The 72,089-nt window shown below is 36.8% G+C and overlaps 3 protein-coding genes, 2 long non-coding RNA genes and 1 pseudogene across 13 annotated transcripts; 4 read left to right on the top strand and 2 right to left on the bottom strand.

The window, feature by feature from the left end:
* The first annotated feature begins 4,682 nt into the window (after positions 1-4,682).
* Positions 4,683-9,372, top strand: LOC147511569 (uncharacterized). The gene is made up of 2 exons (XM_086598508.1): positions 4,683-4,907; positions 8,935-9,372. The coding sequence occupies exons 1-2, from the start codon at positions 4,683-4,685 to the stop codon at positions 9,190-9,192; spliced, it is 483 nt and encodes a 160-aa protein (XP_086454634.1). The 3' UTR covers positions 9,193-9,372.
* Positions 9,373-12,325: 2,953 nt separating this feature from the next.
* Positions 12,326-15,747, top strand: LOC147511568 (GDP-L-galactose phosphorylase 2-like; annotated as a pseudogene). The gene is made up of 7 exons (XR_015216048.1): positions 12,326-12,562; positions 13,109-13,227; positions 13,315-13,374; positions 13,517-13,762; positions 14,160-14,343; positions 14,418-14,681; positions 15,742-15,747. The product of XR_015216048.1 is annotated as a GDP-L-galactose phosphorylase 2-like (transcript).
* A 6,520-nt stretch (positions 15,748-22,267) lies between these two features.
* LOC147511567 (uncharacterized) lies at positions 22,268-28,016 on the bottom strand. Of its 6 annotated transcripts, XR_015219439.1 has the most exons (9): positions 27,886-28,009; positions 27,696-27,740; positions 27,400-27,476; positions 27,121-27,157; positions 26,968-26,991; positions 23,960-24,704; positions 23,546-23,620; positions 23,065-23,130; positions 22,535-22,640 (listed from the first exon to the last, which is right to left on the bottom strand). It is a non-coding gene; the product is annotated as an uncharacterized LOC147511567 (long non-coding RNA). The 6 variants fall into 6 exon arrangements; XR_015219435.1 differs by having other exon boundaries at positions 27,121-27,476; positions 27,886-28,016; XR_015219438.1 differs by having other exon boundaries at positions 26,968-27,157; positions 27,886-28,016.
* Positions 28,017-39,219: 11,203 nt separating this feature from the next.
* On the bottom strand, positions 39,220-40,442 carry LOC147511566 (puromycin-sensitive aminopeptidase-like). The gene is made up of 4 exons (XM_086599391.1): positions 40,221-40,442; positions 39,731-39,877; positions 39,534-39,615; positions 39,220-39,435 (listed from the first exon to the last, which is right to left on the bottom strand). The coding sequence occupies exons 1-4, from the start codon at positions 40,233-40,235 to the stop codon at positions 39,359-39,361; spliced, it is 321 nt and encodes a 106-aa protein (XP_086455517.1). The 5' UTR covers positions 40,236-40,442; the 3' UTR covers positions 39,220-39,358.
* Positions 40,443-53,116: 12,674 nt separating this feature from the next.
* On the top strand, positions 53,117-56,150 carry LOC147511565 (uncharacterized). 3 transcript variants are annotated; one of them, XR_015217028.1, is made up of 5 exons: positions 53,117-53,253; positions 53,526-53,682; positions 53,793-55,094; positions 55,197-55,378; positions 55,781-56,150. It is a non-coding gene; the product is annotated as an uncharacterized LOC147511565 (long non-coding RNA). The 3 variants fall into 3 exon arrangements; XR_015217027.1 differs by having other exon boundaries at positions 53,526-53,894; positions 54,022-55,094; XR_015217026.1 differs by having other exon boundaries at positions 53,526-55,094.
* Positions 56,151-57,725: 1,575 nt separating this feature from the next.
* On the top strand, positions 57,726-58,329 carry LOC147511564 (uncharacterized). The gene is made up of 2 exons (XM_086598507.1): positions 57,726-57,855; positions 58,061-58,329. Exons 1-2 carry the CDS (start codon positions 57,726-57,728, stop codon positions 58,327-58,329), a joined length of 399 nt encoding a protein of 132 aa, XP_086454633.1.
* The last annotated feature ends 13,760 nt before the right edge of the window (positions 58,330-72,089 follow it).

Raw genomic sequence — 72,089 nt, 5'->3', positions numbered from 1 at the left:
GCTCGAGGAAGTTGTCCATCCTCCATGAGGAACTGTTAGGGGTTTTGAGAGGGTTGGAGGTGCTGACATAATAGGACTCAAAAAAATAGCTTGAATTACACAATCAGACTAATTGATAGTGGTGCAAATACTGAATATGACGAAGGAGGAGCCGTCTTGGTAATGTGGAAACGTGGTGGCACATATCCGAGAAGTTATGAATGAGTTCAAACAAGTGAAATACAACCATGTCTATAGAGAAGGAAACAAAGTAGAGGACTACTTGTCTAAGATGTGTAATCAGAATGAAAAATAAATAGTGTACTTTAGCCCTCCATTGGATAAAAACTATGTAATATGATTGGAGATGATAGAGTAGGAAAAATGTACTTGCGGATCGGATTAGGTTTTAATTCAATAAAAGGTTAGGGTCTCCTTAACCCCTGGCTTTTTCCAAAAAAAAAAAAAAAAAAAAGAGGTTCTGAAAGAAATATTCAGTATATGGAAGGACAAAACATAAAAATAACTCCTTCCCTGAACATAAAACGACATCTAATAATTCTCTATCTGCATGCTCCTTAATCCTCCTCTCAAACTCATGTATTAAATGTCGATAATACACATTTGTATGTACCAAGGTACATACATACCCATACATATAGGCACGTTAGGTACCCTGCTATTGGGCCTAGCATACACATTCGATAATTATCGTATACTAAGCCCAACTTAAATTGCATGCGCATATTCAGGTTTCCTATTCAAATAGTAATTATTATAGTTCATATGAGATATACTTTATGATGGATAGAGTCTATCATGAAGGATAAACCCAATTGAATTAAAACTACTTTCCAAACATGAAACATCAACCATTCTCCATTGTAAATACTTTGATCCTTTCCGCAACAAGAACTACGCCTTTAGAGACTTGATTTAAGGATACAGTTTTGATAAGTAGTGTGTGATGATTTTTCCTAATCTAGAAACACAAATATTTTGTTGATGATCAAAGAACAATGAGAAATATTAGATCAAGAAGAAGAAGAGATCTAGAAGATGATGAGTTAAACCACATTCTTTAATTGCTGCCTACATATCCTGTGAAGAGGAATCAAACTCAAAGCGTAGTTCAACTATTCTATTTATAAGAATAGATTAGGTTTCCCATAATTACTTGTGAATTAAGTAATTAGTGTTTAACTAGGAAACAATCTCTTATTAAGTCTTATCCAAACTCTTCTAGAAGCTCATATTTCCCAAGTCAATAAGTCTCCTTTATTGACTTGAACAACAAGGAAACATGTTCAGGTTCGGATTAGGAGTTGGAGTTCCAAACTTAGTAATTCCGGATTTAGTGTTCATAGTCAGGAGTTGGTTCTCCGAGCCTACTACTTCAACTAGTTCCGAACCTCCAATTCTCTGAGCCTACTACTCTAATCAGTTTCGAACCTCCAGTTCTCCGATCCTACTACTCCAACCAATTCCGAACCTCTTTTTCTTATTTTACTTTCGAATCTAGGAAGTGAGTTAGTTAGGATTTAGACATAAAGTGTGTTCTAGTACTTCCTACCCACACCAAGATCATATCCGAGCCTTTAGAAGATGTTACCACATGTCACATATCTATTTGTTAAAATATGTACACACAGATGCCCCTCTTTTTTCTTCATGGGTTGTAACTCAAACCCTTGAGGAAAAAGGGTAAAAGTGTAGGTGCACGTCGCCATACGAAGCTACATAAAAAATAGTGTAATGTGCCTCTCTTTTCTTTTTGAAATTTATCGAAAAAAATTCACATTACTGTAGTGTAAGGAATTGTAAATCTAGGCTTGCCATAACCATGCCCCAAACCTTGCATATTAGATCGAACTTTGTATATTAGGAACTTGGTGAAATCCGGACCTTCCATGCCTTGTGATGATCCGGACTTGGACAAGTTATGAATGTGGAGTTCACAATTAGCTAGGAAGTGGAGTTTCGAACTTGGTCAAGTTCTGAACTTGGAGTTCCTGCTGACTAGGTTTCGAATTAATGTGAAATTCCTTACTAATTAGGAAGTGGAGGTCCGAACTTGGACTTTTCATAGAGAAAGTTGAGTTCCTTACTAGCTAGGAAGTCGAGTTCCGAACTTGAACTTGAACTTCCCATAGGGGAAGTCGAGTTCCGAGCTTGGAGTTCCTGACTAGCTAGGAAGTGGAATTCAGAACTTGGACACGTTCCGAACTAGCGAGGAAGTGGAGTTCCAAACTTGGATAAGTTTCGAATGTGGAGTTCCAGATTAGTTAGGAAGTGGAGTTCCGAGCTTGGACAAGTTACAAACTAGCGAGGAAACTTAGACAAGTTTCGAACGTGGAGTTCATGACTAGCTAGGAAGTGGAGTTCCGAAGATCTAGCAACTCTTTTTGTAGTTCCACTTCCATTCCATAGGAAGTGTGTTGATCTGGAAGTTAGCTCAAAGTATGTTTTGGTACTTCTTACCCATACTTACATGTTATCCAATTACTACGAAAGTGTTGTCACGTGTCTACTCCATATTTGCAAAAATAGTTTTGTCACGTGTCTACTTCCTATTTGCATAAATATGTATACACATATGCCCCTATTTTCTCTCCAATGGTCGCACATTCGACCATCGAGGGAAAATGACAAAAATGTTGAATTATATTTTATACAAATTTGTATTGCGAATCTTAGAAAAACAAGGTTTTGTAAGAAAATAGGGTTTGCCCCTTTGTCAATTCCTGTAAATACATTTAGTGTTGTTAAGAAATAAGGCTTTATAGGAACGTAGGGTGTGCCCTTCTATTATTTCCTGTAAAGTCCTTAAATGATCTGGTATCTAATGCATAAACTGGCACTTATAAACTTAAGATATTAGAACTGCTCTTAGGAGGATAAAATCCATGCTAAGATAAACTTTCTCCATCACACGTGGAATAACACATGAGATCTTTCAGTCATCATCCCAAGAAAGCTTTCTAAAGGTTCTGATACAACTTTAGCCAATATATGGGATCTCTCACCCAACATCCAAAAAGTATCCCGATAGAAAATTATAAAATAAGCAATGCTCTAAAAAGAGAAATATAACTTTTATTGAAAATTGATTAGCATAGATTATGGCCCTAGTGTTGTGGAAGCAGATCCAAATCTGTGAAAATTTTGTCTCTAGCTTATAAGCTAAGAGTAGTGTAACATTACTTGGAAACAGTACATGTTAGCATCAGGATGCACCCCTGGAGGATCTTTTATCAACATCTTGTTCCTGGTTAACTTCAAAGATGTCCTCATAAGGATAAGTTAAAATGGTAAAGTCCCTATCCAGTGGAGTTTACCACTTCTGAACGTGTCACCAGTTTTCTGTCTCTTGGACTTATCTTTATAGGAATTCTTGTTGAATGACTTTTGCTCCGACTGTGATCCCTCAGACTTCCTATCATTATAATGATTAGTAGAGCTTTACCGGTAGGAGCGGAGGTGACACTAGTTATCATTCTTTTGTGAGAAGATTCCCTATCCAATTGGTCCTCTACCAGTTCCGTATATTTCTCGATCATAGCCTGCAACTCTGTCATGTTTGTAGGCTTCTTTTTCTTCAAGGACGTGTATAGACCAGATCGAAGTGGGATCTAATCCCTTTCTAATTGAACCTTGTTGAATCTTTTGGTGAAATCCCTAATATGCTCGTCCTTCCGGATTTTCAAACTGAATTTCATAATGAAATTAATGGATAGCTCCTTAAACTCGTGAATGTTGCCCCTGGGCAACTTCGTGTACCAGATGAGTGCCAAGTTTGGAAAAGTTGAAGCAAAATACCGACACAAATAATATTCCTTAGAAAGACCCACCATTGCTTGACGATAACCGAGCACATGAGAGATCGAATCCCCCATGATTATAACACTAGGTGAAAACATGATTTTTTTGACTCCTGGTCCTGATAGGAATTGACTGGTACTAATAGTCAACAATATATTTGACGGGCTTTTTATTAAATTGATGGTCCATAACCGTCAAACAAAAATTGATGGTTCACGCCAGAAAAAAAAATTCCCGAAATCCCGGTCGGCGAATACCTTCCCCAAAAATTTTCGCACTTTTCCAATTTTATTTCTCTCTTCGGTTTCTATTTGTTAAAACTCAAAACCAAAAACTCTCCTTCGATACCTCACAAGTCGCAGCTACTTCTTCGACTCTATTTGCAAGCCGCGCTTTTTCCAATTTTATTTCTCTCTTTCGGTTTCGTTTGTTAAAACTCAAAACCAAAACTCTCCTTCGATACCTCACAAGCCGCAGCTACTTCACGACTCTATTTGTAAGCCGCGGCTGGTAATTTCATTACCTTGTTCATCTCTACAAGCAACTTCAAACAACTTCCGCCAAAGGTAACAAATTCAGCAAGCTTCAATTTCGCCGGTTTGTTTCTTTTATTTAGAAAAGATGTTACTTTTTTTTAATTAGTATATTGGGATGATGCATCTTTCTCATGAAGTCGGTTTTCAAGTTTGTGTTCTACTCTTTGAAAGTCATAATCTAGTATATAATGATCCTGTGGCAAAGGTATATATATTTAGATAATGGTCATGTTAGAGCAGGCATCTATCTAGTATACTCTAAAACTTTTCAGTTGATGTATGTGTTAAAATGTCGTCCTTTGTTGAATGTAATCATTTTGTCTTATGGTTAGGTCATTGGTCGTGATGGCAAGGGTCGTTCGAGGACTAGGAACTGGTGTTACAAAATCTGTTGTACATGCCTCTGCTCCTTACATCAAAATTGTTGAAGAAGAAAAGAGAAAACATGAAATTACAGATGAAAATGTCAAACTAGTGATGCGTCGCCTTGATGAAGAGACGAGGGCACGTAAAATTCTTGAGGAAAAGTTAGAGGGTTATGCACCAGAGTTCGAAAATACTTCTCCACAGGTAATGAAAGATGACTTAGTGCAACATTTCTTTATACATGTAGTAATATATATCTTGCTATATAGCCTACACGATTTTAGTATAGAGTAGTTCTTGTTGAATTAGTTATACTCAGTCATGTTTTGACATCCTTCAAGTTCCTTTAACTTGTTCAGTCTATTATATCTGCTCCAAATTTAGTTAGTACTAGTTGTTTTGTGTGGAGGTATTAGTCACACCATCATTAGTGATATGGCTGTGATCCGATTATTTGGAATAAACTTATCAATGGCCTATCTTGAATCCAAATTTATCAATGTTTATCTCTGGTCTGCAACTAGGCATTTTCCCAAGCCTGACATCCATCCTCCATTCTTCTGCGACCCATTTATCATGTAAGGTATTGAGTGCAGTACCTTGGGAACTGTAGGCACATACAGTGAACACACATACATTTTGAATGTCCATCTTTGAAACTTATAATATATCGTGAAAGTTTGGGGATTTGCTCAGTCTTCGAAATTTTGTTCGCAAAGGAAGTCCATTTGGCTTGAAAAGCCAAAGTGACCTGTCTGTAAATGCATTATTGTTTAGTTAAGAAAAAGTGTATGCTCCTGCCACCTCAAATGTAGAAGGTGTGAAAACCTAGAAAGCTGCATTGCCCCGTCAAAGGGAACATTTTGTGGGCCAAAATGGAATGTAGTACGTCAGACGTTACATCCATGCATAGGTGTCAATGTCCCGAGTGAATTGAAATGCGTATTATTTCCATTATCCATAGACGAAGACATACATAGACCAGGAGCTGCAGCTTCAATCCCTGATTCCACTTGTATAGAGACGGTAGAACCCAAAGCATCCTTCCTGTCTTTGTAGTCCACAAACTGATCTGAATCGTCCACATTCGAAGGCGCTGCTTCTTGTTTGATTTCTTTCTTCTGAGTGTCATGGATATCCCCGAGCCATTGAGGTTTTCTGCAGTGTAAGCAGGACCTTTGCGTTCAGTTGAATCAGTAACATTGTTTTCAACTTCAGCAACTGTAACAGCTTGGGTGGTACCCTCATGAGTACCTTCTTGACGGGTGGAGTCATCTGTGAGCTTTCCTGAACCAGATTTTTGTTTCGTTCTCTTGGAAAGAGTTTAGTGATGCCAGAAGTGGCTACCTCAACTTCATTTAACACAGATGTTTTATGTTCAAGTATCTTTTTTAGCAGCTTCCCCTGTTGGGTCTGCAATCTTTAGCAAGTAAAGAATCCTGTCCAACTCAGACTGGAGAGAGGACATGTCCTGCTAAAGTTGCATTGTTGAATCAAGTACTGAAAAAATAACAAAACAACACAGAAAAGCATTAGCATGTCGAAGAACAGGCAGATGAAGTAGTACTAGAGGTGCTACTCGACTGCCTGGAGGTGCTTTTGAGAGAATCTAGCGGAGACTTTTGGAGGGAAGGGTCTGTGCTTAATGGCTGGCTCTCCTCAGTACCAAATGCTGAAGGTGGATAGTCTTTGCGAGCAAGGTCTGAGGTAGTCAGTGGCCTTATCTTTCCTTCCAAGAGTCATCGTCTTTTGCCATAACATCCCAAAATAAGGAAATGTCGTCGGTGGGCCAAAACTTAGAAGTGTTGCACCCCCCTGAAATGGGCGTTACGCTTCAATAGAATGAATTCGGTAAGGGTAGAATACGCCCCATGGTCGATCGAAGGTCCTGCGCCACTTGAACTCAAATCTTACCCATTCAGCTAGCTCATAACAAAATGTTAGACCAAGTAAGGCTGACAGTTACGAATTGGTTGAGGAAAAGGAAACCCCCCAGCAGCTTTGCCCAGCATCTTCTGCCGATTGTCAGCCTGTTCAGCTGACCTCAGAGGATTCCAGTCACCCGGCACAGCATGTTTATTCTCGGCGGCGATTACATTATGTTTCCCAGACTAAGACTACTCCAGAAGATCAGCAGTCTAGCCTCAGTAGATTCGTCTACATTCGAAGGCGCTGCTTCTTGTTTGATTTCTTTCTTCTGAGTGTCATGGATATCCCGATACTGTTAGTTATTGTTCTTTCTCCTTATTATTGTTTTTCTTGTTTGCTTCTTAGTACTTTTGTTGAGAACAAGAGATTTATTGAGGCGTTATCGATTTTACTGAAATGAAAGAAGTTCAGTGTCCCATTTTTACTGAAAAGAAGTTCTTAGGAAGTGCAGGATTAGATGCTTGGACTGTGTCCTCTGCCATGCTATCCTCCATATTCATCTGATTAGTACTTTGAAGGTTTGAACCAAACGGGACAGCTGGGTTTGGGGTACCAAACACTGGCTGAGACGGAAGAGACGCAGACGAAGTAGTACTGCCAGCTTGGGAGAATGAAAACACTGGCACTGATGAACCCTTAGATGACAGACCTGCTCTGTGTGTCCAGCAGCTTCTACTTCAGCACTGCCTTTATCTTCCTTGAGTACCTGTGGTGTCGCCACTTGAGTTTGCTCCCTGGTTAGTCAGGTTCGAAACCTTATTGAGTTCTTGCGTTACTCCTGGAAGGTTCACCTCATTCCCGATAGTTATCGGAATCATTCCCTTGGCGGCAGCAGCGCAACCTTGCTTGACCGCTATAACTTCCTTGACTTTTGATGAACCTGATGCTTTCTTCTCACCCGATGAACCTGATGTTGCTAGTTTCAGGTTCTGCTCGTCCCCGAAATAAAATTAAAAGGGAACATATGCTAGACAACAGTTAGGCACGCTAAGATTTATGAGCAGAGTGTTGGAAAACCAAGAAAGGTATATCGTATGTTTGGAGTAGCTATGACGCTGATCTTAAAATGGATCAGAAGTAGGTATATCATATGTTTGGAGCAGCTATGACGCTGATCTTAAAATGGATTAGCAGTACCCTAGGATTAGGAAGGATAGGAGTTGCTCAGATAAGTTATAAATTAAGTGTAGCAAATTGAGATCATCTGCCAATAGAAAAAAAACAGATAGAGATGCCCATACTTACAAATATATTATGATGTTTTTACTTCGTTTGGTGGAATGTTAACTTCGGTGTCTTTTACAGATCATTGACATTCGTCAGCATTGTCTTTACAAAGCATTAAGATCAGGACACACAAGTGTATCCTTTCTGACAAGTAAAGGTTGATATATTTATAGAGAGTGTAACCCTCAGTCTGACCTACTCTATTAAACCCATTACTTCTACTAAACAGATTAAATCGAAATCCCTCCCTTTAATAAGAACACTATGCGATTTGAAGTTAAATTCTTTTACAACAAGAGTCCCTAGATTAATATTTATGTTTATCTGAATTCACATAGATTAATAAGGTTCACTGTTTATTTCTTGGTAAATTGATAGATCATAATGTCAGCCCATATCAAGCATTGAGATTGTCTGCAACAGTGTAGGGATAGGTAGTTTCTGAGGCAATGCCTTTGTTGAGTTGGACAAATAGAAATGCATCATCCATTTCACCGCCTTCACACCTTGGTCCACGCCTTTAGTGTTGCAATCCACCAATTCTTGTTTGGATAAGGAGATCAACTTCCCTGTTTTTAGCTGAGTAGCGCCTTCCATAGGTGCCACTGCTGAGAATGCCCAGCAGGATCCTGAAATTTCACAAGTTAGTAATGTATAGTGTACTTAATTTTTCCTGAGCAAGGAGCAACTAGAACATGTTTACTAGAAAAACTTGGGTTTATCAGTAGGATAAAAGTCAGAGAACTAAAGACATGTATGGTTAGCAGTATAGAGGATAAAGCTAGCTAGTTATGTTTTCTACATTATGAAAGTTAGTCAAGATCTCCAAGTAAATAAGATTACCACATTGGCCTTGATCCTTGACAGGGGTTACTACGCCTTTCTTCCTCCAGTCCATGCTTAAGGGAACTGATTCTAAGCATCCGTTCGGTAGAGAGAGAATGGATGTTGCTCTAGCCAACTGAGCTAATAGGCCAATTTAAATTGAGTATTTAAATTTAAATATTGTTGTGCTTTCATTGAGAGTTGAACTTGTATATTTGTATTCATTTTTACCTGTGATGTTGTACTGTAGGTAAGAAGACAATCACGTGTTCTTGATGAAGTGTCACATGTTCCACCATCCACACGATGCCTTTTAAAGAACTTCAGGAAAAGAACCGTTGCACTTGGAAGCGTGTCTAATGGCGTACCATCTGCCGACTCGTATAACATAACAATTGATGATATCTTTGATTACACAACTGAGTTATATGTTGGTGAAGGAACATTTGGCGACATTTCAATTGGAGATACAATCACATGGCCCATGCCTTTTGTGGAGCCAATTTGATGTGAGTTGGTGAACTTTTTTGTATGCATTTTAGTAGTTTCGTCTTTTTTGTGCAACCTAGTTGGCTTTGCATACACATGAAGATGTATGGGGCATATGGAGTATACTAAAACTCATGTAATGTATTTTGCTACAATATTTTGGTGTTTTGATGAAAGAATCTATTGTATTTTGGTAGAATGTTGATTTGAGTTGGATAGTTTAATTTTTGTAGGAAAAATTGGATATGAAATTTAGATTATAAGAATTTCTTTTTAAAAACATTAATGCTAAAAAAAACGACGGATATAGACCGTCAAGAAAATTTATGTATACAGAAAATTGACGAGCAAACCGCCAATAATTTTCAAATTTGCATCCCAAATTCTATTAAAATCAGAAAAATTTGACTAGTGAAATAGCAAACTTTGACGGTTATAAACCGTCAACAATTCTATTTATTATTGACGTTGACCACCCGACAAATAAATTTAAAATTATTGACGGTAACTAACCGTCAAGAAAAAAAACGACTACGGATTTTTTGACGGGCCTTGAGACAGGCGATGTCAGTCAAAAACAGTGTTTTTTGACAGGGTTTACCTGTCAAAAAAGTCTTATTTTCACCTAGTGTAAAGCACCAAAGTTCTCTAAATTTAATGGCATATATTTGCTCATAACATGTCGTGAAAAAGGAGTTCCAATGTCTCCCTCGATTGATGACTGAATGACTAACTCATCCATCTTGGTTGGTTTCGAACCTTGCAGTTCCTCTAGTATTTGCGCCTTGAGTTGCGTAAAAGTAATCGGTTCATGAGTTGGAGTTCTCTCGAAGTTGTACCTTAGACCTAGACTCTCGTACTTCTCATCTCGATGATAACGTGGTTATGGTTCCCAAGATCGAGTAAAGGAGTTTTCAAAACTGGATCGGGGAACTGAGAGATGCCGAGGCAATGAAGGTTCCCTTGGAACTGAAAGTCTTCTTCGTACCGGGGGTGATCTTCAAAGTTGTTGATTTTGGGAAAACACATTCAGACGTCCATCCCCAATACCTCAAGAACTTGAATACCGAGAGAAGTGATAAACAATAATTTCGGGTTTTAATTCTTTTAAGTCTGAACTCCATAGTCCGAAGTCTGCAGTCTAAAGTCCAAAGTCCAAAGTCCATAAACGTCCGTTTAGTCAAGTTACCTTACTCACGTGGGTTTGTAGGATAGATCGAGTAAGGGATCGTCCATACCTTAGGGCTCGGCAAGGTTTACAATTGGATTTACAACTTTAGTTCAAAACTTTGATTTCGGATTTTGATTTTTAGGTTATCGCCCACCACCAGAAAACCTAATTCGTGATTTCACTACTGAGAAATCTCGAGGTAATTTAAATAATAACTTCATCTCTTTCTTCTTCTTCTTCTTCTTGTTCAATTGTTGCTAAATGATTCTTCTATTCTAGCTCAACAGGTTTTATTTCCCCAAATTTGTTTTTTCAATTTTTGTACGGAATGTTAGGGTTTCTTTTTTTTGTTACTCATTAGTTTATTGATATTTTCAGGGTAGGATTTGTTTGATTCAAGAGGAGATTTCGAATATTGGATCTCAAGTTGAAGCTCTTAAGGTGAGCTGTTTTTATTTGTTATTAATTTGTGACAGGATATAAGGATATATCTGATACTAATACCATAATGGAAGAAGAAAAAAAGTCTGATGTGGGAACAGACTTGCAAATGCAATTAATATACCGTTGTAAGAAGTGCCTGAGAATCGTTGCATCTCAAGAGAATGTGGTTGACCACAAGCGGGGAGAGGGGAGAGATGTTTTTAAATGGAAGAAGAGAAGTGATTCGTGGGACACGGAGAAGGAACCACCGAAAGTGCTCCTCTATATTTGTTGAGCCCATGAAGTGGATGCAAGCAAGTGTTATATTTTAACCAACCTATTTATATTTTTATACTTGTTAACTTAATTTGTAAATTGTTAACCTTTGTTGTTCTCAGGCCGCAGTGGAAGAAGGTACAGTGGAAGAGAAGTTTCAGTGCTTAGGTTGCAAGGCAAGGCTAGGTTCCTTTAACTGGGCAGGTATGCAATGCAGTTGTGGTTCATGGGTGAATCCAGCTTTTCAGCTACATAAGAACTGAATAGACGAATGTCATATGTGAGTAGTGCTATTCGTATTGCTTGATAGCTGGACAAGAAGAGACCAAATTGGGAAGCATCAACAACTAATCATGGAGTCTTAGGTATTCGTAGCATATAATTTAGTTTGTCTTTAGGTATGCATATCATATAATTTAGTTTGTCTTTTAGCAACTTGTATGCGTATCCATTTCTTTTTCTTCTTTTTAAATGTTACATTTTCATCTTTTCCCATCACATTTGTTGCTCCTTTTTTGCTTCGTTTTTCAAGGTTAGGCTCATGATATTTCCAACTTTCGGGGACTTTCCGCACTATGATGGTAAGTAAGCCTCTAATATACCTAGTATATGTAGATTTCATTCTATCCTTGGTGTTTCTCTCACATGTGACTTTTTCTAGGGCGAAGTAAGTGATGGATGCCGGCAATCTAAAAGACGCCATTCCAACAAGTACTTAGTCTAGACCCAATCGCGGTTACCGTTTCAATAAAAAGCCACTGATTTTTGTGCGTAACTTAATCATGGTCAATCTTACTATTATATAAGTTCAAAAACTGCCATTTGTGTGTACTGTTTTAAATGTTAGAATTTACAACTCATTTTACTTATCAAGTATTATCATACCATTCCTTTTGCTCATATGACAAATATAATCCATGTTTCACGTAGAGTTGTGTGTCTTTTCTCAACCTTGCGGCCTATGAACCCTTTGTCTTCACTTGATTTAAGTGTACTCCTTTGCATTGTATGCCTAAATATCTTGTTTTCAATGGACCACATACCTGTTTGGAATTTCGCAGGTTGTTGGAGAGGTTGAGGAAATATGGAATTTCGGGAATCTTGTCGTATGGGCTTCTTAATACTGTATTATCTTGCAACGTTTTTCTTTGTTTGGTAAGTTTGTTATAAAATACCTTCGTTTGGACCAATTCGTTAGTATAGAAAAAAAATCTGTTTTAAGTACCTTTTGTTTTTTCAACTAAAACCACCAACAGTACTGCCACCCCAAAAGAGTTACACGGTAAGAATATTTACCGTAGAGGAAAGGAGCTAGTATCTCGCCTCTAAGTTTAGACGTTTAGTCTAAAACCAACTCTGGTAGAGACTAGACACAGGTCTGTGTTGAATCTTTTCCCTCATTGTAAGAGACTAAGGACAAAAAGTTGATTAATTCACCACTGTAATTACCAGAAAGATTCAGAGGAAGCTCCTATTACCGACTGTGGACGTAATTGTTTCCGCAATTGTTGTGTTCAAGGTATTATTCTTAAATTTGCCATATTTCATGTTTAGGTACTAGTCAATTATTGATTGTGGCATGATATATGTTTGTTTGTTTCGACACTTTAGAATATCTACTTATAGCATCTTTGATGTTTAGGTATTAGTCGATTCACTGATTTTGGCATAATTAGTCTTTTATGATGATTGGGTATTAGTCAATTTGCTATAGTTGACATCCTTGAGAATCCTTTCATGTTTTCGTAATAGTGACTTTTAACATTTATCACGTAAACTTATTATTAGCATGTGTGATAGTTGGGTGTTAGTCAACTTGCTCTATTTGACATGCCTTACGAATCTTTCGTGTTTTAGTAGTCGTGAATTTACTATATTCGGTAAACCTTAGCTTATTTGATCTTTGGGTATTTGTCACTTACCTGTTATATACGTGAGTTTGGCGCGATAGATACGTAATTCTAGTATCTTTGATGTGTAAGTGTTGTTGTTTTGCTCTACTTTAGCTTTCTTGATTTTTGGAATTTGGGTATTTCTCATTTTGATATATGTTTCTCTTGAATAGGGGCAAAACTCCCTTTGTATACATTTAAGAGGATGAAGAACAGAATGAACGAAAAGGAATCTGTTGGCGAGATGAAAGAGTCTCCAGTTGCCTTTCTGGATTCACTTCTTCTCGGAGAGGTAAAGGGGCTTGATAAAATTTGCACTATTAATATTCAAGATAAACTTTTAACTATAATCCAGCTAACATGTAGTACTTGATTGCAGTGGGAAGATCGTGTGCAGAGAAGGCTCTTCCGCTACGATGTCACTGCTTGTGAGACTAAGGTTTGATCAGATTCCTTCCCGTTTTTGTTTTTGTCGTAGATCCTTCATGGGCATTTTTTGTCGGGATGAGAAATGACCTCGGGTGTCGAGATAAAAATGTGGGCCATGCCATTGTTCTAAAACTGCTTTGCATTAAATGCAGGTGATTTCCGGGAATATGGTTTCATTGCTTGGGTTGAACAAAGGTCACCACTTTAAGAAGAGGCCTCTACCGAAGTTTCGGGTTGATAAGGTCCTCCAACCATTTGACGAGAACAAGTTCAATTTTACCAAGGTTGGTCAAGAGGAGGTGCTCTTCCAGTTTGAAGAGAGTGACACTGATGAAACTAAGTTCTTCCCAAGTGCTCCAATTGATACTGAAGATTCCCCAAATGTTGTTTCTATTAATGTAAGCTTCCTTACAGTAAATAAGTGAAGTTTACTTTATATTTAACGTTAATAAGTTAAACGGTTACTCGCTCATGCAAGGTATGGGTGGAGTTCTTAAATAAGAACTCAATAAAAAATGACAGAAATAAAAGTAAAAATAAACCCAAGTTGTAGAAGCAGGTAGCTAGAAATTTTGCTTTTTGAAGAACTACAAACTACGGTAAGGAGCAACCTCTTCTCTGAGGTTCTTGAAATGTTATATATAAAAGCCTGCAATGCATCTTTTCGTTTCTGATGAACTCTTTGGATATGTATATTACATTTTGGTAATGTCTTGTGATTATCTTGGAGGATTCTTATTAAGCTTTATGTGAGATTGCGTCAAGTGTTTGATCATGTTTTACTTAATTTCTTAGGTGAGTCCCATTGAATATGGACATGTACTTCTGATCCCTAAAATTCTCGAGCGCTTTCCTCAAAGGATTGACTGTCAGAGCTTCTTACTTGCTCTGAACATGGCTGCAGAAGCAGGAAACCCATACTTCTAATTGGGTTACAACAGCCTTGGGCGATTTGCAACAATCAATCACCTCCATTTCCGTGTTTGTATTTCTTGCTCCGGTCAATTTGTAAAAAAAAATTGTAATCAGTTTGTAGTGGGAAGACTAACCTAGTCAATGACAACAAAGCTTATTACTTGTCGGTTCCCTTCCCTATTGAGAAGGCTCCTACCAAAAAATAACCATAAATGGTGGCGGGTGAAAATTTCTGAACTCGCTAAATTATCCTCGGCCGAGGTCTTGTCTTTGAGAGCGGGAATTCTATTGAAGATTTATCTATTGTCAGATCGGATTCGGCCCATTTGCCTTCAAGAAAACAACATTTTTTACAATGTGCTCATTGCTGATTCTGGAAAAAGGATCTTCCTATTGCCCCAGGTAATGATTTTTCTATTGTTTGATCACTGAAAACCTAGTATCTTATTATAGGATATAGGCCTATGTTTGGCTCAGTTTCATTCATGCTTTTGGTAGATGGCGTATGGTTCCCTTGTTTTATATTTTGGATACCTGATTTGATTTCCAATTCTTGCTTTTGATAGTGCTTGGCATATTGCCACATGTAATAGATACCTAAACCATTACCCCTTCCTTTAGGTTTCTTATCACATTGTAAATTGTGCTGCTTGCAAATACAGCGTGCATTTCACCCTTTCTAGCTCTGGTCGCCTGATTAGATGATTCTAAAGTGCAATCACTTTTGGCCACACCAGGATCAAGTTTTGACACTGTAAGCTTGGGTTTGTAGTCCGAAATTCTATAGTAAAGTAGAATTCGCAGTCCAAACTCCCACTGTAACGTAGAGTTAGCACTTAACAGTTTTTCCTACTATAAAATCAATCTTCACAGCGACTTTTTACTTTGTATGAAAGCATGTAAAATGACCCAAAACCTCTTTAATGTTGGTAAAGAGGCCAACGACGTGGTAATGCCTGTTTTCAAGTTACACGAGACGTGAAATTGGCCAAACATGTTTCCTTTATTAAAAAAGAGGTTGCCCTGTCTATCATAATTTAATTAGTTGACTGGGAAATTGGTGAGCCTTCAGCCTAGTTTTCTTTTTGATTTAGTGAAGCCTTCTTGATTACAGTGGAAATTGATTTACAAGCTGGAGCTAAACACAGATATGAGGTAATATACTATAAGATTAAACAAAGTTTTGCTTTTAATTGTTGAAATATTATTAAAGTTACGATAACATTATATTTTGCTCCATTGCGCCAGCTTTTATGGGTAATTCTCATTGGATTGATCTTTGCGCTTATAATCCAGTCTTTAGCTGCTAATCTTGGCGTATCCACTGGTAAGAAGCAAAATATTGTAGCTCTATCATCTACAATTGTAGTGTATTAACCGGTTCCAGATATTGCTGCTTAGAGATAAATTTGTGCTTGATAATGTGAATCTTTCATGAATCTCCATTTGGGTTTTGATGCAGAGGTGAGAATCCCTAGTCCTTCTTTACTGTTAAGTTCAATCCACTATACCTTAGATTATCAGTATTTAGCGTTTGAATTGGTCTTGATCCCCTTATTGTCTGCTTCATGATCTTTTCTTGGTCGACTATTTTATCTTAATGCTAGGATCTCTTTTGGAGCATTTTGTGGAAGTAAATGGGCATAGGGTTTTCCACAACGCAAGCTGTTATCTCTTGTTTAGGATCATAGTATGAAAACTTTTTTTATGGTGATAGTTCAACAATAAGTTTGTGAGGTTTAGAAAATCGCTCAAAGTTGTAAATGTATATGGTTAGATTAGTTTTGTACTTTATCAGTTTTTTTTCCCATATATATTATGGTTTCTTTGTAAAATAGTATGAAAATGTATTTTGTACAGGATAAATTTAGTTTAAATAAGAATTGTTGATTTATGTATATAGTGCAAGAGGGGGCATCTTTTTGTAGGTTTAGCTAGTCGCTACAAAATATGAGAAATTATTTTTTTTTATCAAGAACTCCACCAAAGAATGCGGTTCATAACCGTTACAAATGATTTTTAAATTAATTTTTTTTAAAATTAACTAACAACTTTGCAACGGTTAATAACCGTTACAAATTACCAACGCTTAAAAAGCATTTGTGAAATAAAAAAAATCGTTGCAAATGTTTTAAATTTGTGTACAAAATAGTTATAAAAAGTGTTGCAAATTATTATTGCAACGCTTAAAAGCGTGGAAATTTCTGTTTTGCAACGCTTTATTAACCGTTGTAAAAAATTTCCAACACTTTACCCACGCCATATTTGCAACGCTTAAAAAGCGTTGAGAAAATTATTAGCAACGCTTTTTTGCTGTTGCAAATAGCCTGTTATGGTGTAGTGGTGAGTAGGATTTTAGGTTATTTCTTAGGTTTAGAGAAATTAACGGCAATGCAAGTAACGTAAAATAATAACGATTGATTTCTACGTAAATAAATAGGGATAGAGAAATAGGAAAATGGTTAACCGTACCCATGTAAGAATCAGTTTCAATAGTTATAATACCATATCACTACTGCTCTAATCCGTCTCGAGTTCATAGACAAACCCGAGACGACGTCAAGTATCGATCCATAGTGAGATGCACGCATCTCTGAGCTTATCTCACTAGTATAAAGAGTTGAACTAATATTTCATCTCTGGAATATCATTTCAGCTCCTGGTTCGATTCTACATCATCTGGACAAATTATAGAGCTATTTGACACCATAGAGTCGCGTGCGAGACATTTTGGGTCTCTCGCGAGACTGTTCTGGAGCATCAGCACTCTAAACTTGGACAATCTCAATCATTTTAGGACCGGATGTATAATCTACACCTAATTCCTAAGTAGTGATTCTGGAATATTAAAGTGTCAATCCGGATCCTCACATGAGCATCATTAACCCCCTCGGGAGGGGGTTTAGCTCATGGTCATTGGATGATTAATTGAACTTGTTGTATACAATAAATAAGTAAATGAAGAACATGTATTCAACTTGAAAAGAAATAACTTTTATTAAGTAAAAGGACTTATAGTACTGGTGTTGGTATGAAAGCTACTGGAAGGGAAAGCAAGACAACGTACTGGACATGAAAGCTGGAAATGAAAAGCTAAAACTACAGAAAACCAAAACTAAAAACTAAAAAAAAAAAAAAACTCAGGTCCCCTTCTCATATCTCAAATATATAGATATGGCCCCTTCACGTGAAACCTTCCCCATTTAATTTCCTTTTGTCTTTTTATGTTTCTAGAAAAATCCAAAACCTTTTAACAAAGCTTGTCTTTTTCTAGTTTGTATTTATTTCTTTGTCTTTTGTTATGTGCAAGGTGTCACACACAAGTGACCATCACTTGCCACCTGCCTATTCTGACTCGTCATGCCTTGTGGCCCTGCAGAGTGGGTCCACGTTATATCCAGTGGTGGCTCATATTTTGGCATTTGTACAACTTTCTGTCTTTGTGTAGAGCTCGTCGCCCTGGTCGTTCTGGCAGTTCACATTCCAAACTCAGCATCTAGGTTTGAAAGATGTGAGATTCGAAAGTTTGCTGCTTCTTTACATGTGGACCCATTCTGCACTGGTTTTGTCCCTTTAGAATCTTCAGCTCTAGTCAGGCTATGTTGGCTTCATTAGGGCTAAGTGGGAAGACTTCAAGTATGCACAGTATTCCCATACTTTGATGCATGTTTTATTATCATATTCACGTTAATTGGGTAAATTTGCAAAAGTACGAAAATATAATTATTTCATGATTATTAAACACATAATTGACCAAAATAATATGTCTCTCGGGGTTTAATATTACAGTTTTGGGTGCTTATCACACCACCCCCAAACAGCACTTTGCTTGCCCTCAAGCAAAGAAGAGACATTAAAATGATAAGTGGCCAAAAATGTGTTGTCTTAAACTCAGTCTCATTTCGCAGAATGCGGTTGCATTGACCGGATGCAACAAGGCCTTGAACCAGTAGGAATTCCCTAGTGGACGAGTTATAGCCTCGTGAGAGTTTTCCATAGAAGATACTCACAAACTTTATTTATACTACAATGACTCAGTAACAAAGGCTTTTTCCCTTAATTAATCTCAGATATCTATACATCTTACTAGCGGGGGAAACAAGGACTAATTCTTTCAAAATTAAAGTTAATATACATACAATAATCAAAACATCTACATATGAGCATACGTGCAATGATCTTTACAATGAAATGTACGAGCAGGGCCGTTTCTGGATCCTTTGGATAACGTCTTAAGTAGGTTCTCACAGGTATGTGTCGAAATACAATTTCTCTCTCATTTTTCTACTCAAGTTTTGCTTACTCCAGTGTGTAGTGGGCACACGTTTCCTCATATACTCAATGACAGTCAAAGGAGCCGAGGTCGAGAATTCACATTTACTACTTATTATCACACCACCCTACTCCTAATTGAGTTAGAGGTCTTTATTAGGTGTTATGGAGCTTAGGTGGTAGTGTAGAAGAAAATAGAATGAAAAATTCAAAAATGATAAGTATAAGAGAATAAGGTCTTCGAGATATTTATACTAGAGAAATCCTTATTTTCTTTCCTACTTCTAACATGAGTTTCCATACTTGGCTTTTTTAAGCTTTTGTATTCCCTTTTGATTTGATTTTGGGGGAAATTCTAACTTTACTAGAGAAATCCTTATTTTCTTTCATACTTCTAACATGAGTTTCTATACTTGGCTTTTTAAGCTTTTGTATTCCCTTTTGATTTGATTTTGGGGGAAATTCTAACTTTGATTTTTCGAATTGTTTCGGAAACATATTTCTATTTTTCTTTTTCTTTTCTTTTGAAGTAGGTAACTGATTTTGATTTGTGACAAGTTTTTCTCTTCATTTTTCTGTATTTCATCCTATTTCTGATACTCATCATCTAGGTGGGCTTATTTATTTGTGGTTAATAGATGGGTAATGAATTTTTGGTGAAATAGAAAGGGTTAATGAAAAGTTCAGTGGGGCGACTAGCGATAATTTTTTTTTATAGGTGTGAATTTTTGGCTATATCGATCCAAAGAAGGCCTAAATTCTCGCCTAAGATTCGGGTAGTGATCAAGTAAGTAGACGTGTGAACTTCTCTATTCGGAAAAACTACTCCTCTGAGTCATTACTCACATATCACACATTTTGAGGCTATTTAGTTAGATTCTCACAGGATATAGAAATTAAGTTGTCTAACCGTGGGTCCTATAAACTTACTACTATGTACATTTAATGATAGTTAGTGCATGAATATTCATGAAAAGATGTAAAAACTATTGCATATGTATTAACTTAAGTTTCTAAGAACAAGTCCTAATTCTAATGCTAGAGTGAGATTTCTAAATATTTTTCATCATAGAAAAGGAAACGAGACTTTGTCACTAAATACACTTATTTAGTCATAAAATAAAATTATATACAACTATGAATGCTTAATTTTTTTGCGAAAGTTTCTAACCACCCCCAAACAGATGGACGTTGTGTCCTCAAAGTGTTAAGAGAAAGAAAGAATATACCTAAGAGGCTTGAGCAAAAATAAAGCTGATATCTTCAACAAAAAATTATGTTAACACCACATATAGTATACAACACCAAAGGGAAAGGACACTATTAGGTTATTTATTTTTCACATCAAAAAGTAAAACAACAAATATGTACATCAACTTACATTGCCTTAATCATGAATTAGGGGTATGTCCATTCTGGCTTCATCTTTATAGAAATGTCATTCCTTTGCGTCACGCCAGTTTATCATAGTCTGCCAGACTTCGCTCCACTTCCTCTTTCTAGAAGTGTCCAAATGAGATATCATATCTTTGTCATTAGGGAAAGCAACAAACGTTCCTCAGATACCTTGAAGGGCGCCAACGCCATACCCAAAATCGCAAAGAACGAATTATCCTGTTCGTTGGACACATAGAATCTACCCATACCTAGTCATGAAAAGTAGTCGCAAACTGTGGAAAGAACGTCCTCATTATCCGGCATGTTGTAACTAGCAAAGTGATATAGTGCTGCTGAAAAAGGCGAGCCTTTTTAAGGTTCTCAATTACTAGGTTTGTGATGTCAAAGGCGGTATGTTGCTGGGCCAGAGCATGGAAAGTCTTACAAGCTGATTCAGAGGCAGTGGAAAAATGCCAATCCTCTATGATGTTCAGAAGGATAAATAACATGGGCATCCCGACATTCATGGTCATACTGGCTAGTGGAATTGTGTTGTCTGGCCATCGTCCAGGTTCTTCACGTTCAATGACTTGGGCGAGGCCATCGCCATAGAGGCCGGCGAAATCTTCCCAAGAATAGTCATTAAAGTTGTTTTGTATGATGTATTGAATGGGGGGTGTTTGGCTTAATATAAGGAAGGTCCAAAGCCATAGCAACTGCTGGTTTGTAAAAGAGATGTCGGGTGTTACCAATACGGATTGCAAATCCATTCAAAATGAAACCATATGCAGCAGGTGGATCCTCCATATGATCATAAAAATAAGTTGTCAAACCTGGAGAGTATGTCTGCTCAGGGTGCAGAATGAAGGAGTTCCAACCAACTTGGGTGATGAAGTCTCTGAAACGATGTCCATATGCCAGAGAATTCAACAAAGCATAGAAAGATTGTTCCGGAATAATCTTTGGAGATGCCATTATGAAAGATGTGTGATGAAAGATACCACCTGTAGACAAAGATAAACCAAAAATTAGAATATGATGGAAATGACTAGGTAAAAACAAATGACATTTATTACCATAGGAAAATTGCACTATACTAAAAACTAAAAATAAAACGATAAAGAACATAAATTTACAAAATTTAATTTGTGTCATGGGCCCAAGTAACGGCGAGGATCCTTAGGTGAGAGAAATCCATTTATAAGATTCTCGATGCAGTCAATCCGTAAACAACCCGTTCTGGTAAATGTGGCCTGCTCGGGTCCGTAAATCTCAGCTTGGTTCTCCATTATGAGAGTGTGTTTTGCCAAGAACTGGTTGTGGCTGTGCAAGAATTGTGATTGTTCCTCGTCTTGTATTGTCCGCAGGTCATGAAATTCAAGAAGACTAGTGATAATGATATTCTGACGTGTGTACAATGTCATTAGTCCTTGGTGAATTAAACGAAGACCTTTCATAGGATTAAATATGTTGTGTATTGCATTTTCAGTGACGATATTGACAGCGGAACAAGCTTCGCCGGTTTCTGCACAAGCATGTTTCTTTGCAACGTCGGGAGTCCAAAAACCGTTCATGCAGACAGAGTGAATGGTGAGAATATTAGCTGTTCTGAGGTACATAGGAGGAGAAGTAATAGGAAAACCCCAACGCACCATGATAAGTGTCACAATGGTTGTCAAAGAAGCTGACTTTTTCTTGGCACGTGTGATCGCGTTCCAAAAAAATTGAATTATTCAAAAATCATTGCATTTAGTCTGCAGTACCCAGAGTAGATGAAGGAGGGATTTTGTTATTTCTGAAGTCTTAGATGTGCCGAACACATTATGAGCTAGCCATTGGATCACAGATAATTGAAATCTTTGCAAAGATCGCTGATCACTACACCATATTAGTCTATTTGTAATAGATATACATCCGTTACAAAAAATATTAGTAACGGTTATCTTACATTGACACAAAAGTGTGACAAATATTAGTAACGAAAATTAGTAACACTTAATATCCGTTAGAAAATTTACTAACGGATATAAAGTGCCACTGAAATTAATTTCAATAACAAATACATAACCATTAGAATTTATTAGTAACAGATATCAAATTTTTAATTCTCCATCAGTAACGGATATAAGTGTCATTATGATTTTATAGTAAGGGATTTTGTCCGTAGTTTTCAAATGTTTCTAACGGTTATGTATCCGTTTCAAATGAATTATTTTTTAAAAAAAAATACATTTCCTAGCAGTATTACAACACCTAAACCTGCACCTTTACTCTACAATGTATCAACCAAATTCTTCTATTCATCCATAAACCTACACATTCATTGCACATAATACACATTTAAAAAACAAAACATTTATTCCACTAATATCAAATTCTTAAAAAGTAAAACTCCCAAACTTCCAAGTACTCAAACTCCTAATGGAGTAAAATTACAACATGCCAATTAAATAATACATGTGCTTACAACTACAAACTAAGTATTCTTCCGCAGAAAGAAAGCTCCTCCTACCATCTTAAAGCCAAGTGAGAAAAGTTCATCAACTCTAAATTTCTTGCCTTACACAATGAAGAAAATGTATCAAGGACTTGGATAGAAAAAAATGATTGCAAAAGTTCATAAATTAATACTTGTAACACAACATATCCATTAAGCTTACACATTGTTCTTCCGAATTATATATGACATCTACACAAGTATGAACATGAACCCTACTTGGCAAAAAGAAAAATGAGCTTGAGTCCACATTAGCACTTCGAGAATACAAATGCCTGTGTAGCTTATTAGTGTTTACACATGCCTACCATATAATGCATCTCCTGTCAGATAATGCGACATATAGTATTCAACATCCACAAGATACCCTATAATTCACAATCCAACTCCAACTAAGATAAAAATGTGCTCAAAATCAGTGCATCCCCTAAGCAGACTGCGTATAAGTATATATTCTCAAAAATCTACCGAGTCGACAATATTTAGATTATGGCTACAAATAGAATAGACTAACTACTTACTTGGTGTTTGCACTACCAACACATAAGATTTAAATAATCATCTGCAATATAATAATTTAAATTGTAGGCAAGCACAACATAGTAACTTCAGTAAGATTTGAACGAGTTCTGATTTTACCTCCATATCATCAGGACATAGCTTGGATAAGCTACTTGAATTGGTCCAGGACCAAGCAAGAGCTATCTACAATTAAAAAAAGAAAGCTATATCAGACAACTTTATGGATATACACACACAAATAGAGATAAATAACTGAAATAAATAGCGATCCAATTTGTTCTCGATACTAATCCAAGCTAAAAAGAACCAAAAGAAATATGAACCACCCATCCTCATCCAAAACAAGACTAATCCAAATTGAAGCACCACTTGAGGAAAACCAAGGGACATGGCAAAAGAAAAATCAAAATAGCACCCATTCAAACATGCAAGCGGTACTCATCAGCCAACTAACACGTAGAAAGTTTCCCAACCACTCCTACGCTAACTCGAATATAAGCAAAAACATAAATTAATAGTAGAATACCAAAACAGTAAAACCTAACAAATTAAATGTTTAAAATTTCAATCTGTTAATCAATAGGAAAAATAAAAATACCTCATCAAGAAATCAATTGTTGAAGAACATTTCAGATTTGTTGACTACACTCCAAACTTCTTCCGACAACGAAGCCTGCAAACACCTCCACAATCATGCAATAAATATCAAATCTTTATCACCAATAATCCCTATACACACCCAAGGCAGTTCCAACCACAAATTTAAGAAACTAAACCACCCACTCCTTTCATAAATAAAATTTTGAAGACAAAATCAACATTGACAAAAACAATTTCAAAGGTTGTTATTTCTTCAACCCAGACAAACAAAGTTGTTCCTACCACAAATTCGATCTAGATATTCTCCACCCCAACCTTTGTTAAATCAAAATTTAATAAAATAAACTTCAATTCCAACAAAACAACTAAACCATAAAAAACATCAAATCTTTATAACAAGTTAATTGAAAACCTCATCGGCTCAAGACTGTGCTGCTACTGCGGCATTCCACAACTCTTTTATAAATGTGTTGTGATTCTTGGCCCTACTGCAACCTTCTTTCATACTTATAAATTGGTGTTAGTAGCGAAACTTGAGGCTACGTATTGCCATGTTTCTTTGGCTACAGCAATAGTCCTACAACAACTGATTAAGTGTCTCTTCTTCCTTCTTGCAACAAACACATTTATATCCCAGTTGCTTTGTTTCTGCCAGCTCTAATCACTAGCTGCACACTTGTGGACAAGCTTCCACACATTAGCAGCAAGGGTTGGATGTGGGCACCTATTCCATCCTATGGCAGCCGTCAGTGTGTGTTTTTAATTTCCAATTGAGTCAAAAGTAGATGCAGTGCCAAACTGCCCCTTCAAGTCCGGAAGCCACTTCCAAATATCCTCCATTCCATTTGGTTCTGCTATGTCTCTCCATTAACCCAGCTGCAACCATAATTTCATTGAGGACATTGGGCACGTCCCATAGTCCAATATTCCATTTGATAAGATTTGACTGATATTGGCTCTACATCCACGAACAGTTTCTTGACAAATAAAGGCACTTTTTTATTGATCCAGGTCCTATGTAAGTTCTGTCTACACAAATCTGTATGCAGGTCATGACCAATCTTCCATTGAGTTCTGCTCTGAACCTCAGTTTCAAGGATTCACAGCAGGAACAGCTTCGTTTATGTGTCTAGCAGAACAAATTGCAGACCTTATGGCTGCACAGAGAGAAGTGTATTTTTTATTAGAATAGCAGTCTGTATGGTTGTACAAAAGAGATAAAAAAAAACATGTATATCACTAAAGTCTACTGGTTAAGGAATTGATGAACTCTGTTACTGTAGACATGAATATCATTATTGCATGGGGCGTTAACACTAGGCTAAGAAGAGCTACAAGAATAAGAGAGAGCAAGTGGTATCCACCAGATCCTCAGATTATCAAATTTCATTATGGTGCTTCAAGAGGAAACCCAAAACTAGCAGATTTGGGTAGTGTGTTTCGCAATTCAGAGAACCAGACTCTACTTGTAATGGAGAACGACACTCGCAATGGAAAATAACACTAGTTTACTAGCTATCAGGCGGAGTGTCCATGCATGGACACGAGTAAGAACGAGTACTGCTGAGAGAATTTTGTATAACAAAAGGCCCCCATGGATAAATAACTGGGATGCCCCCTATAGTACTTCTTTTAGGTTTGGCAAGCGCCATGAGGAGGATACACTATCCTACCTTTTGGTAGCAACTATGTAAACTCTACCTTCATTTATTTTTAATACAAATATCCTGCTTATGTTCACCACCCATTTTTAATACAAAATCACTGCTTATGTTTGCACTTACCTGCTTATGTTCAGTACAAGGCTTGCACCCATTGCATAATAACCAATTTCCTTCTGACCACGTAGCAGCAATAGTTCACCACTCCTTAGTTTAATAAATTCATAATCCCCATGCAAAATCCATCCATATAAGTGTACAATTACACTACAATGATGTATCTTGAAAAGGACAACATGTAGGACTTCAAAATAGTATAATTACGATGATGTTTCTGATGTCTAAGAATTATAATTACTAGGAGTAGTATTAAGAAATTTTTGGGAAGACTTACTACAGAAATGTTCTATTGCCCATAGTTATTCCTCATTCTGGAACCATTGTTTTTCAATATAATCTTTTTCTATTCAGACTCTTGGATAATTTTTTTTTTTTTTGTAAGGCATAGTTTGTCCAAGCCTTGTATTGAACTACATTGTACTAAACATATTTGCAGGATCACTAACTAAGTCCATTGCCAATGGAGAATCCCCTGTTTGGCCACATAATTTAGTGGCGGTCATGTAGGCCCAAGACTAGGAGTGGCCACAACAAATTCATAATTAATCAATAAGAGAAGTACCTTCAGATTTATATGAATCCCTTCTTTTCGCTTTGTTTCATTGATTAACGTTGGGTTAGAAAGAAGAAAAAGTTTTTCTTTTTATATGGGAAAATAGAAGTAAGTAATGCATAAAATATATATATATATATATATGGACCCCGGGGATGGTTATATGAACTCCACTAAAACTAACTCCAAATGAACTCCACCAGTTTTAACTCAATGAACTAGAAGCTGATCAATGATGATCTTTGGTGGAGATGTTTTCAATTACACACAATAGAGATCAGGACAACATAGGACAAAAATCAGCTCATTTGAAGATGTACAACCTCATCAAAAATCATTTAGAAAGTTATGAAATTATCCAACGGAACCATCCCACTAATACTTTTTTTAATTTGGATAATTTTCATTTTTGACAAGGTTAAACATATTCCGCAGGATCACTAACTAAGTTTTGCCAATGGGGTGTTTCTCCATCATTGAGATATACACATCCACAAAAATTAGTCCTCAAATTCATTTCAATAAGTTCATTTTTATATGAATGGAGTAACTTTGGATTAACTTCGCTATAAGGTGGAGTTCATATATCCAAAATATATATATATATATAATATATATATATATAAAATTAAAAATTAATAATTTGCATGCCAAAAGGTGAAGCCTAAATTATGGAGGATATCCTGTGTCTTTTTACCCCCTAAACCAACAACCAATAACATGAAAGAGACCAAGTTGCTACTTTAAACAAAATCATCCAATACACCCTAGAGTTTAAGACACGTCTCTTGGTCTTCCTTTGTAACCAAAGGACTAAGAGCCACGCAAATGTGAAAAACAGTACCTCTTTTCATCAAATCCTAAATTGTTAAGTTAAAACTAGGCTCATCATAGAAAAGCATTTAATGGCAATTGCTTGGGATACCAAAGATGAGAAAATAAAGCAATTGCTTATATGCAATAGGATAAATATCAAGGAACAAATAACTAGTATACAAACTCATGTTAGATTTTCAATTAATAGCTTACTACTAAGTAGCATTAGTAAACGTGTTTTCAAAATTGAAAAAGAGGGAAGAATAGTACCCCATTCCTTACTTTTTCTTCTAGCTGACCTTCCCATAAATACCAACAGTTAAAACAAAGAGTACATGTACAAGCACATTAGTAAAAAGTATACAAAAAAAAAAAAAAAAAAAAACAAATGAGCCAATCAAGGAAAGTACATGGTGACCGTACCCCTTTCTTTCCCTTTCTCTGTTCCATGCTATGATATCTTTTTTGAGGAAATAAGATGTAGAATTATAGAGGAAAATATATTAAAGCGCACCCTAGCAAGTAATAACTCTAGTTATTCAATTACTACATAGAACAAAAGGAATTGAAAGCTACCCCCCCCCCCCCCCCAAAAAAAACAGAAAATTTACCATAGCATAACTATTACACTCACATGGAGGTGGAGGTGTATCTCCATTGAGAATTTCCTGGGAAAAAACTAAAAGCAAGAGGGAAACATACCCACGACTGTACAAGATGGACAGGAACCCAGATAGGAATGTATTCTTAAACATCTCCACACAGTACAAGCCTTAAAACTACAAAAAAGCGGCATTAAAAGTCTAATTAACCTTCTCAAATGGCTGTAACTATAAATTTCAAGACACAGCTACATAATTAATCAAAGTTTTTACAACCCCATATCTTCAATTGCATACAAACTAATAACAACATGACTAATTTTACCAATAAACACTAAAACATAAAAGAAATTTGAACTTTGGGAACCCTAATTGCATGACCTTATTTAAACATACCTTGACTAAATTTGTGTGTGATTCACTTCAATCTACCGAGAATCTCTGCAATTTGTTCACAAATAATGAGAAAGAGGTTAGAAAATCGCGTGGAGTTCTTATGTCAAAGGAAAAGAATGTCAAAAATTGGGGAAGGAAGAGGGGACAGAGAAAACCCAGAAAAGAATAAAAGAAAGAGAGGACGACGTACCGAAATCGAAACCCTAGTTGCAGCGGCGGTGGCGGTGCAACATCTCGTTTCTATTTTTTTTTTTTTTTTTCTATTGGAGGGCATATGTGCGCGAGAACTAAAAAAACTCCTGGCTTAAGTTTTCGTTTTTTATTCCAGCGTGATTTTTATTTTGATTTTTAATTTTGTCACACATTACAAAGCGTCACTAAATATCGAATAAATATTACAAAATAATTCAAGTATTTGGATAGCACTTACTAACGGTTAGAAACATTGCTAACGGCTAAAAAGTGTGACAAATTACCTAACGGATCAATATGTGTTACAAATAAGAAATCCCAAATATTGCAAAATCACCCAAATGGTGTAGTGGATAAACAATGCGGTTTTTCCGGTTGTATTCGCCGTAAAGGATAGTTGCAAACATCATATGCATTATATTGTCGAATGGTGAATCCTGAAGGTGTACTCTCAGGTTTGTAATGGGAATTTGAATAACCTTGGAGATGATTTCCATAGTCAATTCGCGCTCGCATCCATTTGCACGGATAAAGAATTGCCCATTTTGGAAATAACCGTGTTTATAGAATAGCAGGACCAATTCTCTGGAATAAAGTGCCTCCTTATGATGTAATAGAGGGAACCATCCTCGACATAAAATTTCAATATCAAAATATGGGTGAAGTAAACCGCTTTTGAAATTTTCTATAAAATTTTGTCTGGGCACGAAAATTTGAGTGAAGGCCATTAAAGATGGAAGGAATGTAGTGGTGAAGAAAATTTAGTGAAAAAGGAAGATTGGATTTTAGAGGTGTCTAGCCTAGCTATAAATAGGCACCAATCCGAAGATGCAGAAAATACGAATCGAGGTGTTACAAGGTAGTTAGACTACGTGTATCTTCTAAAACAAGGTGCAAAAGTGGATGTAGTGTGGATGGGAATAATAGGGCATGTGACTACAAGGAGTTTTTTTTTTTTTTTTTTTTTTTTTTTTTTTCCGGCATATATAGCATAAGTAAATATAATATCACAATAAGATGTAACAACATATAGAGATGTGAAAACACACTATAATGACACGAGGGAATAAAATATAAACCTAAATATTATATAGGACTATATGCCACATTAACAATATTACTATAATAAAACTAACGAGTATGAAGACTTGAGTAGCATATTCAATTTGCCGCTACTAAAACTTTTCTAGTGCATCCATGAAGCTTGAAATTTTGTAAGAACTAAAAAAAATGATATTAGAATTAAAGAAGTGTAGATGGAAGAAGATGAAAGGAGTGAATGTGAAGGATGTGGTGAACTTTCTATTTATAGAAAGAAAATGGAGCCGTTTTCTGACCGTTTGGGTGTGATTTCATGACCGTTTTTTGTGCGATTTCATGACCGTTTTGCAAAACGTTAGTGGACGGAATAATATATTATTAATATTATTATATATGTTTCTACCTATATATAATATAATATTGGAGATATATAATAACTAATATAATATTTGATAAGGCAGAATTTTTGAAAAATGTAGGAAATAACAGACATCCTAGGTTGGAAAATTAAAATGCAAACACGTAAATAAAATATCCAACATAAATAATATACAAGACCGGGAAAATAAATTGTCTATTGAGAATCCTCAGGGGCTGCAAAAGAAGAACCAGGAGCTCTGCGACGGCATGCAATACAAGCTCCTATGGAGGCTAACTGTTCCTGGATATTGCCTAGAGTATCCATCACCTGAGCCTAAAACTGGTGTTGGTTTTCCATGAGCATTCACTGGAACTGGTTTTGTCGTGTAGTCATATGATCCTGAAATGCATTCATGGAAGTTCGCATTTCTTACTGAAATTTGTCCATGCTGTCTGTCAGTAACTCGTGGCGAGTGGTCATATCCTCCCTAAACTCGCCCATGGTATGTTCCATCGATACCTGGCGAGTATACATGTCTCTCATGCCACTGTTCATAGCGTGTAAGGCATCCATAAGATGGCTCATCTTGCTCATAATAGTCTCATCAAAGAAAGGTGGGTGAGTTGAACCCACGTTATCGTGTTCAGCTGCCATATGTGATGTGGGTTCCTATGGGGATAGTATGCATTTATTGAAAACATGCATATTCTCATATGGTAGCATCAGGACTAATGGGGTGGCAGACAGAAAAACCAAATTAATCATAACTTGCGTGACAAGAACAGCAAGAGGGGCTTACCTAAGTTTGGCATGCGTAATGATGTCGAATAGAAAGGTTATGATACAGAAGTTACCCTTGTGCTCCTGGAGGACCCAGAGTAAGTGCAAAAATATCTTGTTAATATCTGATGGCTTTGAGGTGCCAATTACATTCTGTCCTAGCCATTGAGTCATGGCAAGCTGGTTCTGCCACACAGAATGTTGATATGCACATTTCCCATTCATATTATACTCGCCTTCAATTAGCGTGTCAAGCATTAGGTCGTAAGTCCATGGATACACGAACTGCTACTGAGTCAGCACGGGGTCAACCACAGGTATGCCCATGATCTCGGAGATCAAAACGGGTGTGACTTGGCGGCGCACGCCGCCGATGTTGACCCAAAAATGGTCGCCATTAAAACCACCATTGTTATAGAACTTCAACACGAAATCCGTTGAATAGAACCCGCTGTTAGCATACAAGAGATACTCCCATCCTCTAGAGTGTATTTCCATATAAAAAAATGGAGCAAACATCCCATTTTCAAATAGTGATCTAAAAAAAAAAAATCCACTGAAATTCGCTAGTTTTCGGCCATTGGTGATCGTAGGAAGTGGATGGTTATTGATTTGAGATGAAGGGAAGAATTGGAAGTTGCTGACGGAAGGAAATTTGAAAGTAAGCTATAATAGTCTCGCGTGAGACTCAAATTTAACGTGGGGCTATCTCATGCAAGACTGATTCGGGAGGGAACTTAGATTCGGATTTTGGGGAAGACGAAAGATGAAATTGTGACGCATGAGATGGGTGTCTCGGTTTATACATGGTCCAAGAATTACGAGATTTGGTCGGGCCCAAAAATTTTCCCAAGCCCAAATCAAGTTGAATGCTCGAATTAAGCCTAAAAAATGTAAATTCGTACACATGACTCGTTCGGACTCCGAATTGGATAAATGATCTACCGAAATGATTGACATGAAAAATGTCATCCAATTATATGAGTCATTCTCAAAGGCTATAGGAATTTTTGAAAAGAAGGAGGATGTTTTATTTATGAACAATGTTTTTATTTCTATACAAGGGAGATTAATGTGAACAACACTGGATGTCCAGAAGAGTTACTATCTAAATTCTTAGGAAACTGTCATGTCGGCTCTGAAGAGAACCCAATCTAGCCAGACTGTGGCTTCACCTTTATGTATTATGGGTCTAGGGGCAAGACGGTACCATCTTGGGCCGTGCGCGCTACGATCTAATAATATTTCCATTATTACATACGGATATCCTCAAACCGCCCCAAAGGGAACTCAAAGTAACCAATTCTAGGGGTTGGCCTGGTAGAATCCATTGTCCGTACGTGTTCCAAGCAGGCAACATCCGAGGTTAAACACGAATCTACACGTGCACAACTTAATGCAAGGGGAATTTTAAAAGACTACAATATATACATATCTACAAGATGAATCTTTTAAAGTCAGACCTCAAGACGTTTGTGAGTCTTTTAACATTAGATCCTCAAGACGATTTGAGTTTTTAACATCAAATTCCTCAAGATAATTCGATTCTTTTAACGTCAGATCCTCAAGACGATTCGATTTTTTTAACGTCAAATCCTCAAGACGATTCCCAACCCGTGGGAGAAACGGCGTGGCGATGAAGTTTATCCTGCACAGCTGGTGTCAAACAAAAGTATACCTTATATCGGCTAGTATTGGATAGGAAGTCTAGACCTAGACAGAAAGGTGTTTGACAATGTATACACCACCTCATTCTTCGTGCACGTCGTTTACGAGCAAAAGTACTACAACCATTATCTATTCGTAATGAGTAAGACTTATACCAAATGATTAGCTGAAGTTCGCGAGGCAAAGAGTAGAAAAGGGAAGAGAAGGAAGGAGGTGAAATTTTTGGTACCTATCGTTTACCAACATGAACATTTGCTCGTGTTTCAGAAGACATTTATACTCAGTTTTGAAATAAAGTTTTTGTGGACTACGGCCTCATTCTTTGTGCACATTGTTTACGAGCAAAAGTACTACAACCATTATCTATTCGTAATGAGTGAGACTTATACCAAATGATTAGCTGAAGTTCGCGAGGCAGAGAGTAGAAAAGGGAAGAGAAGGAAATTTTTGGTACCTATCGTTTACCAACATGAACATTTGCTCGTGTTTCATAAGACATTTATACTCAGTTCTGAAATAAAGTTTTTGTGGACTACGGCTCCGGCACTTGCAACCACACACTTCAAAGAATTTTTGAGATCGTAAAATAAAAAATGATATGGCTACCAAAATGGCGTACCCTTTATAGAAAAAACAAGATTGAGTACGCCAAACGAAACATTTAGTCTATGTAAATAGGATCCTGAAGAAGAGTCTGTTCAACAGTTCGGGAGCGTAACTCGTGGTAATGTTTGAGGCATTGTACATTTACTTAAAATTTGTTGTTATCTTGTAGATTAAGCAAAGAGATTGCCCCATAATGGGTCACAACTGACACAATAAAAGGACCAGACCATCATGTTTTCAATTTACCAGGAAAAATGTGTAATATGGAGTTGTATAGTAAAATGTTTTGGCCAATTTTGAAATTTTTAAGCAAAATATGCTTGTCGTGCACTCTTTTCATATTAGCTTTGTAAGATTTCAAGAGATCATAAGCATCACTCCGAATCTCCTCAAGCTCATTTAATTACAGTTTTTGCTTCTCGCCTACCGCGTTGATATTGTAATTGAGGCTTTTGATGACCTATAGGGCACGATACTTCAGTTCAACTGGTAGATGACAAGGTTTTCCAAAAACGATGCGGTAAGGAGACATCCCTATAGGTGTCTTAAAGGCCGTTCGGTATGCCCACAAGGCATCCGATAAGCGGAGAGACTAATATTTTCTTGATGGATTGACAGTTTTTTCCAGAATTGACTTTATCTCTTTGTTTGAGACTTTCACTTGGCCACTCGTCTGTGGGTGATATGGAGTAGCAACTTTGTGAGTAACTCCATATTTCTTCATTAAAAACCCAAAAATTTTATTATAAAAATGTGTACCCTCATCACTAATGATAGCTTTGGGGACACCAAAACGAGAGAAAATATTTTCTTTTACAAATTTCATGACAGTTTTATGGTCATTTGAGCGACATGCAAGTGCCTCAATCCATTTGGACACATAGTCCACAGCGATTAGAATGTAGAGAAAACCTTGAGAAATAGGGAAGGCCCCCAAAAAAATCAATGCCCCAAACGTCAAAAATTTCCACAATTAAAATGGGATTTAGGGGCATCATATTGCGTTAGATAATGCGACCTAGGTGCTGACAATGAATGCAATGCTTTGCAATGTTCGTGTGCATCACAAAAAAGGGTAGGCCAGTAAAAACTACATTGTAAAACCTTGGCCACAGTTTTCTTCCCACTGAAATGACCTCTACAAGATTGTTCATGGCAAAAAGATAACACATCGGCGTGTTCCCAGTCGGGAATGTAGCGATGAATGAGTTGGTCGGAATAATACTTAAAGAGGTAGAGGTCATCCCAAAAATAATATTTTACAGTGGATAAGAACTTTTTATGATCAGGATGTGACAAAGAGGAATGAACTTCCTCAGTAACTAGATAGTTAACGATATCCGCGTACCATGGTGAGGAGAAAATGGAGTACAAATGTTCGTTTGGGAAGGAATCACAGATGGCTTCAGAATCACTATCAACGTCACCAACCAACCTTGATAAATGGTCAGCCATGACATTTTCGATTCCTTTCTTGTCTTTGATTTCCAGGGTGAATTCTTGCAAGAGAAGGATCCAGCGGAACAATTTCTGTTTCGCATCCTTTTTCATGAGTAGGTACCAAAGTGCGGCATGGTCAGTATATACGATGGTGGTGATCCGACCAGGTAAGGGCGAAACTTATCCAAAGCATAGACAATAGCTAGGAACTCTTTCTCAGTTGTTGTGTAATTACGTTGAGCGTCATTAAGAATTTTACTAGCGTAGTAAATGAGAACGGGTTTGTCATCACGTCGTTGGCCTAGTACGGCGCCAATAGCAAAGTCGCACATTAGTTCGAATGGTTGAGACCAATCAGGGGGTTGAATGATAGGAGCGGTAGTGTTTCAAAAGCTTGTTTATAATTGAAATTGAAGTCAAAGTCCGCATCCTTAAGCAGGAGATTGGTTAAGGGTCGAGCAACTTTTGAAAAATCTTGAATGAATCGCCTGTAAAACCCAGCATGGCCTAAAAAGGCACGATTATCGCAAACTATTCGGGGGATATGTAGCGAAGTAATTTTAACAATTTTAGCTTTATCAAACTTTATCCCGTCTTTCGAAACAATATGACCTAGAACAATTCCTTTGGTAACCATGAAATGACATTTCTTCCCAATTAAGTACTAGATTTTTTTCTTCACAACGTGTTAATTCTTTAGAAAGGTTGGATAGGCAATCGTCAAAGAAATTTCCATAAATGGAAAAGTCGTCCATGAATACTTCCATATAGCGTTCCACCATATCACTGAAAATGTGAAGCATGTAGCATTGGAAAGTGCCTAGGGCATTGCAAAGACTAAAAGGCATTCGTTTGTATGCAATAGTTCCAAAAAGACATGTGAAAGTTGTCTTTTCTTGATCGACAGGATTAATGACAATTTGGAAATAGCCGGATTAGCCGTCAAGAAAATAATAGTAAGCATGACCGGCTAAACGTTCTAGCATCTTGTTAACGAATGGAAGAGAGAAGTGATCTTTCCGTGTTCTTGTATTAAGTTTGCAATAGTTAATGCAAATTCTCCATTTCAATGGAATGCGAGTGGAGATACATTCACCATTTTCATTTTGTACAACTTGAATGCCATACTTTTTGGGAACAACGTGGATAGGACTAACCCAGTCACTATCAGAGATAGGGTATATGATACCCATATCAAGTAAACGTAAAACTTCCTCTCTCACCACCTCTTTTATAGCGGGGTTAAGGCAATGTTGTGGTTCTCGCGATGTCTTTCTGCCGTGATCTAGATGTATGCGATATGTTCATACACTAGGGTCTATTCCTTTGATATCATCTAAGGACCATCCGATAGCGGAGCGGTGTTCACGAATGACACGAATCAAACGTGCTTCTTCGTCGGTAGTCAAGTGAGAAGAAATTATTATAGGGTGACTACCATCGGGATCGAGATGCACGTACTTCAAATCAGAGGGTAGAGGTTTTAAATCCGGAGTTGGAGGATTGGGGATCAAGGATTCATGAGGGGCTGTCTCTTCAATGGAAAAGAGCGAGTCCGGTTCTTCGGAATCAGTTGGCAATGTAGCAGTAGGGTTAAATAGTGGTACTAACTCTAATAATACGTGGACATCCTTAATGTATGAGTCATTCGTCAAACTCAGGGTTATCAAAAGAAAGAAATTAGTGTACCTCGTCTGGGGGAAAAGAGTTTGCAAAATATTTCTATGCCAGACTATCAACAAGGCTAATCTCACCCTCAATATCAGGATTGGAAAGTTGTTTCATTAAGTTGAATACATTGACTTCTACAGAAAGGTTCCCGAATGACATTGTCATTGAACCATCCCGACAATTTATTAGAGCGTTAACAATTGCAAGAAATGGACGTCCTAAAATGATAGGAATGGAGTCATAGGCAACTTCAGTATCTAGAATTACAAAATCGACGGGGTAGTAAAAATCTTTGACCTTGACTAAGACGTTTTCTACTATTCCCTTTGAGTACTTGATAGAGCGATCCGCGAGTTGCAAGGTCATGTTGGTAGGTTTTAATTCATAAAGACCTAACTGCTTAAATAAGTAGTATGGAAGTAGGTTAACACTCGCGTCTAGGTCTAAAAGTGCGGTAGCGGTATACTTGTCGCCCAACGTGCATGGTACAGTTGGTCGACCTGGGGGTAAACACACCATTGGTAGTAGTAATGGAAGAAAACTGCTCAGTGAGGAACACTTGTTGAGGAATATTCATTCGTCGTTTGTTGGTGCACATGCCCTTCAAAAACTTGGCATGCTTGGGCAAATGCTTAAGTGCATCTAGAAAAGGTAGGTTTATGGTCAAATTTTTGAAGGTTTCTCGAATCTTATCAAAATGCTCGTCAGGTTTGTTCTTTGCCAAACGGGCAGGGAACAGAGCTTTTGAGTGGAATTTTGCATATGGATCAGTGGCGTCTTTCCCCAGGTCACGCTATAAGTTGCGAGGTAGGAGTTGGAAGGACGATAGCCACGGCTTTCGTCGGTTCATTGTCTGGCATACGTATGTGATTGTCGATAGTTCGGCCAGAACGAAAGGTGGTGATGGCATCTACCTCACTCTGGCTGGGGTTACTAGATCCTGGTGTATTGTTGAGTTCAAAGGCAGTGTTTGTGGGCTTAGGGTTTAGAACTACTTGGCCAGGAAACACGCCCTTCCGACTTTTATCTTGTGCTAACACCTGAAAAGACTTTTTGATAGATGCTAGGATTTGAGATTGTTGATTCATGTAAGTCAGAAAAGTTTCATTGTTTTTGGGCGTGATGGATTGTACCGATGGAGCAGCGGCGGGAACAAGTTCACGGTTATTATTTACAGGTTGATTTTGGTAGCCATAACCTTGATTAGCGGGAACAAGGCTGCGGTTGTTTTGGTACCCTATATTGGCAGTGTTGGGAAATCGACTTTGCCCTTGCTGGAATTACGGAGGATTTCCTTGATGGTAGGAATCGTAGTTCGTAGGTGGCCATACAGGAACATTGTTGAAACCCGGAGGAGCTGGCTGTTGGGCAGGGGGATGCCAAACCAAATTCAAATGTTGTCGCCAAGGTGCATTAGGGATGTTGAAAGCACAAGCCTCTTCAGATGGTTGGGGAGGGCACTTGTATACCAAAGGACAATAAAAAATCAGAGTGCTCAGGACTTAAGCAAAGAAGACATGGGGAAGCGTTGGTAGTCATGACTTGTTTGGGTTTTTGATCATTTACTTGAACCGAAAGAACATCGACCTTTTTTGTTAGGGACTTGACCAGAGTTTTTAATTCCGGATCGGGTTTGACCTCGAACATAGACGTAACTTTGGTAGGAGTGTCTTTAGAAGATCTGGAAGAATTAGTGTTACCCTAATGGGTGTTTTGTGAAGCCTATTTCTCGAGAAAAGTGTATGCTTCAATAGCGCCTTTGTCCATGAAACTACCGTCGTTCATGATATCTAATGTTTCCTTTTGATGGTCAGAGAGACCATTAAAGAATGACCGGACTAAGACAGCGGTGCGAGTTAATGATGGGGACATTTGATAAGCAGATCAGTAAATCTGCTCCATGCTTTCGTAAAGGATTCCTGGGGATGCTGACGAAAGAATTAAATCTTCTAAAGCATCTCTGTAGTTTTCTTCTGAGTATAGAACTTAATCATGAATGCTTGTACGAGCTTGGCCCATGTGTCAAGGGATTGCGGTGCTTCGCCCGTGAGCCAAAATGAAGCTTTATCAGCTAAGGTAAAGGGAAACAACCTAAGCAAGACTTGTTCGTTGGTAATGGTCGGATGGTGGAAAGTGGTAGCTACTTGCTGTATCCGACGAAGGTGATTGTACGGTTTTTCATGGTCTAGACCATGTTAAACAGGTAACAAACTGAAAATATTTGGCGGAATGCGAAAATCACCTACGATCTCATCGAGTTTAATGCAGGAAGCAGGTCCTTCCTGTAAGGCAGTGTAGAAGTCCGAAAGGGGTTTTTCTATTGTGGGATTTTCCTGGGCCATAACTATGGGAGGTAATGGCAACTGAGATACTTGACGAGGTTGATTTACGGAGGAAGAACTATGTCTAGGGGATAACTTATGCAGTTGTTTATTGTATTTCTGACAACGATATGTAAGTTCTAATTCCTTATTAGTACCAAACCGTAGTCTCATGCAGACATGAATTTTAATTCTAGGCTCATAAGGAACGAATTATGACATGAGGATTAGTTATTACGGAAGGAGGGAGGTGAACCACGTCTTCCTGAGCTGTTGCTAACGTGAGCAGGTAACACTACAATAGAAAAGACATTTAAAATCACTCCATAAGTGATGTCAAAAATATACGACGTCACTTTTGCAAGTGATGTAACTGGTGGCGACGTGAAAAGTCAGGGTTTTCAACATCACTTTTTAAATAATGTCCACAAGTGATGTTACTTCACATCACTTTTTAATTGATGTCAACAAGTGATATTATAACTTTGCATCACTTTTTAATCGATGTCCACAAGTGATGTTAAAACGTTGCATCACTTTTTAATCAATGTCTACAAGTGATGTTATAACGTTGCATCACTTTTTAATCGATGTCCACAAGTGATGTTATAACGTTTAACATCACTTTTTAAGTGAAATCAATAAGGTCAATTAACATCACTTAAGAAGTGATGTTTCATTCAGATTCCAAATTACTTGTAAAGTGATGTGAAATAACTCTATAAATCACTTTAAAAGTGATATCCTATTTATCAAAATAATAAAAAATAAATAAAATTGCCAATGTCATCCCAATATAATACCATTTTCCTTGTCATTTATCATCAAATAAAGATTTTATCATCAAATAAAGATGAAACGTATCTTAAAATCACATTCATCACACAAATATCATCTCCAATTAAAAATATTACACTATATACAAAAATTGTAACGAGCCAACATAAATGTTTCGACCAAATATGATCAAAACACCAAGTGTTGATGAAAAAGACGAAGAACATAGAAAAGTAATTAGAAAAATGATGGTGATCGGGGGAATGATGAGACTGTACCTTGCGGTTGCCTACGTACCTAAATTATCAGTGGGATCAAGTCTCAAGAACGTAGTTCTGAATGAAAAATAGTTTGGTATTTATATGTGTAAAGTAGAGATTTCTTGTAGCTCAAGTAATCGTAATTGAACATAACTCTTAATTGATAATTATCTCATTGATAAGAAAACAAATCTAGACATAAATTAATGTACATAAGTGGCAAGTCATGTGGCTAAGGTTCAGCCTTAGACACATGAGTTAATGGGCCTGTACATTGATCCATGATATTGCGAATTGGGCTTTAGCCCAGTCGATTAAACGAATAAAGTGGAGATTCCTACCAATGGACGTTCGCCACGTAGGTGGGGGTCGAAACAATAAACCAACAAAATCTAATTTGCAGTACCGAAATGAGTCAAAGAGAACCACAATCACCCAACTAAGAACCTATCACAGCCTGACTTGATGCAATCAATTTAATCCAAGAACCTATCACAGCCTAACAAATCACTCTGTTTTCTTTTTTTTGCAGTATGAAACATTGTACTAGAAAATCAATGCAAACTTGTACTCATGCAAGAATAGTTTGACAATGTCTGGATCTTCAAGAGAAGCAAGATAGGCTATACAAGGAACAAAACCAGGCAGTCAGATAATGTACTTGATAGCATAACAAGTTTTCCTACATCCATCTTACACAAACAAACCCTTGGAGACTCACCAAGAGAAATATTCTTCAAAGCACGTCTGGAGATATTAGCATGGTCAAAGATGTAAAGCTCAATACTCCTATTATTTTCAACCTAGAACATGTGATGCGTTAAATGAAACGAGGAAGACCAAATGAATAGAGAATAAGAACAATCAAACCAAATATTGTTTTGATTTAATAGATATTTATATTTGAAGATGTCATACTGTGCTAAGAAATTCAGCTTTTATTTCCGAAGCGAGAAGTTTTCTGATGAAAGAGCTGACATCATGAACAACATCGGGATCTGCAACCTCCATCATATCCATGATCTCCCCATCTCTAGGAAGAGTAAGCACGTTTGCGATGAATTCCTAAAAATTATCAAGTAGTAGTTAGAACTAATGAGTAACATAATTTAGTTCTGACATCTACACTATATGATAGCCGGGTCTTCCGGAATACCCTCCCAATATTGAGTAGGCAATTTAAGATCTCCTTATTTACTTAATTTAGAAACATTTCTCTCACTAAATTTAGAATAAGTCCCACTTTTATTAATATATCGTTGTTTTTCGGGAGACTTTGTCTCATTAGCTGCTTATTTGTTCCCATAAATGATGCATCCAAGTTTCTTCCGACGCAAACTTATTCCAGCTTGTAAGACTAACAAAGATGTACTTTGTATTGATAAGAAATCAATATGGATCTACCTACATTTGAATGTATCATAAAGGCCTTCGAGCTTTAACCCTTGAAAACAAAGTACTGCAAGTAGAAAGAAGCAACATATCCCTAGTGAACCAGCAAGAAAAAGATAGAGGAGCTCTGCTAGGCTACTGAATCTGCAGAGACATACTCAATTGAGTGAAACGTTTATTAAATGGAACAAAAAGTGTTTGTTGGCAAAGAAAATAAAGAACATTATAAATGAGACTGCAGAAGATAGATGCCATAACATCTTATAAATAACAGATGTAGTGCATCCTGATATGATGCAACAGACGACTAGCTGCAAGAGAGGGCGAACTAGTGTTGTCGCGTTGAATAGTCCTGCACGTCCAGCTTGGCTATATGTCAAAGGTAGTAATACATAAATTATATTTTAGGCAAAAAGAAGAGAGCGCAAGGAAAAATATCAGATCCATAGTCTGCCTGTATATGACAAGAATTTATAACTTGGAAGAAGGTTTTAATCAATGGAATGAGGAAAATATGGACCTGAACAAACAATGCCGACACTCCGTTGTTATGTTCCAAGGTTAAAATAGGATATTAAAAATACAACTTTTTGCTAAATTATAATTCAGTAGCAAAGAAACTGATGAGCATCAAAAAGATACTCTGGTAAGGGAGCATGGTTAAAGAATATAAGGAGTACAGTAAGAATGTTGCAAATATGGAACTGAAAGGGCAGTTTACCTCAAGTGATGGAACTGATTTCAACTACATACATGATACACCGTAGAAAATATGTTATAAGAAACAAAAACCTTTTTCGACCACGCTGACTACGTTTTTTTTTTCAACTAACTGTTTTAGATCTTTGAAAATAGTTTCAACATGGTTTGGAAGATCAAATAACTGGTATCCATTTCAAACAAGATTCAGGCCATTGTGGAGCTATGCACGATTGAGCATAATTGAGAGATTGTCAATGTGAGAAGTAAACTATATTATTAATAATTGATGAGCCTTTCTCTTCTTTTGATGAATGCTAATTGTATGCTTATAAGTTTTTTTTTCAATCATATTCTTAATATTTCTCACTCAATCAAAGGGGGGAAAACACACACACGCAGGGCAACTAGGTGAAATTCAGTAAGGGATCCTGAATCCCAAGAAATGAATGTAAGAGACACAATCCATCTAAAGTCAATAATAAATTTGAAAAGAAATGAGTACCTGTCTTTCATGAGCTTTTCTTTGGTTGTGAGAGCTCCAAATAACAGTACATAGATTAAATATAAAGCAGTTGTTGTAAGAGAAGTAGCCAGGGTTCCAGCCGGTATCGAAGGTTCAGTATCTTTCAACGAGGGCGAGCGATTTGAACCAGCCATAATTCCAATAACAGCAGGGAAAAAAAGACTCACCAACTTTGGAATGGTGAACAATTTTATTAGAAAACTTAGAAGTCATCTAGAATAGGAGGTTAGTTTGCTTCTGAGAGAATCCAGCAAGATTCAACAGTTGCACAAAAACATATATGGAATGAACATTTATAAAAACTCAGTGGCCACTTGGAACAAGATTATAAAGTAACAGAAAGGTAGTTTTTCCCTGGATTGAACTTGGGTAGAAGATCTATTTCTCTTCGAGATAAACGAGTGAAAAAAATGAAAAGAAGAAAGAAAAAAAAATGTTTGACACCCAGGTTTATGAGTTGATTCCCTTGGTTGTACGTATAATGAATTTATGAATCTGAAGAAACAAGTGAAATCAGCCATCACAAAATCAACTTTACCACTAAAGACCCACTTCAATACTAGATACTACATGGTAATGTCAATGTGTGTAGACATAAAAAGCAAATCCAAAAGTGTGAATAAGGAAGCTCTGCATCTATCAAACAATAGTGGCACTGATTAAAGGGAGCCCATAAGATCCCAAATAAGTCACATATTCACCATAACAAAACAGAATAGGTATACCTACACGAAAACCATTAAGCATTTGTGTTGCTTAGTTAAAATTCCAATCAATTGATCCATCGGGATCGGTACCCCGCATTGTTGGTGTGTTGAAATTCTGAACTCAAATTGTCTTTAAATGTCGTTGAGCTCAACCCGTGATTCCAAATTGCAAAGATTGGAACCATTTATCAGTAAATTCTAGTGCATAAACTAAAAGAAAAGATAACTTGAGCAATAATAACTTATTCAAAAAAAAAAAGGTGGACAAGCAATAATCAATAAAATGATAAAAGGCATATTTCGTGTATCACATACCTTTATTGCACCATTAGTAGCAATAGCACTTAACGATAATGTAGTCAAGAAAGTGCACAAGCCACAAAAGGAGACTAACAATAACGAGTCCAGTATGCTAGCCATACCAACTATCCTGAAAAGGGAAGAGGGTAGTATTTTTCCATTAACACTACTAGAGATTACGTTTAAAAAATGAAAAAACAACAACAGCAAAAGCAAAAAGATCGTATCTAAGACAGAACCTCAGTTGTTTATTCTCCTCACCATTCTTGCCTTGATCCCTTCTGAATGACGTCAGCCACAAGAGTTCTCACTTTACAACCCTTTATTTTGTATGTCATACCACCTATTTTGTTCTACTTCTTCAAATCATTTTTAATACCTTATCCAAAGTTAAATTCCTTTCCCGTCATTGTCTCTTTCATAGCATACATACTAATCTTTCTTCAAACAGGTGAATCATTCGACAGGATTAGTTGTATCATATCCACAAGAAGGTTCCTATACAATGATCAGAATCCTAACTGACCATATATTACAACCCTTAGCATTCTTTCTTAATTTCTGAAAATAGAATTGGACACACCAACTGATCTACTAACTTATACATGCAAAGTCTACCATTATGAACTAATACGGATAATAATTAATAGCATAGGGTAGATGTTATTTACCAAGAAAATCGGATAAAATAGATGATTCCCATTATATTTTGCAAGCATGGTACAAATAGACCCATCAAAGTCCCCAATTTAATTCTAGTTGGCTGCAAGATAAATCATATTTCATCATCAAAAACACATGGAAAAGATTTTAAAGTCAGCAAAAGTGCAAAACTACAATATATTTTATATTTTGCCTGGTAATCCCTAATTACATCAGGGTACCTCTTGGGTAATGCCTTCCCACCTAAACATAAGATTGAATTCTGACACAATTTCTCATCGATAAACAATCAGAACTGACCTTCTTTACTTGAAGAACTACAATGTCAACTGGATGGGCATTTGGTGTAAGTGACTCAAGCAACCCTTCATGGTACACAGACATGAGAGGAATGTCCTTTCCATTGGAGTCGAGGAGACCAACTGCCAAAGGTATGAACATGGGTACTTTCACTGGCGGCGGGGTTGGAGGAACCTCTTGACTGGAAAAAGATAAATCATAAACATAATTGAAACTACAAACATTCCTATTGTATATAACGACATTATGTGTACCTAAATCTCAAGGAATAAGTGTTGGCTTCAGGACAAAAAGATGATGTAACCTTCACAATAGGCGTGCCCTTGAGAGAGTACCTATAATTTATGATTACATTACAAAACCAAAAGCACCAACAATAATGTTAACAAGTAGAGACCTGAACATAACAAAGAGGGGCCTTGGGACATACCATAATAAGAAATTCTGGAAGTTTGCATCATTTGAATCCTGTATGGAAGTAAAAAAATCTTCACAAGTAGCAGCCTATCCATCATGCCTCTTAAAGTAGAGATCCATTCCTTGGAACACATAGAGTGTACGTCATCACTCCATAAAAAACAGTTAGTACAATAACATCATTCGGAAGTAGCACAGAATCCACATTTGTGTAAATGTACATATAGCTATAATGCGACAAGATAAACATTTCAGGTTAAGGAAAATCCATATTCATACTTTTCGAAAACCTCGACTCCCAAGCAAAATTTTGTACATCCCCGACAACTTCAAAGCTCCTATTAAGCACAAATACAAATGAATAATCAAATAATGCAAACTGTAATTATCAAACTAATTCCTAAAAATTATCAAGTACATTGTGTGAGTTCGGTTTCTTCTAAAATACTTAGCTCAAATCAATACACTAAACTAAAAGCTATGATCTTCTCTTTTAAGAAAGCTAATGGTGGAGTAGTGACGCGACTGTTATTCAGTCAATGATACAAGAAGGAAAACTCACCATAGATTATCGGAGGAAGAGTTCCCAGAGTTAGGCTTTCAAACTCAATTGATTGTATTTGGTACTTTCCAATGTAATCTGCAAATATTGGTTATACCATGCTCTTTATCATACCACATATAGCCTGTACAGAACAAGATTGAACAACAAGTAATAAGAGAGGAAGAATAACCAACCAAAACAACATGTAATCCATATCTCAGTTTCCAGTACAAGGCATGAGGTATAATTGTGCATATACTTATTAATTGATTATCTGAACTTAAAAGCACCTTATCGAGGTAGGGCCACATATCAGATAGAAACTTATTCAACCAGTCCATCTAAAAAGATCACAAAAAGGAAATCAGTCACTGTGTGGAAAGAAAAGACCGTTAAGTCCAAAATATCGGTAAGTGCACAACAAGAAATGAAAAAAATCTCCATTAACTTCAATACTCACTCTATCATAATTCGGATTTTTTATCCATTGAGGAATCTCATCCAAAAGATCGTGCAAGGCATTTGAATCCAATTCATGAAGTGGTTTGATGTGTGGTCCCGCCATATAGGTTTCAAGTGAATATTAATCATACTAAAAGATTCACCGGAAAAGAACATTTGCAGCACTAACTAGGGAACCGTACCATTCTTAAGTCTTAACTAAATAACATACTTCTAGAGGGAACACATATCTTGATTAAGGTTTTAGGTGATGCAATAGGGACGAGGACAATATACATGGTGGGTTCAAGAATTTATCGGGGGTTGTGTCGGCAAGATTTCGAAGAAGATGGTATATTTATCCGGTTTGAAATATTCTTCCAATTACCACTAACAAGGCAGTCATATAAGCGAGAGAGCCCATAGACCCCTACAAGACCAGCCTTTTCTCATCTTTGCATAGCTAACGGTGAGGCAATAAAAATGTCTTGTCCCCCGATTTCATAAACAAAAATCAATGTGAATGCGACGGAAAACCGACTTTGCAATTGCTTCTAAGATTGAAGGACTCCCTTTTGCAAAAGCAATAGCGACGGAGACAGGTGAGAGGCGTGGAAACTTATGGGCGAGAACTAGTAAGATTGAGATCTTTATTAAAGAAATATATGAGAATCACTCTGAAAACAACCAATACCATCTAATTTTCAATCGGCAGAAAAGTAAAACCAACCTTTTTTAATCAAGAATATTATAAAGTAAGACTGAGAGGAAACCGAAATCAAAGTAAATAGATCGAGGGTGACCTTACCTAGTTCATTAGCGATGTCACACCGCAAATTGGAGAAGATGACAAAAGGAACCCAAAATGTTTTCAGAAGTTGAAGGCTAGATTGAAATAGGAGATGGATGAAGAGGATAACCAGTTTTCTCCGTTTGTTTTTGGTTGGGCTATTTTTGGTGCAAGAAAAGAGTCCAGATGTTTTTTATTTTCTAATTTTTGTTTAAGGGTGGCTAGTCTAGCAAACCAATCGCGCACCCTGTTTCATTTCTATTTTTCACGGTATTTTTCTAACTAATTAACTTAATTAAAATTAAAATGAGCTATATTAATAATAACACTTATGGAAATCAAATTATAAGTGATTTCGAAAACTTGGCAAAGTCACTTTTAAAGTGATGTTGAATACATAGATATTACATTACTTTATAAGTGACTCGCTGAGTGGCAACACCTTTAAAGTGATGTTAAATACATAGATATTATATCACTTTATAAGTGACACAATGAGTGACATAAAAAAGTGTTACTATATCACTATCACGACATCACTTATTAAAATGATGTTGTACAACTCTACTATATCAGTTTTTGAAATAAGTGATGTTAAAAAAAAATTGTGATAATTATTACATCACATGCTGAGAAAAGTGATGTCATAGCTTTCATATGACATCATTTCACTGAAAGTGATGTAAAATTAGTGATGTCATATGTCATATTTGTTGTAGAAGCTAGGATAACGTGTGAATATTCCAGCAGCCAGGTCACATGAGAGAATTGAGGGAGGTTGTCCGTGCTAGCATGTTCCTTAATTAGGTAACCTCAATCTTTCTAGTTTCCTAGACACTGATGGAATAGGATGTTGATTTATGATGGTGTATTATGCGATTATTATTAAGATGATTATGTTGAAATTTCTATTATTAGATTTTTTTATTTTTTGGTTATTTATTTATTTTTATTTTATTATTATTATTTATTTTTTTTTGTTTTGTGTTTACGTAATTAATGTATTATGGAGACGTGATTACAAAACATGCAATTAAAGACGAGAGATGCTAAAATAGATGACTAAACATGCAATTAACACATTCTAATTTTACACAGGAAGTTTACACATGCAACTCTATATTATTTATACGTGAATAGAAACACATCCTATATGCATGCATGATATATATCTAAAAATACGTGCAATTAGATGCGAGCTAGGGGAATGTCGAGAACAAACTCATGCAAAGTAATACCGCGTACGTGAATGGATGTAATATACACATACAAAAATAATCTAAGCAGGTGGTTTGAAATTACGCAGACATCCAAATATATTCGAACCATATTAACCGTATTAATATGTAACGACGAACCACACATACTCAGAAAACATTCTATAGATGTAACGAGATCTCATGCCAACATACGAATATGCGATGTAAAACAGGTTATAACAATCAACCAAATAATATCCTCAAGAAAGTTTGAGGAGTTTAAGAATTCAAAACCTGGCATCCAGCGATTCCTCGTATAACGATCGAAATAACTCCTAAGCTCATGAAATTACTGGATGGCGGATAAATAGGTTTAGAGAATCCAAAATAGTACTGAGAAGAAAAGTGGTTTGTACCTGAAAACTGGAGTGTTAATACTCTAGGTTAGTCTCACGCACTACTATTATAGTCTCGTATGAGACTGTAAGATCAATTCAATACTTCAACTTCCTACAAAATACTTAGACTGTGCTAATAATGATAAACAAGATCAAGTTCACAGATATCTGTTAGTAAAAAAAGAAAAGTTGGGGCAAACAGGTACGTAATATGTTAGTATCACAAAACAAATGAAAATTGAAAAGATGAGGGGGAAGGAGAGGGGGGTTTTTCAATGATGTATTCCAGTTGTTACGTTAAATGTCCAGAGTCCTTAGGCGTGCAATGGCGCCATTTGATATACGGTAATGTCAGGTTTTAATTCTTTTAAGTTTGAAGGTCCATAGTCCGAAGTCCACAATCCACAGTCCAAAGTCCAAAGTCAAAAGTCCAAAGTCCAAAATCCGTAAACGTCCGTTTAGTTAAGTTACTTTACTCACGTGGGTTTGTAGGATAGGTCGAGTAAGGGATCGTCCATACCTTAGGACTCGACAAGGTTTACAACTAAATTTACAACTTTAGTGAGTAAGATTTTAGGTTATTTCTTAAGTTTAGAGAAATTAACGGCAATGCAAGTAATGTAAAATAATAACGATTGATTTCTATGTAAATAAATATGGATAGAGAAATAGGTAAAGGGTTAACCATACTCATGCAAGAATCAGTTTCAATAGTTATAATACCATATCACTACAACTCTAATCTGTCTTGAGTTTATAGACAAACCCGAGACGGTGTCGAGTATCGATCCCTAGTGAGATGCACGCATTTCTGAGCTCATCTCACTAGCATAAGGAGTTGAACTAATATTTCATCTCTGGAATATCATTTCAGCTCCTGGTTCGATTCTACATCAGCTGGACAAATCAGATAGCTATCTGACACCATAGAGTCGCACGCAAGATATTTTGGGTTTCTCACGAGACTGTTCTGGAGCATCAGCACTCCAAACTTGGACAATCTCAATCATTTTGGGACCGGATGTATAATCTACACCTAATTCCTAAGTAGTGATTCTGGAATATTAAAGTGTCAATCCGGATCCTCACATGAACATCATTAACCCTCCCCCTGGGGCTCATGGTCATTGGATGATTAATTGAACTTGTTGTATACAATAAATAAATAAATAAAGAACAAGAATTCAACTTGAAAAGAAATGACTTTTATTAAGTAAAAGGACTTACAGTACTAATGTTGGTATGAAAGGTACTAGAAGGGAAAGCAAGACAACGTACTGGAAATGCAAGCAGGAAATGAAAAGCTAAAACTGCTAAAAACCAAAACTAAAAACTAAAAACTCAGGTCCCCTTCACATATCTCAAATATATAGATATGGCCCTTTCACGTAAAACCTTCCCCATTTAATTTCCTTTTGTCTTTTTATGTTTATAGAAATTCCAAAACCTTTTAACAAAGCTTGTCATTTTCTAGTTTGTATTTATTTCTTTGTCTTTTCTTATGTGCAAGGTGTCACACACAAGTGACCATCACTTGCCACCTGCCTATGATGACTCGTCATGCCTTGTGGCCCCGCAAAGTGGGTCCACACTGTATCCAGTGGTGGCCCGGATTTTGACATTTTTACAACTTTCTGTCTTTGCGTTGAGCTCATCGCCCTGGTTGTTGTGGCAATTCACTTTCCGAACTTGGCGTCCAGGTTTGAAAGATGTGAGGTTCAGAAGTTTGCTGTTTCTTTACATGTGGACCCGTTCTGCACTGGTTTTGTTCTTTTGGAATCTTCAGCTCTAGTCAGGCTATGTTGGCTTAAAGTGGGAAGACTTCAAGTATGCATAGTATTCCCGTACTTTGATGCATGTTTTATTATCATATTCACGTTAACTACGAAAACCTACAAAAGTACGAAAATATAATTATTTCATGATTATTAAACACATAATTGACCAAAATGCTATGTCTCTCGGGGTTTAATATTACAGTTTTGGGTGCTTATCAAGAGGTCAGTTTCGTGTGAACTCGAGTGTCGGGTTGGATCCAATTCTGGATTATAATCTGAATCTGGTTGGTCACTATGGTACCAAACGAAGAAAGGGGTATAGGGCATAGGGACGTAACCCTCACCATGGTCGAGATTTGGTGGATGGAATTGCCCACTCGAGTTTCTTTCAACAAGCAACACCCTTGGTGGTGAACGACCCTCCTTTATGTGGTAGTAGTCTTGGAAAAAACGCAAACGAGCCTCCTGTCGACCACGTTCGGCCATCACAACATCCATGATGGCTTAGTTGGTTATGGAAAATTGGGGAGTATCATTGTTGGGCTCATCTTCTTCACGCCCTTCCCTAAAACAATGAGTTCCTCTATGTTTAGATTGTCTTTGAGCAGTAACATGTGGATTATTAATCTCATTATTCCCCTCACTACCTTGATTCACATTGGCTCTTGTAGTAACCATGATTTTGAATCAAAGTGAAGAAAATATTTTTTTAAAGAACAAAAAACCCAAGAAAAATTGGTGGGTATGAGAACCTAGAACTGAAAAAATTTCGACCAAGAAATCAAATCAATTATGTATGGTTTTCCCCACAAACGGCGCCAATTGTGTGATGATTTTTCCTAATCTAGAAACACAAATATTTTGTTGATGATCAAAGAACAATGAGAAGTATTTAATCAAAAAGAATAAGAGATCTAGAAGATGATGAGTTGAACCACGTTCATTAATGGCTGCCTACGTATCCTGTGAAGAGGAATCAAACTCAAAGCGTTGTTCAACTATTCTATTTATAAGAATAGATTAGGTTTCCCATAATTACTTGTGAATTAAGTAATTAGTGTTTAACTAGGAAATAATCTCTTATTAAGTCTTATCCAGACTCTTCTAGAAGCTCATGTTTCCAAGTTAATAAGTCTCCTTTATTAACTTGAACAACAAGGAAACATGTTCAGGTCGGATTGGGAGTTGGAGTTCCGAACTTAGTAGTTCCAGATTTAGTGTTCATAGTCAGGAGTTGGTTCTTCGAGCCTACTACTCTAACCAGTTTCAAACCTCCAGTTCTCCGAGCCTACTACTCTAACCAGTTCCGAACCTCCAGTTCTTCGAGCCTACTACTCAACCAATTCCGAACCTCCTTTTCTTATTTTACTTTCGAACCTAGGAAGTGAGTTAGTTAGGATTTGGACTTAAAGTGTGTTCTGGTACTTCCTACCCACACCAAGACTATATCCGAGCCTTAAGAAGATTTTGCCACATGTCACATAACTATTTGTTAAAATATCTACACACACGTAGGCAGCCATTGACGTGGTTCAATCTCATCCCTTCCATAATCAACATCCCTTACAATCTTGCTAGTGTGTTTAGGTGATTTCTTACCCAAACATAATTGGCGCCGTCTATAGTTCTTACTCACGATTTCTCTTCCACCAACTTTTTATCTTTTTCTCAATGGACAACATTAGCAATCACATCGATCTCAACGAAGCCGAAGATATAAAAGTGCAAGGTGATAACATTAATGATATCCATCCACCACCACTATTTCTTCTGCTTCCCAACCTTCCTAATGTTTCTGGTGCTTCAAAACTTGCAGCATCGCAAGATCTGATTACTTCTTCTCATAGCATCCATGGTGAAGCTTCCAGTCATTATGCCACCGAGAGCTTTGAGCGAGTGCAACTTGCGGGTTTGCGGAAGCAACTACGTAAAATTTAGAAACATAATTCTCATATCCGAAAACTAGTTAGAAATAACTGTCCTTTGGAGGCTGAGAACACTACAACTTTTGTTACTCCGCTACCAACTCCTAGAGCCAACACTAGCATTGGGGATCGGTTACATAGCGAACAACGATAGTTACAGTACCTCTAGACAATTCTATTAGGCTTAATCGTTACGATCGCTCACATTCTAGGGTTTTAACTCTCTATATCTTTGGGTCGGTCGATGATTTGTTGATTTTATGAGAGTTGGGTGTCTTTTCTTTTAAACAAGTTGGAAAATTGAAACTTTAAGAGGGAGAGAGATGGGAAGGTGATCAACGCCCAAATGTACGTTTTATTACCCTTACATTACTGCATTACAACCTTTCTTACGCATAATGAAAAGACAACTCATAGCTTTTGTTGTCTTTTTTAGGTTACAGAGCATTTCAGACCACTTATCATAGAAGTTGCATCTTAGCACCAAAAGAAGCCTTATTAACGCTTATTATGAAGATTCAAAGCTACTATGAAAAAGTCAAAGTCAAAGTCAAAGGTTAAAGGTCAATGACTAAAAACTAAAGAACTGAAAGTCACGTCCTTAACTCAGAAGACTAGAGATTGATGGCCTTGATACAAAAGAAGACTTGCTCATAACCTAACTTGATCAAGAAGATATGAAAAAGAAAAAGGCAAAAGCATAAAACAACATGGTGAGGTGTCTTGATTGTAGAGGGAGAGGGCAAATTAGTCTTTTGTAAAAGTAGGGGTATAAGAATCTAAAAGTATGAGGAGAGAATACACCCAGACGTATTCTAGTGTCATGTAGGAGTAGTGTAGGATCTATTTTCAAGTCATTTACATTCAAGTTTTGTTTTACTTTTTGTTCTTCAATTCAATCTTTTTCTTTTCAAGTTTATGTTTCAATCATTCAATCAAAGTTGTTTCTTTGCAAGTTTATGTTTCAATCTTCACTCAAGTTTTTCATTTCATTAATCAAGTTGTTTCTTTTCAAGTTGTTCATTCAATACAAGTTGAGTCATTAAAAACAAGTTCTAAAGTTAAAATACTACCTTTTCTCCTTCACAACTCCAACCAATCCATCTTCCAAACAATCTACGGTGAACCTCTTCAATACTCTTTTGAAACCTTATTTACCACTACCACAACTTTATAAGGGTTCAACTTCATCATTAGAGTTGAATCCTCTATTTAAAAAGATGTAACTTTTGATCCCTAGAAAAGACTTTCTATCTCTACATTAGACTCAACTAGTATAAAGGAAAAAGGAGAGATCTTTATCTCTAAATGATCATCTTAATTCTTAGTTCTTTCTCCACATTAGCTATTTTGGAGCTTAACATGGAGAAGAAACTTGTGAAAACCTTACACAACTCTAAAATGGAGTTTTCTCCTCTAATTTGCTTTATCAAACCATCCCCAAGCACTACACCATAATAGTCATTTTGTAACAAGACAAATTTTCAATAAGTAACGGAAATAATTGTTACTCTTTAAATAACAAATATATCCGTTACTTATGACCCCAAGCGTTACTTAAAGTGCTGAATTAATATTTAATAATAATTTCACGATTATGATTATAACGGGATATGCTAACACTTACATCCATGAGTAAAGGAGAAAATTAGGCCAAAAATAAATTTAAAAAAAAAAAGATAAAGATAAAGAAAAGATAAAACAGAAGCGGGTGAATATTCATTCCCCCCTCCATTCTGTTTTGTTCAGATAACACTTAATTGGCCATTTCACCTCTTTTTTAGTTACACATGAAAGAAACAAAAAAAAAAAAAAGATAACTCTCTCTAAGAACCCTAATTTTTTTTCTCTTCTTATTTTTCTTATTTTAAAACCTTAGTGGGTGTTTTTCTATCAAAAAGTATTTTTTCTAAAAAACCTTTTAGTGGGTGTTATTTATTTTAAAAACAGTATTTTTTTCAATAAACATGTTTGGTTGTGACTTTTCTAAAAAAGCTATTTTATAAAATCAGACACTCGATATATTTTTTTGGCATATCGTGGCATAAATCTCTAAGTTCATTTCAAGTTTTTTTTTACCTAATTATCATAAAACAAGTTTTGGGACAAAAAGTGTTTTTGGTCGAAAAATCATTTATTTTTTTTTTTCACTAATAAACACTTTTTAGCAATAAATAAATAGGATCCAAACACCCCCTTAGGTTAGTGACTGAGACACTCTCGATTTCAATCTCTAATCAATTATTTTACCGTTCGAAAAATCATTTTTTTTTCTCTCACTCCTCTTGGTTTATATTAGAATTCCAGTGGGTTATTAGTAACGGAGTGGACAACTCAAAATTGGAAGTTCAAATAAAGTATGGTAAGCTCCTCAATTGATTCTCCCTCTTTATCAATTTTCTACTAGTTAAGGTTGGGATTTCTTTGAGACAAAGAATCTACTATTTTTCATTCAATTGAATTTTGGTGATACCCATGTCTTTGATGACTGAGGGTTCAATTTGTATCAATCGGTCTTCCTTACGACTCCAAGACTGGGATTTGGAACCTGGTTCATCTTCTAGTTGGATTATGAAATTTATGAATTGTGAATGTGAAAAATGAGAATTCTTATTTATTATTAAATGTTTTCAGGTGGCAGATTTGATTCCCAAACCATGTCCTTTTCACATACTCATGTCGTAAGCTGTGGGGTTGTGGACTTGTGGCTCTACCCCAACGAGTGGATAGAGGCCGAATACAAAGTGTGCGATAGCTAGGGGTGTCCAGAGGGCCTAAGCCTGATGACATGGTGTTAGATTCAATCATTTGTTTGGGCTTAAGAACAAGCATAGCATGTCTAATCTATTAAGTTTAACATGAGGATGGCCCTTGATTTTTGTTTAATGCAATTTGATGTAGCTCCCCCTTCTCCATTGGAAGAAGAAACCATTTCTTGCTGCCGCAAGCATCATGGCTGTGAGGTCTCTGTTTATCCCTGTCGGTTTCTTTGTACACTTTCAGGTATGACAAGTAATCCAGTATGTTTAAAGTGGTTTAGGCAATAATGTAAAATAATATCCCATTTTACTTTGTGACTCTTGCTTCTTTCTTTTGCCTGATGGTAATAATATTGGTTACTACATTGCAGAAGTATCTACATCGAAGGCCTGTAGCATTTCCAAGGTCTTTGATAGTTGGAACCCCTGTCATATTCGCCTTTGCTATTGTAATAACATTGTTTAAGGCAAACCATTAGACCACCATAACCACCAATAATATCCACCGCCACTACAACTGTGATCACCACCAACAATACAACAAACATATACAAACACTAGCAACCAAATTTTGAATGCTTTTAGTCATATTAATTCTCAATAGGATTTACCAGATGTGGAAGGGGATCGAAAATTTGGCTATTCATCTTTTTCTTTGTGAGTAGGCCAGGAAAAGGTAAGTTGAATTTCTCTGCTCTATAATGAATGTGCTAAAAGTTGTACAACATCTTGTAATGCCTTCCAATGTGCTAAGTCCTTTTAGGTTATGGTTCCCGGATTTCTGTATAGTAAAATCGCATATCTCTCTTGGTTTTTTTTTTGAAATATTTAGAGGGTTAAGGTAGACCCACACCGATTACATCGAAGGACCCTAGCCCGAAGGCTCATCAATCCCGAAAGGACACTAACCCAAAGGCTTACATTGCCCAAAGGCTCATCAACCCCGAAGGTAACCTAGCCTGAAGGCTCTCGCGCTGTGAAGCTAATCCACAACCACAATAGAGGCAGAGAAACTCTGGTCTGATTTTTACATTTGTAATAATTAACTTAGTGAGCAGCTTTCTTCTTCAAGTTTATACGAATTATGTACATGTCTTACTGTACTTACTTGGGTTTGGTTGGAAGCGGCCGACACTTCTCAAATAGGCTTTTTGTTTTAGTGAATTCAAGTGGGTTCTTGGGTTCGTTAGGAAATTCATATACAAGGAAGAGAAGCGGTCGGCAAGTCTAAATTTGTATGGCTTACTAAAACTTCTATTTTTTTTACTTTTTTTTTTGTATGGCTTGGTATACATTGAGTGGTGTTTGTTTAGAGCTATGGATGGATTTAGTTGTGGAATATCTTGAACATAACCAAGCTACTACTCAAGCGGGTTCATGGAATTTACTAGTGCGTGCTACACATGGTGGGTTTGTGCTGACCTTTCGCCAAGGATATAGTCAGGTCAGAATAACTCTTAGTATAGTTTATATATGTAATGTCTTGGCCTTGTTGGTCTTTCAGTTGGTCTATTGCATTAAGTTGTTGATGATGCTTTTGTGTTAGACTCGACAATTGATCCATCTCTTCAAACTGTAAATAGTCATCTTGGAAGACAAGTTCGGGAGCTCAATCCCAATCTTGAAACTCCACAAGAACTAATTACTGGAAGTTGATAAAGCTTGTGAAAGTTTTCAGGACCAGCAGTATGAGATGAAACATAGTTCTAATCTCCTCATGAGCTTTAGGTACTTGGCGAACTTGTTTATTGCTTATGTTGCATGTTCATTTATAGTTCCCCTTTTCAATGTATGTTGCACCTCTACCTTAGATTACCTATGTAGTGCACTTGGGCTCTTGCCCAACAATAATTCACTTGAAGTCTTGAATTCAATATGGGCCTGAGAGAAAAACAATCAAAACCACTTCTTATTGTGTTGTGTTCTCTTGTCATGCAATTACTTTAGATGGATACTATTAGGTTTTGACATTTCTATATATGTTTAGACTTGGGTTATAGTCTTATAGATGTTAGATGATATTTAGAAATTAAAATGATATTAAGTGTGGTTCTAAACTGTTATGGTTTATAACGGAACTTGAAAAATATGTTGTCTTAGTAATATACTCATTTTAAATAACACTTGCAGGCTATCTCCTTTACGTCCTGAAATCTAATACCTACTTAGAAAAGAGAACTACCAGTCCATAAGCTTCTGACATAGTGTTGTTGGAGGTGATAGTTAGGATGAAGGTCAGATGACAACTCCTTTCATACCTCTATAAGCAGATGAATTTGGGCTAGAGCTTTTTCCTTTGCCAGTTCTCCATCAAATCTCTTATGCTCATTATATCGTTGAAGAAAAGAATATGAGAATATCAAATATTTCAATGTAATTTCTATGAGCATGCGAGATATGTTGATATTTATCTACGTTATGATTATACAACCTGTTAAGTTTTTTATTTTGTTGGTGGTTGGTGCATACTACATATAAGTAAGTTTATTCCCATAAATTATCTATGTGAAGGTGTATATAGAGATGGCTTCCATCTTTTACATATCCAATATTCCTTATTGTTTTCATATTTACAGGACTTCGGTTTATTCATAGTTGTGATGGTTGAGTAAGTTAGTCCTGGGTTGTGTACATGCCTTCTTGTTGGAAGTATTGTGATTTGTGCTTTGTTGTTGGAATATATTGTACTGAATCTTGTGCATGCCAATGGTGTTTTAACAAACTTGAATATGAAGATATGGTTCTTGGAACCCGACAACAAATTGAAACACACAATCCAAATCCACATGCGTTTGCTCAAGAAATTGTACGTCGTGTGATTATACCCCCCAACAAACGGTTGAGTAAGGACTCTCTTTCTAGTGTCTTAAAAATAGGGATGCATTTGCAAGAACTCAACGTGTCTTAAAAAATATTGTGAATGCGTTCAGGTTAGATATTTGCTCCAAGCTTGGTCATATTACAAATTGTAATATAATCTAGTCTCTTACCAAGGACATCGTTCCAAGATTACGTTAGGCGAATTCAATTCTATGCAAGTTTGATTTGTAAATTGGGATTTGGATTGGTGGCTATGTTTTTATTATAATGTTTAATTAATTGGTGGTTTTGTTTTTTGTTATTCTTGTTGATCAAGTTTGTGGAATGCAATCTTTATAAGTGAGTAATCACATGTGTTAGTATTAGAGCTAGATGTGCAGGGAGGAAACAATTTGACCTAGGAAAAAAATATATATATTTTTTAGTTGGTTATACTTTACTAAGAGCATCATCAATGCATTTTTAAATTTTGTTGTGACACCTCAACGTTTTTCGTGAATCAAAATTGTTAAAAACGAGTCAAGCACCCCAAAAATTTTAAATTTCTGGTTTCAATTTCGCACGGCAAAAGTTGTCCCGTCCAGACAAAAAGTTTTTAATAAATGGCAAAAGTTGTCCCGTCCATAATTTCCCTCTATTTCTGTGGCGCCAAACCATTTTCACGTCTATCGTTTCCCTCCATTTTCTACGCTATATATCAAATCAATCACAGGTGAAGCATTGATATATTTTTTTCATTTCTTCGTCTCCTCTTATCAGTCATAAACTTTCAATTATTTTGTCATGAGTTATAGTAGTCATAATAGCAATTGGTGCGAAAGAGTAAGTGAACTGATTTTCGACAATGATAAAACTGTCGTAATCGTTCAACAAATGCAAAGTGATGCAGTTGTAGTGGCGTCAATGATTCCGGCTTTCAACACTTTATTTGTACCAAGCTGGGGTGGATCTGTTAATGGTAGAGAATACACTAACCGCGATCGTATTGGTGTGCATGAACGGTTGGTGGCTAATTATTTTGCTGCTATACCAAATTATAAAGCAGGTAAGTTTCGTCGTAGGTTTAGTATGAGAATACCACTTTTTAACCATATATTGGAAGTTGTCACTAATTTTGATCCATATTTTAAGCCTTCTTGTGATGCTCTTGGTTTGCCTAGGGTTTCGGGTTTGGTGAAGATGACAGTTGCAATACAGATACTCGCTTATGGCTGTCTAGCTGATTCAATGGATCACTAGATAAAACTTACTAAGTATGGCCCGAGAATCACTTCATAATTTCTGCAATGCAGTTGTCAACTGTTTTGAAAAACAGTACATGAGAAGCCCAACGGAAGAAGATGTAACACACTTGCTTGCAGTAGGTGAAGAACGCATTTGGCCAGGTATGTTGGGTAGTTTAGACTGTATGCATTGGGTATGAAAAAATTGTCCAACTGCGTGGCATGGAACTCATTTGGGCTATGCTAGAAAAGCGACTGTGATTTTAGAAGTAGTAGGAGTTATGGTTTTGGCACGCATACTTTGGAATGGTTGGATCATGTAATGATCTTAATGTGTTAGATAATTCTCATTTATTTGATAATTTAGTCAGAGGAACAGCTCCAGCTTGTGTTTATCAAATTAATAAAAATCCTTACAACATGGGCTACTACCTTGCTAATGGAATATATCGACCATGGGCTACACTGATTCAAACAATCTCATCTCCTGCTACTCCCATGGATATTAACTTTGCAAAAGTGCAAGAAGTAGATCGTAAAGATGTGGAATGTGGTTTTGGTGTTTTACAGGCTAGATTTGCAATTGTTAGCAGGCCTGCTCATCAATTGGGGACAAAGGAGCTCTATCTCGTATAATGAAGACATGTATTATACTTCACAACATGATTGTTGAGAATGAACGTAATGTACAACTTCCAAAGTGGAAACCACCTTCAGATGAATGGTTGCAGCATGAAGTTGGGATGCAGAGTAATGACCATCTATTTGTACAAAACATGGTAGCCAGGACATTAAGTATTCGTTGTGGAGCTACTAATCAACAATTGAAGAATGATCTAGTTGAACATCATTGGGCACGTTATGGTGCACGCCACAACTCAAAAGAACAACTAATAAGTTTGTTTAAGTTTGATTTGTCTTAGTTGAATTTTCTGTTAACTGTGTTTTTTAAGTGTGCTTTCGGTATTTTCTGTTAAGTGTATTTTCATTACGTTTGTTTTGTTTAAATAAAATTGTGATTTGTTGAATAAGATTTGCACATACTTGAAATTAAAAATGTTACAACATACTTGAAATTAAAAACGTTACAACATACTTGAAATTAAAAACGTTATAACTAAAAATCATCGTCTTCATATTATTCATTTTCATCCCTCAGAAATGGATTGGGAGAGCGTGCTCGCCTACCACGAGACTGACTAACACTGTTTATTGATCCAGAAGAAGAAAATGACCCAAACTATTGAGAATGATGGGTTTGAGTATATGGACTAGGGGGTTGGAATGTTTGGACTAGGAGGGGCTAGAATGTGTGGAGTAGAAGAGGTTGGATAATTAGGAATAGAAGGAGCAGCAGGAATACCTTGTTCTTATTCAACCCACTTATGATAGATAGCTGCTTGCTTAGCTTCCCAAAATGTCAGTTGAATACCGCTAAACTTGCTTAGATCAAGCATCATGATATCTTGTTCTTTCTGTGCTTCAAGCCTCAATATTTCGTCTTATTTTTCCTTTTTCATTGAGAGGAACATTTGTCATTTTAGCTCTATTTGTTCTTGCAAATATTTTGTAGTTCTAAGTTCATTGTCTCTGACCTCCTCTAGAGTTTGTGCCATTTGGTACGCAACTTCATCAACATCTTTTTTCTTAAACTTTCTTCCCTTTGGCCGTTTTTCGGATCCGGGCACTTCCCTCGATGGTTGACTTTCTTCATCTAACAAAATATTGGCTATTCCAATATTGTTAGCGGTTGATCCACCACTGATGCCACCACTAACATCACTACTATAAGTGGTTCTCTGCTTTTTTGAACTACTATCACTTCTAGCTTGATAGAAGTGATTCTATTTTGGACTTAAAATTAAAATCCAATAACAATGCTCAAATTTAAATGGTTCATTTTGAACAGTTGAAAAAAATAGTACGAGCTCGTGACATTGTATCATCCGCATTAGTACCACTAACATTCACTCTCAATTGTTGATCATAATAACCTTGAAATAAACTTATCACATGTTGGATGATGTGAAAACGCGCTTGAACCGATCCACCAGTTCGTGGTTGACCTACATGACCAAGCTGGCTCATATGCTTGTTCATTTCATCAACAATTTTCTCAAAATAAAAACATGTCTATTTTGGCTCGTTCCAACAACTGCATCTTCTGAAATAAAAATCCAACTATGATATAAAATTTCATCTTCTACAGCTGTGAAATTTTTTGAACGACCTTGAACATAAGTATGTTGGCTATTTTCTTGGCTTTGGTTTTCACTATTTCTACCACCTCTATTTCCTCTACCTCTAGACCTTTGTGAAGACATTTTGTGATTTTGGTGAAGAAGAAAAGAAGAAAGAAGAAGATGAGTGAATTGGTGAAAAATTAGTTAACCAAATATGCAATATATATATAGGCCCAGTTTAACGGAACTAAATATAGCCGTTAATTCCAACGGTACAAAATCGATCCGTTTGAATTTTTTATTAAAAAAAAAGAAAAAAATACTGGACGGCAAAACTTGTCCCTGTCCCGTCCCACTCTTGGATGAGACAACTTGTCCCGTGCGAGTCATTTCTATTTTTCTGACTAATTTGGTTTCGGATTTGACAATTGTTAAAATAAAAATGGTGTTTTGGCAGCGCGTTGGGGACTAAAATTGCCAATTTTTTTTGTCAACTGTCACATTAGAAATCAATTATAGCAGCGCGCTGATGATGCTTTAACGGATATTTCCGTTACAAAAATAGTTACGGATAAAGTGACACATATATTATAGTAACGGATATATCTCTGACATAGCAAGTAATTGAAGCGCGCCAAAAATTGCTAACACCGTTAGAAATTACAAATTTAAACAAGCTATCAACAGTTGGCTATCCGTTACAAAGAATTATAGTAATGGATATAACTGTTACTAAAATTAATTTTATTGACGGTTGTATCCGTTACTAAATTTGGCCTAAGTGACAGTGACGCCCCAGAGCTAACGGATATAACCGTTAGTAAAAATATAAGTAACGGATATAGCCTTTGGTAAACGCCTTTTCTGGTGTAGTGAAGAGAAAGAGTTAGCCAATTCTCATTGGAACTACTCTTACACTATGAATTAAAGACATGAAATTAAACTAGATAAGATAAAAACTTTTATTAATGGTGACTAGCCATGGTAGCTAGCCCCAAATTCTAACCCTATATCTAAAATATAAGGATGGAATGTGAGTGGAGAGAATCTCTACATATCTTTTATATGTATAATGTTTACAAAAATACCCCTAACTACTTTACTTAATCATTAAGGAACCACTTGTGGGCCAAACCCCTAACAGTTTTGGGCTTACGGGCTTTTCTTCTTGATTCACTTTTTTCTTTGGACTATTTAACTTTGAATGAGCTCTCCTTGGATCAAGTTGAATGGGGTTTATCACCAAGCAACATAGTTTCACACTAAAATGCCAATTTTGCTGAAATTTTGTCAATTAAGTGTTGAAACCTACAAAAACATGAAAACTACAATTACTTCACTTTATTAAACACATAATTGACATAAAAAAAAAAAAATACTATTATGGGATTTATTATACATTTTTGGGTGCTTATTACACCACCCACAAACAACACTTGTCAGTAAGCAAAGATGAGACCATAAAAATGGATAAATGGCTAAATATGTATAATCGTAACTACTTCTCGTTTTGTGAAATGCGGTTGCATTGACCATATGCAAAAAGGCTTTAAACCACTAGGAATTCTTCAGTGGACGAGATATAGTCTCGTGAGAGTTTGCTAAAAAGATACTCTCAAACTTCATCAATACTTCAACGACTCAGTAACAAAGGTCTTGTTCTCAAATATCTATACATCTCACTAGCAGTGAACAGGAAATGATTCCTTTGAAACTTCAACTAATATATACACAATAATAAAATCGTATAAAGATAAATATACATGCAATGAACTATAAAATGGACAAGCAAGGCCATTTTTGGAACTTTTGGGTAGCGTCTTTAAGTTAGGTTCTCACAGGAATGTGTCAAGACACAAATTGTCTCATAATTTTCCACTCAAGTTTCGCTTACTCTAGTGTGCAGTGGGCACACTCTTCCTCACAATCTTAATGACGTCCAATGGAGCCGAGGTTGATCAATCACAACTACCACTTACAATCACACCATCTTATTCCTAATTGAGCTAAAGGTCTTTTATTAGGTGTTGTGGGGTTTAGGTGGTGATTAAGAAGAAAATGAAATGGATAACAAAAAATGACAAGTTTGAGAAATTAGGGTCCTCTAGTACTTGTAACTAGAGAAACCTTTTTGTTATTTTTTTTTAAGAATTGTGTTCCATACTTAGCCCTTTTTGACTTTTTGATTCATTTTGATTTGACTTTTGGGAATTCTAATTTTGATTTTTCTTTTGGTGGAACTTTTCTTTTTCTTTCTTTTCTTTTGAAATAACTAAGATTTTGTTTTTACACGTCTTTCTCTTCTCTTTTATGCTTTTCATCTTATTTCTCAAACTCGTCAGATAGGTGGGCATATTGTATTGGTTTTGATGGGGTAAAGAAGTGGTAGTGAACATAATGGAAAGACTTAATGAAGGATCAATGGGGGAAACTATGAATTATTGCGTAGGTTTGAATTTTATGGCTATATCGATTCAAAGAAAGCCTAAATTCTCGCCTAGGATGTGGTATGGTGATCAAGCAAGTGGATGTGTGATCTTTCTATTCGGAAAAACTACTCCTTTGTGTCATCACTCGGATATCACTCATGTTGAGGCTTTTGGCTAGATTCTCACTGGATTTGAAAAGTTAAGAATTCTAGCCTTGGTCCCAGAAACTTACTGCTGTGTACAATCAATGATGTTCATGCAAAATATTTATGAAAAGATGCAAAGACTATTGTATACATATTAATCTAAGTTTCTAAGAACGAATCCTAATTCTATTGATATAGTGAAATTTCTAGACTATTTTCATCACTGAAAAGGAAACAAGACCATTATTACTAAGTGCAACAATTATTACTTGTTTTTTTATGAAAGAAAAATACATAATATACAAACTTAAGGAACCTAATTTTTGCAAATATTTCTATCCCCACCCCTAAACAAATGGACATTTTGTCATCAAAGTATAAAGAGATATAAGGAAAGAGGTTACCATAGAAACGTAAACAAAAATCTAGGTACAACCTGCAAATATTAAAAACAACAAGAGAAAAATTCTAAAGAGAAAATGAAATGTGGACAAAGGATCTGGTACTTACAACCACACACTCTAAAAGGAGGGTCTGGTTACCTTAATGGTGTACTCCTAGAATATGAGAATGGAGTGGAGTATACTGAAAGAAAAGCTTGATAGGGTTATATACTAAAAGCATTACTTTTGTAATAACTCTAATTTTTTATATTTTGAATGAGAATCATATGGATAAATGTTATGCATATTATATATGTTATTAGTTATATGCATGTGTCTAATACTTTATGTTGTAGATGATATGGTGAGTGGTGACACACAGAAGATCATATCATCAGTACCTTATAAAGTATAAGTAAACGTTCACAACCTAGATGGATTTGGACAAACCATTGGTACGGTTGTAGTATAATCTGGTATTAGTCTATCTTGACTATATGATTACACTAGTACACTTTGTGTGTATTGAACAGGACCAAGTGAGGTTGTTTCTCTTTATACTAACTATATAAGAGAACAAACCCTCTATTATTATGGATACTTGTCATCTTAATCCGGATATAATAACTAACGGGCATTTACGTGCATTGTACATTGCTTTAAATCATCAATGAGTGAGATTCATTTGTGAATCAACAAACTCGATGGATTGGGTAATGACATTGTATGTAAGGTGTGCTGTTAATTATAGAAGAAATCTGTGACCCGCAGGAAGTCGGGTTGATGATGTCCCTTGAGGAGCTCATAAGGATTGTCATGTAAATCCTGCAGGTGGATTTATTCCGACATGACAATGAGGTTGAGTGGTACTACTCAAGGACATAAGAAGTTGATTGATGTAGTTGTCAGTAACTTGACTTAATCAATAGGCATTTGATATCTTAAACACGGGGAGATCAACAAGCATATAATATGGAGCCCATAAACGCTGACACGTAATTTGAGATTAGGGCAGTAGTGCAACAATGGCCTTTAGTGGAATAAGCCATTTGTTGATGGACTTGGGTCGTATGTTCTGGGCGAACATAGAAAGCCCAAGCCCGTCAGTAGGCCCAACCCTAATTTCTCCTCATGGTCCCTGTTGTAGCCTATAAAAAGAAACCTCTTTCTCTGGCCGTTTTTTACACTTAGCTCTCAAGGTTTTATTCAAGCAAAAACATATCCAAAAATTCAGTTCTAAGGTTATGAGAGAGAGAGAGGCCAAGAGAGAAAGAAGAGGTTGGAAGATCGTTGCCCACACAACGTCCACTCTGTGCATAGGAATACAACAGAAGATCAAAAGGTTGTTGATTTCATAGCTATTGGATTCTCAGAGATATCAAGAAGCTGATCTAAAAGGTAAATTTCTAACCAAACCATGACACCCCTTATTCCGCTGGCGTGGGTGTTTCGTGGTTCGTAGTAAATCATTCGGAAAAACCATAACGGTTCCTACAAAGCTAAGTCGTTTATAATCAGATACTCAAGACTTAAAGGAGTGGGTGGTCTTTTTAAGTCAGATTCCGACTCATGCACACAATGATGGTGAAAATATTTTTGGCGTACAATAGGCGAAAGAGTTGAGGATCATTCCAAGGGAAAGAGATAGAATGGTCACCCTATTCCATGGGATGAAATGGCACGTCAAAGGAAGTCGTAATGCTGATCTTCCCTAGTTGACGACTATCATAATGTATGTAAGGAAATGGAATTATACAACAAGTTTGTACCATAAAAATATTTAGACGTCAGTGAAACCGGCAACACATCATGAAGCTCAGAATCTAGGTTTATAGTGTCTTGCAAGAACTCCTTACAGTGTGGGTTCAAAAAGTCATAAAGGACTTTCGATGGCAACAAGTTTAGTCATTTTGCAGAGTTTCTTAAAGATGATTGATCGACGATAGAAAAACATTTTTCAGGTACTTCAAAAGATAATGGGCCTTCCAAATCAACGGTATCACAAGGGGGTAACTCATTATGTGTTGATGACCCAGAAATATAAGCAGTGGCAATGTCCTAAAGAGTTGGGTCACTAGACTTTGTGAACTCTTGAAAGGTCGCCTCTATTATGTCTATGTTTGAAAAATCTTACGGGCATAAACGAATGAATTCCTCCTCGAAAAGTGGTTAATCTATGTGATCAAGATGTATTATGCCCCCCTTACGCTCATTAACAAGTGAATAGGCAACAAAAGGTGCATTTTCTATTTCTTCATCCTTTTCTCCATGAAAAATGAAATGATCTTCCATGAAAGTTTGAAAGTTCATTAAAGGGTCTGAAAATACAACATTATATGATGCTTCATTTGAACAACAGCGTTCGGGCTCGGGTGCACTAGGAGCCTTAGACAAAGACATATCACAAGTCTCAACTTGATTATGTGCGCTAAAAGTCTTAGGATCGATACTACTACAGAATTACTCATTTACCATGGTAGGTGAGAAGTTTTATACCACTGTTCTACCAAAAACAGTGAATATAACCAAGCACAAATTCAGCTTCATTGGATCATTCTCGATCATGAGTATGCATTTTGAAATGAAGATAGTGGCAATGTAATTCAAACTACATAACTTTAATTGCTCAGCCGACCACTACTTCAAGAAAGGATTGCAACCGCTTTGAATCACTAATAAAAGTTTCGCAACAAGATTTGCTTCAACAGCTAGTGAAGTACAATCCTCTAGCAATCTAGTGTGAGCTACTCATTTTTTTGCGCAGTTAATAAGAGAGTATTGTTGTTCACAATTCATGCCCAAAAAAAACTAAAAAAACTGAAGAAAAAAAATGTATTTGGTTGCACTATATATATAGGTTTTGGGGTTACTTACAGCATAGGAGCATAACTCTTTTATAAACAAAAAATGATATCCGTGCTAAGCATTTCAGTAATAGAAGTGAGAGCTTGCCGAGATACCGAATAGACAACAATAGAAAGTGATAAGGAAGACAAAACATTACATAGGAACATGTAACCGATAAAACATGTGTAAGACAGTTGTACGTGTAAATGTATATAGTGTATGCAATATACATACAAGATTTGGAGTTACTTACAACATAAAAGAGGATAATACCTGAGAAATGTCAATGCAAGTTGGAGTTAAATGATTTGAGCACGTTAGTGTAAACCACATTCTTGGTAAAAGTCAGGATGATTGAACACATATACATTATGAGGTTTGGGCTGGGAGTTGGTATATAGAAAACTGTATATAGAAAAATGAAAGATTCCTAAGATATGCTGGAAACTCCTCCATCTATCCCAATATGTATGGTTTAGTAAAACATTCAACCTATTTAATTGAATATATAAGAAGTATGCAACTTCTTAGTAGTGTCACCTAAAGATCATTATTGCAGATATAATACAATTTCTATTTTGAACTTTGAACTAACCCTCAAGCTGTGACATGATTCTCAAAATTATTTTTTTCCTACAAAGTGAACTCTTTGTATCTGGATGATCTGCAGTAATAATTGAATATCCTCAATATTCTAAATTCAGGACATGCATCACAAATATGATACTTGTATCCAACCCTAGCCTGGTATGTTAAAGTTTCGATCCCTGCGACTGTTGGGGTTAAACACCGATACCAATCGATTCCCCACTACACAGATAACTTGTATTTGAACAATAACAACTCTAATCAACAATCTAAATAATCCCTACAACCAAACTAACATGCCCAACTCGTTAAACAACTATTAACAACAGATAATAATGTAAAGTAGTAAAAGCAAACCACAACACAAAGATATATGATGGTTCGGCCAATGGTGCCTACTTCCACAAGAGTTAGTCCTTTTATAAAGTGGGAAGGAAGATTAGAATCACTCCTTACAGTCTCTCACCTTACTAGATCACTCCTCTCTCTTTACAGGCTTGTCTCTCTGTAAAGGTTATCTTTCAATCTTGATTTCTTTCAAGATTGGGTTTCTCTCCTTTTTCTTGTGTATTTTTGTGTCTCTTCTGCGTGTTAGGTTTTGCCAAAAACCCCAACTTTTATTGCAAACTCGCGGTCCACAAAAAAAGAATTCTCCAAAAAATAGGCATGGAAATTATTGGCTGTAAGGCGACGCCGCCAAGGTTAAGTCGAAGTGGTTGAAGTGCGGAGGAGGTCAACCAAGGCAAGAGCGCGGGTCACGCTCATGCTTATGCACGTAAGGATAACTCCTTTTCTCCTCAAGTGAGGAATAACTCCAACAATCTCCCCTTCCCGAACAATGAGGGGGGATACCTCCATGCAGTTTCCAAATCAACAGGATGAGTCTTCTACCATTTCGGCGGTAGTATAACAAATATCAAACTTATCTTTCGGTAAGACTTTGGTCATCATATCCGACCCGTTCTTATCGCTATGGATCTTCTCGATACACAAATGCTTGTGAGTACTTCTCTAATCCAATGATAACGCACATGTATGAGCTTGGATCTAGAATGGAAACTCGGATTCTTGCTCAAATGGATCGCGCTCTGACTGTCACATAGAACTACAAACTGTTTCTGCTTTAGCCCTAGTTCGTCAAACAACCTCTTCATCCATAGCATCTCTTTGCAACACTCAGTGGCTATAATATACTCGGCTTCTGTAGTGGAGAGGGCAACACACTTTTGCAACTTTGATTGCCAAGAAACTGCTCCCCCTACAAAAGTAACCAGATAACCAGAGGTAGACTTCATCAAGTCAACATCACCTGCCATGTTTGCATAGTGTAGCCTTCAAGTAAGGGTTTACTTCCACCAAAGCACAAACACAATTTAGAAGTGCCCTTGAGATATCTCAATATCCACTTAACACCTTCCCAATGCTCATTACCCGAATTTGACAGAAATCGGCTTACAACACCAACAACGAAAGCAATATCCGGTCTTGTACACCCACTGCAAATGCATAAGGAATCTTTTCCATCTGACTCTGCTCATGCTCACCCTTTGGACACATCTCTTTGGTCATATGGAACTGGCCACCAAGCGGACAACTGACTGGCTTCGCTTGATCCATGTTGAATCTCTTCAACACCTTCTCAATGTAGCTTTCTCAGCTTTCTTGAGAAAGCCACAACTTCTTACTCTTTCTGTCATGAGTGATGTGCATCCCAAGTATCTGCTTTGCTTGACCCAAATCTTTCTTCTCAAAGGATTTACTCAAGTCTTTCTTCAGCTTGGATATCTTGTTGATGTTTGGGCCAACTATCAACATATCATCCATATACAACAAGAGCACTATGAAATCCCCATCTGGAAATCTCTGAACAAACACATAATGATCGGAAGCAGACTTCTTGTATCCTTGCTTCGCCATAAATGAATCAAACTTTATGTACCACTATCTCGGTGCATGCTTTAACCCATACAAACTCTTTATCAGCTTGCATACTATGTGCTCCTTGCCTTTTACCTCAAACCCCTCTGGCAGGTCCATGTAGACATCTTCTTCAAGGTCTCCATGAAGAAAAGTTGTCTTAACATCTAGCTGCTCAACCTCTAGGTTCATACTTGCAGTCATACCTAATACCACCCGGATAGAAGTCATCTTCACTACGGGAGAGAAAATGTCATCAAAGTCAATCCCTTTCCTTTGACCGAATCCCTTCACAACAAGGTGAGCTTTGTGCCTTGGGTGTAGATCCACTTATTCTTGAGAATTTTTCGTCCTTATGGTTTCTCAACTAGCTCATAAGTGTGATTCTTATGCAAAGAATCCATCTCGTCATGCATGGCCTTCAACCACTTCTCTTTGTCTGTACCTTCAAGTGCCTCTTGATAGTACATAGGTTCTCCACCATCAGATAATAAAACATACGTATGTGGTGGATACTTGGTTGAAGCTAGTCTCTCTCTATCTGACCTCCTTACCCCATCTGTTGGTACCTCAGGAGGATGCACTTCTGCTTGCTCTGGTGGTGGTTCATGCACTTCATTTGCATCTTTTATACTAATAGGTTCTATCCCATCATGAGCAATTAGATTCTCATCATGAGCTTCAAACTCATGGTTCTCTACATTCTCAATGCCTTCTGCACGTTCCATAGTAGGAACTTCTGGTTTTGAACCAACAAGATCATTAGTGAAATCCTGTATCTTCTCACCCACCTCAAAGTCTGCTATGGTTTGGTCTTCCAAGAACACAACATCTCGACTTTGGATTACCTTCTTGTTAATTAGATCATAGAGTTTGTAACCAAACTTTTCATCTCCATAACCCAGAAAAATGCACTGCTTGGCTTTGTCATCAAGCTTGGATCTCTCATCCTTCAGAATATGCACAAATGCCTTACACCCAAATACCCTCAAGTATCCATAATCAACATCTCTGCCTGACCATACTCTCTCTGGATAGTCACTATTTAGAGGCTTTGAGGGCGATAGGTTGATCACATGCACTGCTATACACATTGCTTCTACCCAGTAAGTTCTAGGTATCTTAGAGTGAGACAACATGCATCTCTTCATCTCTACAATGGTACAGTTCATTCTCTCAGCTATTCCATTATGTTGTGGTGTCTTGGGAACGGTCTGTTCATAACAAATCCCATGACTCTGGCAATACTCTTCAAACGGCCTAATGTACTTACCACCATTATCTGAGCGAATACACTTCAACAACTTCCCTGTCTCTCTTTCCACCATGCTATGGAATTTCTCAAACATGCCAAGTACTTCAACCTTGGTCTTCAGACTATATGCCCATACCTTTCTTGATGCATCATCAATGAAGGTCATGAAGTATAAAGCTCTCCTGTGGGACTTTACTTTTATAGGACCACATAAGTCTGTGTGCATTAGTTCAAGGACATTGTCCTTTCTGTGAGACGGGAATCTTTGGAAAGACACCCTGTGTTGTTTTCCTACCAAACAATGAGTACATGTATTTAAATGTGTACCTTTAATGTCTGGCAATGCCTTTTGCATAGCAAAAACTTCCATCCCTTTTATGCCCATTTGACATAGTCTCTTGTGCCACAGTTCGGAGGAAGCTTCTTCTTCTACCGCATTCACTTCTGCTTTACACAAACTAGCCTGTGTTTTGTAAAGAGAGCAAATTTTCTTCCCTTTGGCTGCTATAATGGAACCTCTACTCAGTTTCCATACCTCGTTACCAAACGAGTTTACAAAGCCATCGTCATCTAATTTCCCAACCGAAATTATGCTTAGCCAATTGTCAGGGACATGTCTTACGTACTTGAGTGTCAAGGTATAGCCAACATTGGTTTCTACGTGAACATCTCTAATGCCTATAATCTTCGAGACACCACTGTTACCCATATTCACTTTACCATATTCACCACAACTGTTGGTAGTGAAGAATTCCTGTCGCGATTAATGGCGTGATAGGATGCTCTATATCTATCACCCACTTTGTATCGGCATGAGGTACTAAAGACAAAGACACACCACAATCTAACCTGATTCCCACTAGGTCATCATCGATTAGTGCGGTAGTATCTTTACGTGTTTCGTTCCTCGCACCATGTCTTCATGTACGCGGTTATTCTTCTCATCCCTCTTGTTGTTACTCATATCACGAAGTGACTTTTGGTGGTACAATAGTAACATTGTCTCTCTGCCTTAGGAGTTCTAGCTTCACCCCTCGATTTACTTCTGTCACCACCTCTAGAACGAGATGGTTTCCTATTTCTACCTCTCTCCCGTTTCTCTGTGACAAGGATCTCTGAGTGAGAGGAGCTACCTTTTGAATTCCTTATAGTCTCCTCATTCAACAAAGACGTTGTAGCCATCTCCATGGTAACGATTCCATCCTTGGCTGCTCTGTGTAGAAAGACTGCTAACATCTCCCAACTTTCGGGTAGAGAGCCTAATAGAAACAAAGCCTCAACTTTGTCTCCCAAATTAATCTTCATCAAATGCATCTGATTGATGGTATTTTGTACTTCGTTAAGATGCTCAAACATTGAAGAACCTTCTTGGTACTTCATGTTGGCAAACTTCTTAGCGACCAACACTTTGTTCCTCCCGACTTCCTCTCATAGAAGTCTTTGAGTTTCTTCCACAAGCCAAAAGTTGTAGTCTCTTGGGATATATGGTGAAAGACACTGTCGTCAATCCACTGTAGAATGTACCCAATTGCTTTTCTGTCATGCTTGCTCCACTCAGCCGCAGCAACCATTTTTGGTCTTTCTCCTCCATTCTCAATGGGTTGTGTCAAGTCCTTGCAATAAAGCAAGTCTTCTATCTTGGCTTTCCAAATTGTGTAGTTCTTCCTATTCAGACTCGTCATGCGAGTGTTCACGGAATTGTCCATCTCTACAAGTTATTTAAACTTAAATATTCTCTCAGGAGTTTTGTTAAACACCTTCCGACCAAGATTTGGATAACACCCTAGGCTAATATAACCTGGCTCTGATACCACTTGTTGGGGTTAAACACCGATACCAATCGATTCCCTACTACACATATAACATATATTTGAACAATAACAACTCCAATCAACAATCTAAATAATCCCTACAGCCAAACTAACATTCCCAACTCGCTAAACAACTATTAATAATAGATAATAATGTAAAAGCAGTAAAAGCAAACCACAACACAAAGATATACCGTGGTTTGGCCAATGGTGCCTACTTTCCCAAGATTTCCCAAGAGCTAGTCCTTTTATAAAGTGGGAAGAAAGATTATAATCACTCATTACAGTCTCTCACATTTTATCTCTCAATCTTGATTGCTTTCAAGATTGAGTTTTTTCTCTTTTTCTTGTATATTTTCGTGTCTCTTCTGAGTGTTAGGTTTTGCCAAAAACCCCAACTTTTATTGCAAACTCGCGGTCCACAAACAAAGAATTCTCCGAAAAATAGGCATGAAGCGGGGGCTTAGCCAAAGGCCAAGTCGGTCGGGTCGTCGTCTTTGAAGTGCCTGGAGGTCGACCAAGGCATGAGTGCGGGTCGCGCTCAGGCTTATGCACGCAATTATAACTCTTTTTCTCCTCATGTGAGGGATAACTCCAACAACGACAACTAATCTAAATCATTAGTGATAGAGAAGGCATGTGACTTGAAAAAATGATAGCGTGCAAGAACTTTTCAGGCATCTATCTCTAGATGAAACAGGAATACTGACAATATTAAATTGTGAATGTAGATTATTGTGAAGACGAAAACGTCAACATTATACCATGTATTCTAAGAGTGGTGCAAAACAAAATAATAGCAACCTACATATAAGAAGGAACTAACCCAAAAATATA

The sequence above is a fragment of the Coptis chinensis genome, chromosome 3 (assembly GCF_015680905.1).
Source record: "Coptis chinensis isolate HL-2020 chromosome 3, ASM1568090v1, whole genome shotgun sequence".
In the NCBI taxonomy this organism is placed as follows: domain Eukaryota; kingdom Viridiplantae; phylum Streptophyta; class Magnoliopsida; order Ranunculales; family Ranunculaceae; genus Coptis; species Coptis chinensis.
Note: the sequence above shows the minus strand (reverse complement) of the source record. Positions and strands in the feature narration are given on the sequence as shown.

Bases quoted from the DNA above. Each gene is read 5' to 3' on its own strand.
- LOC147511564 (XM_086598507.1), top strand. From the start codon at position 57,726: ATGGCCCGAGAATCACTTCATAATTTCTGCAATGCAGTTGTCAACTGT. The intron at 57,856-58,060 runs GTATGTTGGGTA...TTGATAATTTAG, and splicing joins TGAAGAACGCATTTGGCCAG to TCAGAGGAACAGCTCCAGCT.
- LOC147511569 (XM_086598508.1), top strand. From the start codon at position 4,683: ATGGCAAGGGTCGTTCGAGGACTAGGAACTGGTGTTACAAAATCTGTT. The intron at 4,908-8,934 runs GTAATGAAAGAT...GTTGTACTGTAG, and splicing joins TCGAAAATACTTCTCCACAG to GTAAGAAGACAATCACGTGT.
- LOC147511566 (XM_086599391.1), bottom strand. The intron at 39,616-39,730 runs GTATGACATCTT...CACATGTTCTAG, and splicing joins AAGCTGAATTTCTTAGCACA to GTTGAAAATAATAGGAGTAT. The intron at 39,436-39,533 runs GTGAGTCTCCAA...TTCCTTGTATAG, and splicing joins TTTGAAGAATATTTCTCTTG to CCTATCTTGCTTCTCTTGAA.